The sequence below is a fragment of the Triturus cristatus genome, chromosome 8, assembly GCF_964204655.1.
Source record: "Triturus cristatus chromosome 8, aTriCri1.1, whole genome shotgun sequence".
NCBI classification, from domain to species: Eukaryota; Metazoa; Chordata; class Amphibia; order Caudata; family Salamandridae; genus Triturus; species Triturus cristatus.
This window is the reverse complement of record NC_140591.1, coordinates 165,308,963-165,381,051: the sequence shown is the minus strand read 5'-3', so window position 1 is coordinate 165,381,051 and position 72,089 is coordinate 165,308,963.

The window sequence follows — 72,089 nt, the reverse complement described above, 5'->3', positions numbered from 1 at the left end:
AATTACCACCAACTTGAAGTTGGTGGTAATTTGCAATTTCTTAAGGCAAATTTGCACAACTTGGGTGCTTCCAGAATTGCATTTAAGGAATCGCAATTTGCGATTCCTTAAATGCATTCACAAAATAGGGAATCGCAAATTTTGCGAGTCCCTATTTTGCGATGGCCTTTTGGGATGAATCATCCCAAAAGGCTTTTTCCCGTTCGCAAAAGGGACGATTCTCCGAATCGGCCCATTTGCGAACGGGAAAAAGGCTTGATACATATGCCCCTAAGTCTCCATACTGTGACACATATGCTATCCAAACGCACATTCTTATTTACTTAGTAGGAACCGTACGACATGGTGCCACCACGTTATAGGCCAGGTACTTATTTAATGGGTCTCCTGAGTAGTTCTTATGTGTGCTCAAAGCCCCTAGTCACCTTATACAGAGACATCCATGGTGTTTGGGAATAATCCTCATCAACTAAATAGGGAAACTCTATTTTTGACAGTAGGATGTTCAAGCCTGAATCTTTAAAAGGATCATCCCACAGTAGTTTCCCTTCTCTGAATTCCATTTATTAAAATGGTTACTGTCTATTCCATTTAATTGCAGTCATGTATTAACAGATATGTTACAATAACACACTGGACCTTCCCCGATCCCTACTTGCCACCTACAACCTGCTATGCTAGAAGACCCTCCTTTCTGTGCCTCCGTAGGTACCGCTATAGAAGAAAGTTTTTATCTAAACACAGGCACTGCCTCTTCGGATTTATTAGAATGAGATGTGCTGAAGGTGACACTGAGGAGTTGTTGTCTGTGCCTGGGCTGCAGAAGCAGATTAAGGGCGAACTATCTCTGACGCTGGAGACCTGCCCCATTACTTAGCCATTGTATGTGCCTGACCATGAGAAGGCAAGGGACGAATATGCAGCCCCGCTTGAGCGCTTACGATGTTTGAATTATGAGGCACATTCGGCCTGAGTAAACATCACTGCTGACATGCCTGGACCTCTTCTTGCATGGCTGATCCGGCAGGAGCAGCCGATACAACCAATGGTCACGTTGAGGTGAACTGGAGGCACTATACTTTACACACAGCGTAAAATTCACGCTGAGATGTTCCACCACTACAACTCGCTATATCAGTCGACATTGTCTGCCTCCGCATTGAACATCAACTCCTTCCTGTCCACGCTGCCCTTCCCTAGATTGACTCCGGACCAACGTTCAGATCTAGATGGTCCCATTGCCCCATGGAAGTTTGGAACACAATACGGACTCTTGCTACTGGAAAATCACTGGGCCAAGATGGCCTACCAGACAAATTCTATAAGGCCTACGTGGATCTTTTAGTTCCTCACCTTCAACGTGTATACGATGAGTCAATCTTATCTTCCCACCTTCCTGATTCTCTCTATGAGGCCGTACTTGACTTCGTTCCAAAGCCTGAAAGGGGTCCCATTCTGCTAGGTTCCTATTGACCGTTGGGGTTGTTAAATACAGACTATAGGATTTGCTACTGGCTAAGATATTAGCGGAGAGACTGGCACCTCCAGTGCTCTCTCTAGAGACCTCATTTAATAAATAACGCCTTTTTCAACTCTTATGCAATGCCCGCCACACCTAAGCATGTTCAACATGCCTGGTACTAGATCATAAAAAGGCATTCAGCACTTTTGAATGGGCCTATTTATTTGAGGTCCTCCCCTGATACAGTATTGGACCTCGATACCTCAGCTTGGAGAAACTCCTTTATGAAAGACCGACCTCCACAGTTAAAACGGGGATCCTTATATCTGAGCCGATACAGGTATGCAGGAGCACTAGACAGGACTGTCCCCTCTCCCCTTTACTTTTTTCTCTGGCAATAGAGCCACTGGCCCTAGCTATGCGATCATTGGCAGGAACCTGGGGCATACCAATGAGCAATGATGTTCACGCTATATTGCTGTATGCAGACAACCTGTTACTATATATCAGGGATGTCTATTCTGCTCCAGATGAGGTGCTTTGACAAATTTGCACACCTGTCTGGATTACACATGACCTGGGGGAAATCTTGTTCATTTCCATTTCTTACTACCCTGTCTGACCCAGTCCTCATTATTAATGGAGCACCTGTGACCTGGCAACTGACCATGTTGCGCTATTTAGGTATCAGGATTTATCATGCAGACCAAGACCTATTTGATGGAAACCTAATGCGGACGATTGCTTCCCTGATGTCCCAGATCTCCTTCTGGAAGACGATTGCATTAACAGTGGCCGAACGCGTCGCTCTTTCAAAAATGGTGGAGCTTCTCCACCTCCCCTACTATTTTACTAATTTGCAACTGTATGTTCCTCCATCCTTTTTTCACCCCCTTGAAAGATTGATCCGTGACTTAACATGGAATAAGTCCCGATGCGGAGTGGCTCTCTCTAAATTGTACTTGCCAACTGATCAGAGAGGGATGGCAGTGCCTAATTACAAACACTATTACCTAGCATCCCAGCTTCAGTGGGTGGCTTGCTTACTGGCAGCCTTACACCTTACAGACACGGCAAAAGAAACCCCTGCTTGGTGTTTGGAAACCCTCCTCCATCTGTTCAACCAATGTACCAAGATGTCTCGGCCTCATTCCATATGGCTACAGGTGGTGTACCAATTCTTTCACTGCAGCCTGTCTGTTACTAAACATGTCACGCCCGAATGCCCTGCAATCCCATTGCTGGGTATGCCCAGGGGCCAAAAGATTACCTTGATGGTAGAATTATGGCTTGATATGTGGCGGGTATCCACAGACTTGGTGATTTATACGGTGAAGGCACATTCCTCCTACACGAGTCACTAATATAGTAAGAGGGGCTTCCCCTGGGGCACTTTATTAGTCACACTTTATGGGTCGATATACTGCAACAACATTGGGGAAACATCTCACATGAGCCGCAATTGCACCTTTCAATTCAATACCTTCATGTCATGGGTATGGGGCAACATCTCACCCAGTGGTTTGCCGACTCGCTTCAGGTTCAAGCCACTATAGCACTGACATTATTGCGAAAGCTCTGAAAGACTGACTTAGCTCGACCCCACACCACAAAAGAGTGGCACATGATTCTAGCAAGCCCTACCTACATCCTCCTAAATGCCAGGTTTAGATTGATACAGTTTTATATCATACATAGGGCTTACATCACACCTGAAAAAATTAACCTATATTTCCGTAAAACGGATGTGGTCTGCGCGTTGTGAACAGCTGGATACAGACATTCTACACATGATGTGGTCATGCCCCTTGCTGCAGCATTACTGGTGCGAGGTGATGTGCCATTTGTTCACATGCACAGGTAGACAACTTACATGTACATGGGAGGTCTGCCTGGTGGGCCTTTATCCTAGGGACAAGAAACAAATAGCCACCAAATATGTCCTAGATCTAGGTTTACTCTTGTCCAAGCGCCTAATCACCAGGCAATGGAAATCCCACGTGCCACCATCGGTGGAGGCTTGGCCACATTCTTTTATCATTTGGGTCAGGGAAGAGAGTGTCTCCCACCGAAGGGAAGATAATTTAGGCCTCAGCGAGACACCATTTAATCTAACTGGAGTGCCATTCTGACTGATCTCCAGGCTTCCTTGCAGGCTGATGCGAAGACACGTGAACCAGTTGACCCACTGCTTACATCTGAATAGGCGCGCCCGCATAATACCTGACTTTGCGACCCGCACTGTAATCCTATATATTGTAAACTGTATTCTGAGTTGCTTCCCATTTTTTGTAACATTGGAGGAAAATCAGGGTTGAACTGGGACCATTTGGAGCTGTGGCACATCCCTTTTTAGGTCAAGCATTCAAGACCTCTTGTATATACTTTAGTATATACTTTAGTATATATACTTTAGTATATACTTATGTTTGTATGTACTTTGTGGGTTCTGGAGATCAGCCCTAGGACTTGTCTGCTTCCGCTTAGGGACTTTTATTCTGTTCAACTGCCTCTATTTAACTGTCTTGATAGAAAACTACCAGCAGAGGTGAGTAAAGTACCAGAATTGCTTTCTGCTGAGGGACTTTCTTTTTTTATTTTTCTGGCAACTGCCTCTATTTAACTTTCTTGATAGAAAATGACCAGCAGAGGTCAGTAAAATATCAGAACCACTTTAGCAATCTCTAGATTCCAGTCCATAGAAATTGTCTTCCACAAGTACCATAATAGACAATAATATTCTTTTCAAATCTTGTATTTTCAGTGATATGACCACAGAAGGCCCTGCTTTTATATTAAAAACAGAGCTTTAGGCTATACCATTTCCCGTTGAAAGGCAATATTTCTCTACATGTGTTCCCATACCTGGCATGTCATGCAGTTTGGTGCTTACTTTCCCTCCACGTTAAAGTACAGTAGATGTTTCAGCACCCAGGCTAATGTGCTGCATAGCTAAATACATGCAAGGTCCCAAAGGCTAGACCAATTGCATTGCAAATGCCTGTTTCTTTTTCCACTTCCTTTTTCCCTTTTTTTAAATCGAGCCTAGACAGCGCTTGCTCTGTTAGGCGATCTGTTGTCTGTACTTTGTGTGGGTCTCTCCTCCCATGCTTTGGATTCGCTTTTGTGTATGTCATTTAAAAATCGCAATCTGCAAATGGCTAATGGTGGGTGCATGTCCCACCTTTTCTGAGATGTTCACTCCCATAGAGTATTGTGCTGTAGGTAATGTCCTCCACACCATAGATAAGTAAGAAGAGTACTTTATTGGAAGCACAGAGAAGCGTTGGCAATCCCACACAGAGATCAGCTTACAGTGGTAACGCTCCAGAACATAGTCCTGTCATTAAGCATAGCAACATTAGAATGGTACAAACACTCCATACTTAAAGTAACAGGACACATGTCATGTGACATACCAATTTAAGATTACAACACATCCTCCTTCCTTTACACAAAGAAAAGAGAAGTGAAAAATAAATAAAACTAAGTAAAATACGATCAAAATTAATATGACCACAAAACCTTAATAACATTGTGAATACTTCCCAATCTTCAATCCTAACACAGATTTATGAATCCCCACATACATAATCTTGTAAGTACCTTGGAGGACATCTTGGCCTTTCAGGCCTAATTCTATTGGTACTGTTATCACCACAGTCACTGGGTGTAGTGTCAATAACCCTTCCACTAGCTTCACCATCACTCATAAGAAAGTGAGGATTAAATCCCCCATCCTCACTACTACTACTGGTCCCATCTCCTGATTTGCGCTTCTTGTAAAGCGCCACCCTTCTCAAATTCCAATTTTCACCATTATAAAGTGTAATATGTCTATTATGAACAAATTTCACTTTGTATGGTCCCCGGAATTTAGTAAATCCAGCACTAATGCGTCCAGGTTTAACCTTCACCCAGTCATTATGTTCTATGTTCATCTTATGTGTAAGATCTTTGCCTACCCCTTTATTGTCACAACCAAGGTTGGCTAAACCCAAACATTCTTTCATCCATGCTGGAATTAACTTGGTACTAGCAGTACGCCCTCTCATTACAACAAATGGAATTTTCCCAGAAATCGTATTTTCTGTCGTACGGTACACCCATACTAAATCATCAACCATTTTTTCCACATCCCTTCAACTTGCTAAAGCCAATTGTATCACCCCTTTTATCATACGATTAGCCCTCTCAACAATACCATTTCCCTGTGGGTTGTACAAAGATGTTCTAGTGTGCACAATCCCACAAGATTCCAAAAATGAAGTCATTTCAGTTGAAATTAGTTGGGTACCATTATCAGTGACCAATTTGACAGGGTAACCTTCTTCCCTAAAAGTTTGAGATAAAATTTTAATGGTACTTTTTGAAGTTATTTCCTTAACAAACCTTACAACCAGCCACTTCGATGTGACATCCACCATAACTATCCCAAACTTTAAATTGCAGTTCATGTTAGAAAATGGACCAATAAAATCCAAACAAACCGTGTGCCAGGGTAACTCAGGATCTACAACTTTGCCCAAGTTCGTCTGATTACCCACTTTCAATCTCTTTTCACTGTCAAAACACTCTGAGCATGACTCAACCCAATCAGAAATTTCTTTATCCATAACAGGCCACCAAAAGTGCTCCCTTAGCCTCTTCTTTGTAAGAGACTGACCCATGTGGCCCTCATGGGCAAGTTTAAATAACACAAATCTCATGTCTAACGGGGAATAATTTTGTCTTCCTTCATTATGATATTAGCCTCACTATCAAGAATAGACAAGTCCTCAAGAACTTTTAGAAAAGGTCTTCAGCAATAGGAAGTGTACTCTCCCTTCTACCCCCTTTCACTATTAATCTCTCACCATTCTTAAACTTTCATCTTTGGCCATGCTAACACTCCATTGTTTCTTATCAATAGCACCATTGGTCCATTCCACCATTTCAACCATTGTAGCTACTACACCCTCACATTGGAAGGACTCAACATTTGACTTATCCACTTCATCCCAAGGTAAAGGTAACCTTGATAACCCATCCGCCTGGCAATTCCTCCATCCAGCAATGTACTCAATTCTGTATAAGTACTCTTGTAAACGAGCAGCTAACCTAGCTAACCTTGCCGATCCTTTATTCGCACCTCCAGGAGACAAAATCTTAATGAGTGGTTTGAGGTCCGTCTCCAATGTAAACTGAAAACCCCACAAATACATTCTAAAATACTCAGCACCCCACGTTGCAGCTAAAGCTTCCTTTTCTATTACCGAATAGTTTCTTTCAGAGTTAGTAAGATACCTTAAAGCAAAAGCAACCGGTTTTTTTCCCGACTCATGAACCTGCGCCAAAACTGCACCAATCCCTACCACACTAGCGTCCACTGTTAAGATCGACCTCAACTTGGTATCAACGGAGTCAGAATCTTTGCATCACAAATTTCTTTTTTGATCCTCTCAAAAGCTAGTTGTTTGTCATTGGACCATACAAACGTGTGCCCTTTCCTAAGAAGTACTTTAATAACCTCTGTTTTTCCCGCGAAATTATGCACAAATTTCGCATAATATTCTATAAGACCTAGGAAAGATCTGAGTTGGTCTTTATCTGAAGGAGCGGGGGCTTTCTTTATGGCCTCCAACAAATCTCTCTTTGGCTTAATCCCACTACCGATAATGTATATCCTAAATACTCTACCTCTTCCACTGCAAATTTGCATTTTTCTTTTTTTAAAGTCAAGCCTGCATTGTCCATTTTATCCAAAACTTCCTTCAGCACTAAATGATGGTGTTCTTTTGTATCTCCAAACACTAGCACATCATCCTGGAAGTAAACCACCTTTTTTGTACCTTTCAATACTGAACCCATCATTCTCTGGAACACTCCAGCGGCGGACGCCAAACCAAACGGCATCCTAGTGAACTGGAATATTCCTTCAGTATTTATAAACGCCGTTAATGGTTTTGACTCCTCATGCAACTTGATTTGATGGTATGCACTGCGTAAATCCAATTTTGAGAAATACCTCCCTCCTTTTAAAGACAAGATCAATTCATTTATATTAGGTAGTGGAAACGTATCTACTACAATATTCTGATTTAAGGTGCGTAAGTCCACACAGAACTACCATCAGGTTTGCTCGTGATCACAACCGGTGAAACCCACCTAAATGTCTCAATTTGTTCTATGATACCTTGCTCAATCATTTCATCAAGCATACGTTTAACTTCTTGTCTGGCAATAATCAGAACTTTTCTCACTCTGTGTTGAATGGGAATTGCATCTGGCTTGAGTACTATCTTATGAACGTACCCTTTGAGTTCACCGATCCCTTCAGAAAAAAGATTTGTCATACTTTCCAAAATTGTTCCCGTTGTGATCTCATCCACTACCATTACCTGTTGTTTCGCCCTGGGGTTTAGGATGATATGCAAATCATACTGGTGTGCCCAACCCAGAATTGGTGGGCCACTACATGCTACATACACTTTGCCTTTCACACACCTTCCCTGAAAGACTATGTCAGTGAACATGTACCCCACAATGTCTATCCTTTCTCCTTGATACCCTCCTGGATTTATATCTTTAGGAAGTAATGTCACCTCTGGCCAATTTTCCTCAAAGATAATTTGAGGAATAATTGTCCAGAAAGACCCCGAATCTACCATTAGTTCAGTGTCTTTTCCATGTATCTGAAATATTGCTTTTGGTCTTAACCTTCTTCCCGGTGCCATTGTTAAGTCATCCTCCTCAACGCATAATATCTTATTCAGACCTTTTTCCACACAAGTTGTCACAACGTTATCCCCACTATTTTGTACAACCGCTATTTTAGGTCTACTGTTAGTTTTACACATTTTGTAGAAGTGGCCTTTACGTCCACATTTTTTACGTACTTTGTCAAGGGCATAACACCTCTTGTAGTCGGCCGTGTGGTATGTGCTTCCACACCTGGTGCACATTTTCTCGTGCACTTTATTATAATCTGAATTCCCTTCAGAATTGTTACTAATCTTTTTAAAGGATATCCCCATCTTCCCACTAGTCTCATTGTTCTTGTTACTGCTTATTGCAGCCACATCCTCTTGTATCACATTCATTGTACTTGTTGTACTCTTTTTTTTTTCCATTTCTTTCATTCATGTCTCCGACTGTTCAACTACCTTAGCTATGTCAATGGCATTTCCTAACGTTGGATTTTTTGCTGCCCACAATCTCTCTTGCATTTTTTTGTTGCAACATTGCACAATAAGCTGATCCCTAATCATCTCTTCCCTCATCGCACCAAATTGGCACTTAAGGGATAATTCACGTAATCGTGTGACAAACTGATCAATAGTTTCATCGCATCTTTGCGGTTGAGTATAAAATTTATGTCTACACATTACAATGTTTATTTCCTTAGCATACTGTTTTCTTAGTCTTTCTTTTGCCTCATTATAAACATTCGTTATCACTCTACCATCATTGTCTGTACCAACAGGTAGAAATCTAAAGGCATGCTGTCCCTCTTTTCCCAAGGTGTTTAATAATAACGCTTTTTTTCTTTCGGCATTAAAATCCTTACCATCTAATGCTATAATATAATTCTCAAAGATTTCAATCCATTCATCCAATTCTATAGGGGGGTCACCTGGTTGCTGTAGGAACAATGGTGGTGGTATCACAGTGCTCCCATCCATGGTCTAGGATTACAACACGGTGTAACTGGTTTCGTGCAGTGGCTTGTAAAATATAGTATTTGACAAAAAAAAACACTATAAATTGATTGCCTATAAAGCAAAGAACCTATATGACCACCTATACACTCCTATAAATCCAGCAATGTACTTAATCGCCCCCACAATATCTGTATATATGCATATATATATTACCAAGCTAGTGTCACAAATACTTTACCAATGACTATGCACTTGAAATATGTTTTGTAGCTGTGGAAATAAGCGTAATTATTATTTTTCCCCTTTTTTTTAATATATATATCACCCAACCTGCATATACTGTCCCGTTCGCCGATGAGTATACGTGTCACTGAGGAATAATCCCTTTTTCCTCGTTAGAGCAGATATATTATGTCCCGTTCGTCGATGAATGTACGTGTCACTTTTTTCTTGTTAACGTAGATACTTTCGCATTTAATCCTCGGTTCTCTAATGCAGCTGACAGCACAAGACGTACGTTTCCTTGGCAACCAAAGTACACACAGACGACGAAGAATACGCGCAGACGCCCGAAGGATGTGTGTGTATGTGATGATGCAGATCCCTTTGATGACGCAGTACAATCAACGCACATGTGAAGACGTCAATCCAGAACGCATATCTCGCAGTCTCCTCAACTTCTAGATGGCGTCGTTCAAAATACTCCACGCGCGTTCAACAGTGTCGGGATGTCCTCGCGTTGCAAACGCAAACGGTAAGGTGCACGCTCACAGTATTTTTTTAAAAATTTAGACGCTCACCGTATGTTCACAACTCTTGACACGGATATCACTTCACATGCGATCCGCCTTACAAAAAATGTGAATAGTTTAGTACCTGATGTCCGATGTTGCGATTCATTTCACCGATGTATTCGTTTCCCTTCAAGTTTTTCTTGATATCAGAAAGGTTGAAGTATACAACTTCCAGGTTTGGGTAATCCCAGTGTCTCCTCGATTCTTTCACCTTGGGTCTTCACGGTTCTCTGCACGCAAATGTGGATCCTTCTTTACCAAATGAACACACAGTTCACTCTGTGCTTCCCTTGATTCACTTCTTCACTCGTTTTTTTTTTTTCATCCAGTTTTCATGGGTTGAGGTGTAGCTAAATCGTCGCCATTTGTTGTAGTTAATGTCCTCCACACCATAGATAAGTAAGAAGAGTACTTTATTGGAAGCACAGAGAAGTGTTGGCAATCCCACACAGAGATCAGCTTACAGTGGTAACGCTCCAGAACATAGTCGTGTCATTAAGCATAGCAACATTAGAATGGTACAAACACTCCATACTTAAAGTAACAGGACACATGTCCTGTGACATACCAATTTAAGATTACAACATATTGCTGCGGATACCAGCAGCGAAGCACACGCAGTCCCTCCTTGCAGTCTGGTGCAGTGCACCTTTTCATCCACATACTTTTTATTTTTATTTTTTTACTTTGGCAGCGTGGCACGCTTTAACTATAGCAGTCATGCGTCTTCCTTTTGTGTTTTTGACAGCGCCACACGCTTTAACTATAGCAGCCACACGCTTTCCTTTTGGGTTTTTTGGAGCGCGGCACGCTTAACTATAGCTGCGCATGCCTTTCTTTTCTGCGTAACTTGCCCTGAGCACCTTGTTTACTTTGGCAGCACGGCCCGCTTTAACTATAGCGGCCCCGTGCCTTTCTTTTCCTCGGAACTTGCACTGGGCACCTTGGTATTTGTGGGAGATAAGACGGTTGGGTAGGTTCAACACTTGCTGCATGTAACCTTCTAGTTAAATACCGGCTGCCCGCCCTTTAGCTGTAGATAAAAGTATGCAGAGTTGACTTAAAACAAGCATGGTTAGGACCCAAGAGACTAAATCAAGGCGAGGGACCATTTACATAGTCCAAGTCCAAGTTTTTGGCGTGGTGAGTTTTTTTTTTTTGTTTGTCAGACGTTGCCGTTCTCGAAACCAAATCCATATACTTTCTTTATCCCCACTAATGATGATCGCTGCTGACCACAAAAGTGAACACACTAAAAAAGGTTGCATGCTTTTTGGTAAAGGCAATACAGTCTCCTTCTGTTACTGTGCCCTTCCATCACCCAGAACTTTGCAGGGATCACCAAGCGAGCACCTTCAATGAGCCAGTCAATCCTCCCAGCACAGTCGCTGCTCGCACAAGACAGAGCTGCTCTATATTCTTCATTGAGGCAGACAAATTCCCATCTGGACATACGTGCCCGTTGGGTTACTCATGCCATGCCCTCAAACAGACAACCACAGGGTATTTGTAAGTGCACACTAGCCATGAACTCTACTACACCACTGCTTCTCACTCACCCATCTCACTCGAATTCACACTGTGATCGATTGCCTCCATGTTACTTCATATTCTCTACACATTCCAAATGACTCACACTAGTGTGTATATCTGGCGTTGACTCTTCTGTGATCGTGCGCACTCCCGGCCCGTCTTCACACAGAGGGAAAGTTAAACATCCCTCCCATCCTCATATTTCCTCAGTTTCTTCTAGATGTGCTGTCTGCGTCGATGGCCATGGAGGCCGGAGAATGAGTGTCTAATACCGGCTTTCCCACATGCACAATGGGTGATCTTGGGCAAAACTCTATATGGCTGTATCTGGTCACTCTTATATACCGAAGTTTGCATAATTTTAATCTCATTTCATAGGCTCGTATTAGGCTCTATTTAATAACGGAACGTTTACATATTTCAAGTGTTCTATGCACCTTTACATCGCCACTCGAATGACTTATTAATCTTGTGAAACTATTGTGTGCACGTCACCCTCGCCTCGGCCCGATGTATATATCTTATGCATACATAGGGGCAGATTTATGAGCCCCTTGCGCCACTTTTGCGTCACTTTTCCCATGTTAAAAGTGACGCAAAAGTAGCGCAAGGGGCTCATAAATCTGCCCCATAGTATACAACTTCAGTACCATTTATGTATCTTCCTTCCATTCACCACTGTGTGCCCCCTGCCTACTCTTCCCAAAGCCAGTGACACAGATCGTCCTACAGCTGACATACTGGCACTGTTCACCATCTTCGTGCAAACACTGTGGCGCAGCGAGCACAGCATTACAGCTCAATCTTCTCTCGCAGATACAGTTACTCAGGACACCACCCTCGTGAAGACGAAATCCGGACTTACCCCGTTCGACAGCAGTAAAACTGTGAACATTCACTGTGTAGGAAGATAATAGACATGCAGAAGTTCTGCCTCTCATACACACCCTTGCACTGGTAAGTATAAGGCTTGGCGCCTAACCTCTCTGGAATCTCTAAATAAAACATTCTTAGCTACTATCCTAGGTGCCAATCTCACGGAACACCCACCTTACTTGACTTTCTATCCTTTTAGAGGGTGTGTTATTTAGGATTTGTTGTCTCAGTTCAATCAGCGATGATCTTAAACCATCTCCCATATACCAGGATGTCGCATTTATGAAGTAACACGCTGGATGCAGATGAGCTGATAAATGCAGGTTTATTCTTGGTAGAAGATACCATCCAACAGAAAATGCCACAGCATCAACTGACACTCAGCCTCAAGTATAAACAACTCTATACACAGATAGCACTATGACATAACAACATTCTACTTAATGATCTAGGCAAGAGCATACAAGAATGGAAGCATACTGGCAGAGCGTTTCATCATAGAGAGGAGACACTGCAGCATACCACACACCTCCCTTCCTTAACAAACTATATACATACTATGCATAGGAAACTTGCACATACGAGTTAAGAATAATCATTGAGATAACCAGGATGTTTAATCACCCTGGACGAACGTCGGACATTTTCCATACCGTTAGTATTCGGGTGAGATGACCAAGAGGAGTGGTGTCATTGCGGGAGGTTACACCACACCTCCCATTGAATTTGCCCTTTACAACCACAACTCTGTTAAGATTCCAATTACGATGATCTTGAGTTTTAACAGCATTTTTGAAGACTTTGATAACCGTAATGGGTTTAAAGAACTTAGTAGGAGGAGCACCTAAGAGGCCAGGAGGTTTGGTTACGACCCAATCTCCTAGATTAACCTTTATTTTTTTTTACAGCTCTTTTAGTATCAAAATATTTTTTCCTTTCGACAGCCTTCCATTCTTCCCTCTGTTCCACATCCTTACCATCACAAACGCTTTCCTTACTCTTGGATAACTCATATCTGTTGACCCAAGAAGGTTCAAGGCAGGTGTTAGGCACTCTGCTACGGAATAGTAGAAAAGGAGTTTTCCCAGTAATACCATGAGGAGTCATTCTATATTCCTCAATTTTCTTAACCTCTTCGCTGCGGCGCAAATTCCGCCGCAGCACTGCCGCAGTGCTGGACATTCCATTCGTGGGCGTGGTCATGACGTCTCCCGGCCGTCGTCCGCACACGCCCATTGTGACTCATGACGGCCGTGAGACGTCATGAGCATGGAAGAGGTTAAGAACTTCACCCTTCCGTTCCAGGGATGAAGATTTTGCCATGGCAATGGTCTCTTTAGGAACCCGTTGGCCTCGGGTTGATAAAGGGAACAAGTTTTATGGATTATACCTCTCGAGGACAGAAAGTCCTCCATCTCCTTTGATATCAGGTGCACCCCATTATCAGTAAGAATAGATTCTGGCACACCTTCCCTAGAAAATAACTCCTTCAAACACCTAATGACATGGGCAGTATACATTTTTGATCTGAAGAAAACTTCAGGCCATCGAGAGTACATGTCAACAACCATTAAGAGGAACACTTGAAAGCCACCACTGTGACTAGGTCCCAAGATGTCCAATGCAATGTCTTGCCAAGGACGCGAAGGACGCTTCCTGAGAACCATGGGTTGCACCCGAGGACATTTTGACTTGTCATTCATGGTGCAAGGGATACAGTCACGTACCACACGCTCCACTAGCTTGTCCATGCCGGGCCACCAGTAGGACATGCGCAACCTTTCTTTAGTTTTAGTGAGAACTGCATGAGCAGCATGGGCTAAGTCTACTAAATCTTTCCTGAGACTTCAGTCTTCTGGGTCCACATTTGGCTTTTTGATTAAAGGTTAGACTTGCTCAATTTTTAGGCAGTCCGAGATTGTACATAGTATAAGGGAGGAGTTGACTGGGTTGTTCTGTAACAGTCTTTGCAGGAATGGGATCTATGAAATGAACGGAGAATCTGACGTCTATGATTACTTTAAATTTGTGTACCCATTTTGAAAGCTCACCAAATCTCTGATTTGCTCATAGAGGTAAATTTATATATATACATTTTTGCGGGAGGTAGATCAATTTTGATGTTTCACAACACTCTGTGTGGCTAAATGGTGACATGTTTGTTCAATATAAAAGACACACAAACAAGGGCGCTGCTGTTAATGGGCCTGAGGGTGGGTGGGGGGGTGTCCCTCTCCTATCCTGAGGGGAGAGGCATGATGAGGAGAAAAAAGCACAGAGCAGCTGGAAACAAAGGACCACGTGCTGTTCAGTGATAAATTGAGCCAAATCTATGTCTTTTTCCTAGGCAGAAAAGGTAGATGGACCTGGACATGTCCTGCTGCGCAGGTGACAGAGGGCGAGTTAACCAAACTCCATTCATTTCAATGGCAGGGGGCCGGGCCAGCCGAAGGGGACAATGAGATAGTGGGTAGCAACAGTTTGTTGGTCATCAGGAGAGGAAGTGGGCTGAAGGCGGGTTCCTCACATCTGATTAATTTGAAGTACAGTGTTTAGTACTGCATGGTTTAACTTTAAAAAATGTTATGAAGCAGAGCCAAATGTTTTAGGGGATGCCTCATCTCATTTCTTGCCACAAGGGCCCGGCAAAAGGACAGATCCAGCTGTGGACAAGAATAAATGTTGGCACACAGTGATCATCTGGAGGCCCAGTGACCAGTTTATTCTTCCAGCGACAGATCCAATACACAGCCTTTCAACCCACAGCATGCATCATGTCAGCAACATCACCCTTTTTCTAACTTTTGTGTTTTTTGGTGGGGGGGAAGTCATGCAACAATTGCCAGTTTAGAAGTTAAAACGGTGTCTTCAAAATTTAAAAATCCACATTTCCTTAACACACAGAAGCGTGTCACCTGAATACATCAGATTTTCTGAACTGTATTTATTAGAAGGGAGTGTTTTTAAACATGAACTGAGTAACATTCCTACGCCCAACCCCTGCTTTGCTGACAATGGAAACCGTGCCTAACTTATGCTGTTGGTTGCCGGCCAGCGCCAACTACTCCTTTTTTGGGACTGATACTCATTTTGATAGTGCCGTGGGCATTAGTCCTGATCCAGCGCTTTAAATGTCTAGTGGCTGAATGTCCTTTAACCAGAGGATGTAGCCTTACGACTAGAGCGGTCAACCTCGAAGCTGCAGAACCAGGTTTGACTCTTGGCAACGACGCTCAACATCCTGTGATTCTGGGCAAATCACTTAATCTGCCCCTGCCTAACAAAAAAAATGAATCTGTACACCTGTAACGAAACTAGTGCTCATGTAAAGCGCTCTGATACCTGACATCTTCGGGTCTAGTTTGCGCTAAATCAAAATCTAAAAGATAAAACATAAAAATGACAACAATGCCCTGTGTTGAAGATACAGCAAGCACAGACAAGAGTGCCCCTGAGACCATAGATACGAATATATTCACTTATAGCCTCGACACACTAGTTGCCTACGCTTGAGTTCCACTACGGAACAGCATTGCATAAAGAGAATTTACACGACTGTGAGTCTGGATGTACAAAAACTAATTGCCATCACAAAAGAAATTTTATCAAAAATATTTATTATTTTGAATTCAATTATTTCTGAACATTACCATTTTTTTTTAAAAATCTTTTTTTGACAAGAAGATTTTTTTCTTTAGGTAAACAGCATTTTCATTGTCACAATGAAAATGCTGTTTCCCTAAAGAAAAAAATCTTCTTTTCAAACAAAGATTAAAAAAAAGAACAACAAAAGTGGTCTTGTCTGTGCTTGCTGTATTTTGAATTCCAGCCCCTGTTGTTCCCCAATTGAATTAGTCCCCCCATTTTTTCCTGTGTTGAAGATACAGCACCTATGTACATTAGACTGCTGCTGAGCATGGCAGGGTGTGTGTCGTGCGGTACAGACAAAACTGTGCAGTAAAAAGGAAAGTATTGTGCTGCTTGCCCTTGTAGTTTTGCTTACCATGCCACCTGTCCAAGAGGCTAGTGGCACCTGAGTACCATGGCGGAACCTGAGGTAAGTGGTGCCCAGAGTTTGGAGTAGGTGCAGTGGCACGGTGGACTCACTGGCAGGGTTCTGTCAACTTTGAGCTGTGACTGGGTACCAAGCTGCGAAGCAGCAATCAGCAGTTACAATGGGCGTCTTAAAGATGCTCAGGCTGTTCCTGGCTGCGCAAAGAAAGGTAAGCAAACTGCACAGAAGGGGTACTGGAGGGCTCCACACCAAGAACAGTCACAGTATTTGCTAAAGTGATCCTCTTTGTGTAGAAAGACATATCTTGCTCACCCATGCCTCAATGCCTGCTCTGCTTTTGCTAAATCAAATCTGGTGTAATTAGAAGAAAATGCTGTCCGTCCTCAGGCCTACCATTGAGCTTGGGATTGCAGTGTCAAGTACTACAATGACAGGCTATTTGAAACACCCTGCAAATAATTTAAAAACTGAAGGAAGAGATTAACCGGTCTGTGGGCCTCTTCCTTTCTTTCCTAATTTATGCAATCAGACAAAATTACAAGGCTGCACCAACCTCAGTGTGTTCGTGTTTGAATTGATGAGATGCGGACTGAGAAAGGTGTGAAAGGAAAGAAAGCAGGACCAGAGGGGAAAGAGTTGAAAGTAATGAAAACAAGAGAATAAAACGATGAAAGGGAGAAGGGAAGAAAGGAGAGGAGATCCACCCAAATACAGCTGGAGAGCGTAGGCCAATAGGGTATGAAGGAGAGAGATAAATAGGACATTAAGGTAATGAAAGCTGGAATAAAGAGGAGAGAAAGAAAACAGAGAATGGGGTTCGAAATTGGGATACTGGTTTACTGGGGTGGAAGCCCTGGTCAAACAGTAACCACAATCCTAGTCAGAGTAAGTGTTGGAAATGGTCCTTCTTGCAGGGTTACCTCAAATTTAGCATAAACAGAACGATCCAACTGGGTTCAGAGAGGGGTAGAACCGCAGGTACCCCTAAGGTAGTGGGCTACTGTCCACGTTCTATCGCCCTAAGCAGGGAAGTCCATCAAGGTATTGATTAGGCTACCCTGGCTTTAGGCTGGGGGGTGTTGTGTTGGAAATGGACCTACTTGCAGGGTTACCCCAAACGTTTTGTCTTCCTCCTCCTATTTTTTTTTACATTTTTTTAGTTGGCTTTAGGACACGGGGCATTTTGCCACTTGCTAACTAGTGCTAAAGTGATTGTGCTCTCGCCTCTAAACATGTTATAATTGATATACACCTGGGTCTCGATTCCGATCCGGTAAAACCCGGGTACGAATGGTCGGACGGAGCGTTTTCTCCGTCCGACTCGTAACCGGAAAAAAAGCACCTTACAAACTCGCAAGTACGATTCGCACAGAAACACCATTTCCGTACGAGTCGTAAAAAACACAGACCGGCAAAAAAATACATACAAATCTGAATCTGGACGGCGCATACGCGACGTCCGGACGGAGTCAGGCAGCGTTCTACGGACCAGCAAGTACGATTCGTGCCGACGTCACTCCGCACGCAGCAGTTTTTACGGGAGCCAAAAACTGCCGAGAAATTGTGGACGACGCGAACAAGGAGTACCGGTACGCAACGGACAGCCATGGACCCCAACCTACGCATCATCCCGGCCCTCATAGCCTACCACCTCGTGTACAGAATCCGACGCAGATGCCGCAGAAGGTCAGAACAACCCCCAGGGGCAAAGGGGGGGGGGAGGTGGGGTGCAAGGGGCAAGAAACATAACCCACACCCCACAAAATACATATACAACCTGCACAATAATTACCTCCATGGTAGGGCCACAACGGGGGGCGTGGCCACCAATCCCACGTCCCGCCACAACGGAAGTGGACGTGGACGCGTACCCGTCACCACCACAATGGTGGTACGGGACGTACCCACGCCCCCAGAGCGTGGGTACGGACCGTACCATGCCTATCCCTACGTCACACCAACAATGGCGGCACGGCCGGTACCCACGTCCCAAAGGCATGGGAACGGGCCGCACCCCCAAAGTTGGGGTGCCGTAGGGGTACGGGCCGTACACAGGGCATCAGCACATGGGTACGGCACATACCACGCCCACCCCTACGTCACACCAACAATGTCGGAACGGCCGGTACCCACGTCCCAAAGGCATGGGAACGGGCCGCACCCCCAAAGTTGGGGTGCCGTAGGGGTACGGGCTGTACCCAGGGCATCAGCATGTGGGTACGGCACATACCACGCCCACCCCTACGTCACACCAACAATGGCGGCACGGCCGGTACCCACGTCCCAAAGGCATGGGAACGGGCCGCACCACCAAAGTTGGGGTGCCGCAGGACATCAGCGCGTGGGTACAGCTCGTACCACGACAGTGGACACATACAGAGGGGTAGGTGCCCATCACTCCCAGCAGTGCCCAGACATATGAGGGGTGTGTGCCGAGTCCTCCCAGCAGTGCCGAGACATAGGAGGGGTGGGTGCCTATCACTCCCAGCAGTGCCCAGACACAGGAGGGGTGGGTGCAGAGTCCTCCCAGCAGTGCCGAGACATAGGAGGGGTGGGTGCCTATCACTCCCAGCAGTGCCCAGACACAGGAGGGGTGGGTGCATAGTCCTCCCAGCAGTGCCCAGAGATATGAGGGGTGGGTGCAGAGGACCCCCAGCAGTGGACAGAGTCATGGGGATGTGTACATCACCCTGCGATGAGCCAAACTGCATGGGTGCATGAAGGCATACACAATGTGCAACAATGTTGAGAGTGCCATGACAACACATCCCTGACTGCAGTGTCCCACTCCCATGAGGATGGAGGTCCTTCCCCCACTGCATTACACACCCCATGTGGGTGTGATGACAAATTAAACATGCATACCCACCCCTGGCGGAGGCAGCACAATACACACACTGAGATCATGCAACAAGACAGTATCCTCATGTCAAACACCACTAAAGTAAAAGAGCCCAAGGGAACACACACTGTCACCCACATACCAGGAATGATAGAAATGCACAGGTGCCGGGGCAGCCAACAAGTTGTAGCCTCCCATGGAAGGAAAAGGGTGGAGGACACACAGATACAATGCCCACAATTGTCAGTCACGTGCCCAAATACCCTGCAGAACACGTAACACATGTGTGTGAGGCAGGGAGTACACACATGCATAGTGCGGAAAAGGGAAAATGTCCACATGAAGTCATGTCAATACATTCCATACACAAGTACAGTGTCCAGCAAGGATGCCACAAACGATGCAGGTGGAGACATAGCATGCATGGCGAAAGTCGAAGGGACGTGTCACACACCCAGGAAATGTTGACACAGCTCAGCACAACAATTGGAAAACAACCTGCAGGGAAGATGGCAGGTGCCACAGAGGAAGGAACACACCTTGGGACAATGTCACCATGCAGTAAGAGCCCACATCACCTAAGAATACATGCAGTCACCTTGTGACGGCATGCAGATACCAGGGTCCACCCCATGAGCAGCACACCACAACATTTTCCAGACACACAACAGATCATCCCCACCCCAACTCAGGGAGCAGCAGCACCAACACCAATACCAGAAAAACATACGTTCGCAAAGGAAAAAAATATAAACCACAATCAGCATGTCAAAGTAAAGTAGCTACAGTACACTCTTCACCAAGCCCATGGGCCACGCCAGATGCGAAGTCCTGAAGGGGGACACGTCGGGACGCGTATCCCCTAGCTTGCCTGCACAGTGCACTGTACCATATCATCCACAGAGTGGGGGGCATCATGTAGGAGGGAAGAACCAGGCACCGCAGGCAAAGGAGGGGCACGGGTAGGTGTCGTGGGTGCAGGGACGGACGACTCCACCACAGGGGGTGGGGCAGCGTCAAAGGAGGAGGTCAGTATGGCGCAGCACACGGCAGCAAGCTCATCCAGTGTCTCCCCTGCACCCGAAGGAACCACAGGCCCCAAGGAGGGGGGGGTCGGAGGGATGGGTCGCAGCGCAACTGTGGGAGGGTGTGGACAGGGGGGGGATCAACTACCCTGCCCGGGGAATCCCTCAAAAGCTTGCGTGGTGGTGTCACACTGGGGCAGGGGACGGACTGGCCATGAAGGACTCCCTGTCCGACTGGTGGGCAGGTGAGCCAAGGGGAGTGGGTTCGGAGGTAGTGGCTCGTGAGGACTGCGGACTCCTACTGTGACAGCGTGGCTGCTGTAATCCCCCAGACCCAGTGCCTGTGCCTTGTCCCCCCTGTGTGTGTGTGACAGGAGGTGTGCGCTTGGCCTCCCCTGGTGGTGTGCTGCCTGTGTCTGATGTGGTGCGAGCATGGGGACATCTGGGTGTGTATGGGACAGGCAAAGGAGTGGGAAGTGCGGATGGTGCTGGGGTAGGGGAGGGGACGGAGCGCTGCAGGAGAGCCACTGCTGCCGTCAGTGACGAGTCCATGGACCTCAGCAACATCCGTTGGTCAGACATCGCTGACGACATGCCCTCCATGTACGACACCATCCGTGTCAGCAGTCAGGTGTGGCCATGGAGGACACGCAGGAGCCATGTCTGACCAACCTGCAACTGGCGCTGAATGGTCACAGACTCTGCATGGACGGCAGCAGGGGAGACAGGGGCAGGGGGTGCGGAGCCTGGCACGAAGGAGACATGTCTGGTGTACCAAAAACTCCCCTCAGAACCCAGAACCCCTCATCCGACTAGCTTAGCGTCCCATTCGTTAGCCGAGGTTGAGCTCGGCGGTCCCAATGTATAGACAACCCAGAACAAGCGCATTACAATATTCTCACGAATGCTGGGAATCAGACATACCTGTACGTCATTATTCTCAGATCAGTCCACAACAGAATATACACAGACACGGTAAAGTTGAAAGAGTTCATTCAATGAACCTCGCGTCCTAAGATGCAGTACTGTGGCTAACATAAGCAGACAAATGGTTAAGTTCAGAAGCACCATCAAAGTTGCAATATCATAGACAATGAAAGGAGCAATCATGAGTAAATGACAGTGGAAACAGCAATCTTACTGTCGCCAGTAAAACAATAGTTGTATCAATCGACTAATAGAAGGTCTCCAGGCTTGAACGGGGGACCCCCCACCCTACAGATCGGCCCAGTGGTATCACATCACAGGATCATCTAGTCTCTTCCCCTGCGAAAGTTCCCCATCACAATGAAACTCAAACGTGCTGCACTACAATATGGCAAGCATTCGTCTATCAGGTATCTGCAGCTGCGTGCATGTTATGGCCAAATAGTGGTGCGATTAACCTGCACACACCAACATGCACCGTCTAGTCACCCAGAATGTTTGTGTACACAATGTACAGTACAAGCTCATTGCTCACCGTGAAGGATGTCACACAACTGACAGTCCTCATGTGAAGCTAACTCGAGTAGGCATTTTTAAAAGGATTGCACGCAACTACAGTGTCGCGTGCAGAAGCCGCAAAATTGGCAAGATGGCTCACTAACAACTAACGCGGTGGTGCCAACTTAGCATTGTACATAGGGAGATAGGAATCATGACTACACCCCCCCTTGTTCGTACCACTAACCACTAGGGGCGCCAAATCGAGAACGCAGAGTTCAAGTCTGATACAACGGAACCAAGGGCATGAACTGGAAGTCCATAGAAGGGAAGCGAAAAAGTCAGGAAAGAAATGTCAATGATGAACGATGTTGCAGGGAAATGAACCATGTAAAAGGGGAAAAACATAACATCGATGGATGCACCATGAAATGAGCAGGGCTAAAGTCAGTCCAGCAAGGTGTAGGCACAATAAGTCGCAACAGCTTCCAAGAGGAAATCATTCGAACGTTCCGCAAAATTCTCTGCCATCCAGTTCAGCAGGGGTAAAGAACAGACATGTTCCTCAACAATCGGGGCATCCAGCACCATTTGTGGACAACATGTGGGGACATCAAGATAACTTCTGGATAAGAATTCAGTTGCAGCGGTTCCGATGTCCCAATTCCCAAGGACTTCATGTGCGGCAGCACAGGCCATAATCCCGACGCCAGAGCAGTCCAACTCATGAGCCACTAAGGAGCCCATCAGTCGATCATAATCCGGGTCAGGAGACACCGAGTTACACAGGCACAAATCCAGAGCCCATTCGAATGGACAATCTAGGCAATGGAAGACAGGTTGCACGCAGGTAAAGAAGGGAAACCGGAAGGACAATCCATAGGCACTGCTTAAGGTCGCCAGCGGCAGAGTGCCGTAGAATTCAAGCATCTGTTTCCGAAGATGGAGCAGCCGGTGCATGCTGTCTTCGAACGCAAGTTCTGACGCCACAGCGTAGTACGCAGATCAACAATAGCACCCAAGCCACAAGTGCGAGAAGCAAAGGGAGACCTCCGAAGACGCTCGAACAAATCGAATGATGAAATGCGGGGATCACACCAAACAGAGTATGGAAGTAGGTCACGAGGCCAGAGCACACAATTCTGAAAAAAACATCCAGGCCACCTGTTGACGAGGCATGAAAGATAGTCTGAATCCGAGTCCCAAATATGTAGTGGGAGAGCAGTGTCCAAAAGCGCTTGCACCTCTGTGCGCGTGTGAGCTACGTGAAGGACAAATGTTTCTCGGTATGAAGTCAACACGACTTGTTTTTGAGACAATAGAGCCCTTATTCTGCACATCTTGTTGAACTCTGCTTTCAAGGTTGGAATGGAAGGCCAGAAGGATACATCCAGCCGGCCATGCGGGGGTGGGAAAAGGACGTAATGACAGAAAACCACTAGTACTGATACAGTCACGATGTGAGCAATTCCCGGAAGCATCCCACAGCAGCTTCTTTATTGAACAGCACATAATTACCATTATCAAGCAGCGCACAAGACGGGGTCATGACTGGCACACAAATCCACTTCAGAATACAAGCTAAAACATGAGTGTGCATATGACATGCACCATGCAATTGAATCTGCCTACACACCACAGAATGATCCGGAGTCGAAGTGCACCCTTCACCTTTTCAATACACCTCCTTGCCGCCTCTCACGCACCTGTTGTCGCCTAGCACGGACACAAGGGACCCGAACAAGTGGGAGGGCGGTGATGGGACTGGACAGGTCCTCCGCCTGACTCCCCTCGGCCTCCGTGCCACCTGCTGCACCAGACTCCCCAGCACTGGTGGCCCCGGTGCTGGATCCCTCCCCCACGTCCGTGCCAGTGTCTCCCTCGGTGTCCCCCGACGATGCTGTGGTCAAGATCAGACACCTGTAGACATATGACACATGAGTCCAAACTACATAGGACACAGCGCATTGCATGAACAGCAACATGAGTGTCATCTACAATACCACAGGTGTCACCTGGCTGGCATACGTGTCCTGGATGCATTGCACAGTACAGACTCTGTATGTAGCATATGTGTATTAGATGTTGAACATGTGCTCATTACATTGACAGTGGTGTAGTGCTGTACTCAATCTTCGTCATTCCTTCCAAAATTCTACAGGGCACCACCTCTCCCCCGACCAATGCCAGACTTGGCTGCCATGAGGGAACGTGACTGTATATGCCGCTACCGCTTCTCCCAACTGTTGATTGACGACTTGACCACAAGGCTGGAACCACACCTCCAACCGCTACACAGGTATCCTACTGTACTGACAGCCAAGATGAAGGTGATGGCAGCTCTACATTTCTTTGCCACGGGTACGTTTCAATTGACCATAGCTGATGTAGGTGGCATGTCCCAGACCATGTTCAGCCGTGTCCTGCTTGATGTGTTAGAGGCCATGTTGGTACACCTGGATGAATTCATACATTTCCCGACTCGTGAGCAGTTGACAGGTGTCAAGGGTGAGTTCTATGCCCTGGGAGGGATGCCCCACGTCATTGGGGCCTTTGATGGGACACATGTGGCTTTGGTACCACCACACGCACAGGAGGTAGCCTTCCGTAACCGCAAACATTACCACTCCATCAATGCCCTTGTGGTATGTCTTGCTAACATGATGTTTTCCCATGTCTGTGCCCGTTTTCCAGGATCAGCACACGATGCCTACATCATGAGGCGTAGCAGGGTGCCTGAAATGATGCTGCAGCTGCGCAACGAACGTGCATGTCTTGTTGGTGGGTATACTCTGTTAGTCCTGTATTCAGCGGTATCTTCATATCTTACTGCTTCTCCTGACCCACTTCTGTCCATGATGTTTCCATGTAGGGGACGCTGGCTATCCCAACATGCCACGGCTGATGACGCCGCTCCGCAACCCCAGAACAGCCGCAGAACACCGGTACAACGACACCCATGGGCAGACGAGGCGCGTGATTGAGAGGACGTTTGGACTCCTGAAGAGCAGATTCCGGTGCCTCCACAAGACCGGCGGTGCACTCCCATATGCCCCGGTGAAGGTCTGCAAAATCTTCCTTGTGTGCTGCATGCTGCACAACATGGCAGTGGAGAAGACCGTGCCACTCATCCTGGATCCGGATGAGCAGGATAATCCACCCGTGGAGGATGAGGGGCTCGGGCACGGGGCAAGTGAGGATGAGGATGAGGATGAGGACATCCGGAGTCAGCTCATCCGCAACTTCTTCTCATGATGGTGAGTCCCTGTGTCTGAGTGTGCACGCTTCGGGCCTTGTGTGGCATGTGTTGCAATGTGTGTGTCGAGCTGACTGTGTGCTAAGTGACTCGGAGGTGTGTTCTGATGTGTCATTCAAGTCATGATGTCATTCCCCAAATTTCTGCGGGTACACATATCTCATAATTAGCATGGTGACAACATAAATCCTGTAGAGTGCATGTACATGTCTGCGGATTACTAGCTCTTCGCTGACTTGTTGTGTGTCTGTCCTCCCCAGCTTCCTGCGGCTGTCGTCTGCTCATGTCATCATTGCACTCCTGCTATTCCTCATGAGTATCGCAACGTGGGCTGGAGCAGAGTTACATGCACAGACATGGTGAAAAGTCATTTTGGGTAAGGAGTGCAGCAAGGCGTTTTGTGGGTGGTACGTGTTTGTGAGATGTGGGGACTGCTCCTGTGCACGTTGTATTACCGTGCATACATGTCGATCCACCATGGGCCACCTGACGTGTTGCATGGTTCCCATGAACTGATAGTCACCCTTCCTGACAGTCATCTGTCATGGATTGTGGATTGTGATGAAGGCATCAATGTGTGTATGACGTCACTCAGGAACATACGGGATGCCAATGGTGGACATGGTGTGGGACATCCCCATATGAGGCTCAATGGGGAATTGTACACTCTCCGTGTGCAGCAAGGGGTGTGAGGCTCAACCCCTTCACTTGTGTCCCAGCTCAGTAGGATGTAACACATCTATGTGTTGCAGGGGGTGTCCAGTGTGGGTCACACATGGTCAGCCGAATGACCTGTGATACTGTTCCAATGGATGCAATTGCATTTGTGTGAGGCTGAGTCATAAAGGTGTTTGTCACACTCCAAGGTGCATCGTCTCTGTCAATGCAGGTTTCTTGCCACTTGGCATGCGGCATCTCTGGCATACTTGCTGTCGATAATGCATAGGAGTCCATGTGTAGTCTAGTGACATGCATGCAGTTGCTCATGGATTAGGCTCTCTATTGGGCACGTAGTACATGTTCGTGTTGTTTTTTAGCAAGGTCGACCACACAATGGGCCATCACCAGCTGCTGAGGGTGTGTCTCCTGTGCGCAGGTCGCCCTTCAGTTTCCTGATCCGGTGTAATGGCTCTTTGGTGATTGTGCATGCATTGTCTCTGGGTGTGCCATGTGACACTGGACACTCCTTACTTTACACACGCGCCTGTTGCAGTTGTCCTTCTGACATCCTAGTCTTTGTGTGCAAAATGGGGCATTTTCCTGGGAGGTGGCGCCTGCTGCTGCGGGCCCTGCACATGCACCCAGTGGCCACACACACGAGATGGTGTGCATCATGTTTGGCTCGCTCGCATATGCCATGCCAGTCCACAGCATCTGTGCCTCATGCTGCAACACCCTCTGCATCATGAACATGATCCACAGATAGATCCACTCCAAGTTACGAAAGACCATCCCCCAGGTCCATGACAACATCCGTCTCATATACTGGCCTGCCTTCTAAGATGCAAGTACATCCGCACTCCCAGGAACCTGGTCCACTTCCAGGGTGCATCTGCACACCTCAGCTTCTACACCCTGCGCCCCAGCCACCTCACCGTCCACTATAGATAGCTGCAATGGATCACTGTCTGCTGCAGGATGACCTCCACACTCCCCACCCACACTCAGGAGGCAGTCCACAACCCCGACCCCAAACCTACCTTGTGCGTCTGTCATCCTAGATCCCGTTGGGCCATCTCCGAGCATCCAACATTGCCCTGGCCACCGTTCTTAACATCCACCGTACTCCAGCATACAGGACATTGTTCTCTCACCTGGCAACACATAACTGGGACTCCCTCCCCGGGTACCTCCACATGGGCCATGACCTCTACGCCTTGATGATGATCTCCCAAATAGGTCTGTCCGCAAAGTTTAGCAAGCCCCCCCTCAGCAGCCAGAGGCCATCACAGGTGAGTGTTGTGCTCCATGCCTACATTGAATGATACCTTGTGACCCATGTGTGTCCTGTACCAGACTCTGATCCCAGCGTATGGATGGCTGGAGTTAGTTCAACACTCAGGCATAGTTAGACATTTCCACACACATATGTCGTTGAATAATGCAAAATGACAGCAACATCTCATGTGCAGAACAGTGTGAATTTATTTTTGGTGGGGTGAGTCTTGTGGTAGATGTGCCAAGGTGCTCTACCGGGGGAATAGAATCCAAAGTTCACAGGGGGAGATGGCATCCTTGTCAGTCGGAGTCATCAGAGTCCAGACCACAGTGTTGGTCATCATTGGTCAGACTGTGACCAGCAAGTCCATGTGGCAGAGAATGTCATTGGGTGAGGTGCTGCTGTTGCGCCAGAGGGCCAGGTGCCAGGCCAGGTGACCTGGGAGACGGTGATGGTCCGGTAACTCTCACGGTCTCTTACGTGGACGACCCACCTTCCTCCGGGGACTCTCAGATGCAGGCCTTGACGATGTCAGGGACGCTCCGTCAGACGAATCCTCCTCCTACTCGTCCCTCCCTGTGTCTGGTGCTGGTCTACGCCTAGTGGTACAGGGAGGGTTTGCCAGGCTTTGGGCGATCTGACGGATTGATTGTCCCACGTCCCTGTGCACCGCCAGGAGCTCAGCCAGTCTTGCCTCCATCCGTCCTTGGTGTTGTTGATGACTGGCATGATGCTCGACCTGCAGGTTCTTGATCTCATCGAGGGTCCCCTGCATCCCGGAAAGTCTGGCCACAACCTGGTCCATGCCTCTGGTGTCACGCCGGTATGAGTCCAGGATGTTGCGTATGTGTGTCAGACCGGGGCCTGAGCTGGCTGGTCAGGTTCGCGCCTCCGCCTGCCTCCACTCCCACCACCCCTGCCCACACAAGCCTGGCCTGCCGTTGTGGGTACATCGGGCCTCCGGGACCCCTGAGGGATGGCATTTGCAGGGTTGCCTGCCTCCTCCTGGGTGCCCGGAGGACCTTGTCCCTCATGGTCAGACTGGCTGTGTTGTTCAGTGCGAGCAGGGCTCCTGGGTGTCTCCTGGGATGTGGCAGGAATGGGGGTCGTGGTTGGCACAGATGTACCTGACGCAGGTGCTGCAGGGGCTTGTACACCAGAGGGGCCAGGTTGGTCGGGGTCATCCACGGAGTGGTGAGAGTCGTCGCTGCCGGTGGGATCGTCTTCACGCGGTGCCTGGGACTGTGATTCTTCCCCCCCAGTGTTGGGGGAGATCGTCAACGATGCCCTGTGTGTGAGAGAGAGACAATGTTAATGCTGTTTCATGCCACATCCATGTTTCATACATATTCTATTTGACACAGTTCCTCCAGGTAGTTGGATGTGCCTAGCATTCCTCTCAATGTCCACTTGGGGATGGGTATGTTGCGGGGGACAGATTGGGATGTTCTCCTGAGTGTTTGACCTGTAGATTGTTGGCTCTGATGCTTATTTGGCTCTAGATTGGTCTTCTTGTGTCACATGTCCATTGTGGGAGTGTGTAAATCCGTTGCCTGCCCCGGGGGTGTGTGCTTGTGTTAGGGGGGAAGTTGTGACCGTGCCTGGTGTTGTGTGTAGTGTGAGTTGTCATTGGGTCTCCCAGGTGATGTGTGTGTCCCCTCATGGTGCATGCTGGCATGACAGTGAGTGTGAGTTCCTGTGCTAGATGCATGTGCTTGTGGAGTTGGTGTTTAGGTGAACAGTGGTCCCAGGAGGGCCTTGTACTGCATACAGCAGGGCCCAGTGTCATCTACCTTGTCAGTACTTTGCCAGTCCCTGTGCATTGTGCATGGGTATGTACCTATGCCATATGGGCTGATGACATTGTTGTCTGCGTCTCATTTTGACAATGTGTTGTGTGTGGCCCACCCTCCCAGCCTCCCGGACATCCAGTCTTGTGTTATTGGTTGCTGTAGCCTTGGACATGGCCTTGCCTTGATTTGTGATGGGTGAATGGTGACGTTCGTGGCATGGGCGTGGTTTTTGGGTGTGGTTGTGTGCGGTCAGTGCTTGGGGGTAGGTGCGTGCATTTGTTGTGGTTGGCAGGCGCGCAACAACCATTGGACTCACAGGGCTTCAGCCCCCCCCGTTGTGTGCGGCAGCCCGGGATGAGACAGCCTCCCGGCGCACTCACAGCCGCACACGAGCACTTTACAGGTCTTTAACAGGCCATTTGCGTGTTAATGAGGCCTCGCTGTTGTTTCACCCCTTTAACAGCCCCTGCAGCTCCACTCTGCCTATGGCTTACAAGATTCATCCCCCCACGTAATTTTTTCTTGGCCACCCCCGAAATTTTGCTCTAGTTGCGCCTCGGGTGGTTGGGGTGTGGATGCCATTCCACCCAAGTTACATGAGTTGTTTGTGTACTCACCAGGCTCTGCGACTCCGTCCACTCCGTGTAGTCCCACCGGCGGTAGCATGGCCATCACCTTCTCCTCCCAGGGATGGTAGTGTACGGGTCTGCGGGGCGGCCCACCTCCAGTGATGTTGGTCTGGGCATGTTCTTCATTCATCTTCCTCTTGACCGCCCTGCGCAGATCATACCATCTGGCTTGGAATTCATGCCTGGTTCTTCGGACGGGCGCAACAGCATTCACCTTGTCGACAATCCTCTGCCACATGGCAGATTTCTCAGCTATGCTGGTCTGTCTGACCAATGTTCCAAACAGCTGTGGCTCGACTCTGATGACTTAGTTGACAAGGAGCTCCAGCTCCGCCGTGGTGAACTTTGGATTCTTGTCTGTGGGCATGGTGTGGGGTGTGGGTGTGGGTGTGGATGGTTGTGTGTGTGTGTGTGAATGTGAAGAGGGGGATGTTTATGGAGGTGGTTGTGTGGAGGTGGTTGTGTGAAGGTGTGTTAGTGACGGTGAATTGAAGGTTGCAGTTGTGTGGGGTTGTTTGTCCATGGGGTCTGGAAGCAGTGGGTCTGTTGCAAAGGCTCATGGGGTGTGTGTGTGGGCCCTTTTTATTGGTCCATTTTTGGGTGTGTCTGTGTTTGAATTTTGGTGGGTGTGTTATAAGTGGTGGTTGGGATTTTGGGCCTCTGTTTGCCTGTTTGGATGTGCCAGGTCAGTCTTTGAGATGTATTTTGTCATGTCGACGTGTTTTGTGTTGTTGTGTGAGTTGGATTGGCCCTCCTTGTGCTGTTTTCAGGTGTCCAGGTTCTGTGTGAGTATTTTTAGTGTAGGTACGATCCGTACATACGCGATGCTGGGTGAGGGGGCTGGGGTACGGTGTTGGTGTGCGGCACGTACATGCGGTGCAGGGCTTGGGTGCCTACATGCGGTGGGGGGCTGGGGGTACAGTGCGTACATGCGGTGCTGGCCTTCGGTGCGTACATGCAGTGGGGGGCTGGGGGTACAGTGTGTACATGCGGTGCAGGGCTTGGGTGCCTACATGCGGTGGGGGGTCTGGGGGTACAGTGCGTACATGCGGTGCTGGCCTTCGGTGCGTACATGCGGTGGGGGGCCTGGGGGTACAGTGCGTACATGCGGTGCTGGCCTTCGGTGCGTACATGCGGTGGGGGTGCTGGGGGTACAGTGCGTACATGCGGTGCAGGGCTTGGGTGCCTACATGCGGTGGGGGGCTGGGGGTACAGTGCATACATGCGGTGCTGGCCTTCGGTGCATACATGCAGTGGGGGGGCTGGGGGTACAGTGCGTACATGCGGTGCTGGCCTTCGGTGCGTACATGCGGTGGGGGGCTGGGGGTACAGTGCGTACATGCGGTGCAGGGCTTGGGTGCCTACATGCGGTGCAGGGGCTGGGGTACAGTGCGTACATGCGGTGCTGGCCTTCGGTGCGTACATGCGGTGGGGGGTCTGGGGGTACAGTGCGTACATGCGGTGCAGGGCTTGGGTACGGTGGTGCGGTGGTACGGCGCGTACATGGGGGGATACGGCACGTACATGGGGGCGGTACGGCGCGTACAGTTGCGGGGATGGGGTACAGTGCAGACAGGGTGGTGTACAGTGCTGGCATATTTGGGGTTGGGGGGGCTGTACGGCTCGTACACGGGCATGAGTTTACCTGTGTACATGTGTGCTACTGCGTTGGCTCCGTACGGGCCTTTTTACTTGCGATTGTGTATTCGGACGGGCGGTCGGGATCGTACTTGCGCGCTCGGACTTGTGTCTTACAATTTGTAAGTGAAACTGTCCGGATCACTTTCGTACACTTTTCCCGACGATATTCGGATGTAGACACTTCCCGACGCGCGCTCGTAGACTTTTCCCAACACTATTCGTAGTTATTTTTCAAGTCCCAATCGTACTTGGCAGTTTGTACGGTACTTGTGCGACTCGTACATAAATAAATACTGATACGAGTCGTACGGTAATTTTTTTTACTGGATCGGAATCGACACCTTAATTGGCATACTTGAGTTACTTGTAAGTTCCTTGTAAAGTGATATACCATATACCCAGGGTCCTCAAATTATATGTTACTAGTGGGCCTGCAGCACTGATTGTGTTACTCACAGAAGGAGTCTTTCAAATCTTTCTTAAGCCTGTCACTGCAGTACCTGTGTGTGCGGTTTACTGCTACGCCGACTTTCCATTTAAAACTACTTGCCAAGCCTTAAACTACCCTTTTATTACACATAGGTCACCCCTAAGGTAGGCCCTTGGTAGCCCTATGGGCATGGGCTGTGTAAGTAAAAGGTAGGACATGTACTCTTATGTTTTGCATGTCCTCAAAGTGACAAACAGCCTATTTAATTTTTCACTACTGCGAGGCCTACTCCCCTCATAGGCTAGCATTGGGAATTCCCTTATATACTTTTAAGTGATAATTCCTGATCAGAAAGCAGTAGCTTTTTCATGTTTGATATGTTTAGAGTGGTAATGATAAATCTTCCTTACTGGTGAAGTTGGATTTCACATTACTATTTTAGAAATGCCACTTTTAGAAAGAGTGCATTTCTCTGTGCTAATAACCCTTTGTGCCTGTCAGCCTATCTCCAATACACGTCTGGGTTGGGTGACAGCTACACTATGTGCGTTACCCGTAGACAGCCACAACACAGGAATGGCTGGGTATGACAAGGGATACATCTGCATTCATCTGCATTCCTGGGCAGGAAGGGGGAGAGGTGACTCACACTTACATTTGAATTGGTTGTGTCGTGCCCTCACACAAACAGCTGATTTACCCCCAAATGGTAGCCTGGAGCAAGGGCTGGGTTGAAAGGGATTCTTGTGCACTTCACAGAGTTCCTTTGAAGTCACCCCCTATATGCTGGTCTGCAGGAGGCACTACCATTTTGCAACCTGCCTTAATGTGCTGGCCTTCTGGCTGCTACCTTCCTTTGTGCCCGACCACGAGGGTTCTCCAAGGGCTTGTTGGCTCACCCCCCTGTTCTCGTGATATCTCAGGGCCATCAAAGATTCCTCCTTCCTGCACCTGCCATGAGATTCTACAGCTGGTGAGTCCGGCAGTGAGGCTGTGGCATGATCAGCGAATGGCTGATCCACCGTTTATCTGAGGATTGCTGAAGGTCTGGTGCTCTCATCAGGACAGAGCGTCCTAAGTTGCCAAACTGACGCCACAGCGCCAAAGATTGATTCGTGCGTGATCCCCAATGTATTCCGAGGATCACTTAACCCCTTCGCCGCGGCAGGAATTCCGCCGCGGCGCTGGGGGGGTTTGGTGGCAGTTGCGGTGCCGCCGTGCTCGTGACGGAACCACTCCATCATGAGTCACGGGTGAGCTGTGCTCATGACGGAGTGGTTCCGTCACGACTCCGCCCACTGCGCTAATCGCCCGCACAGGCGGGGAATTAGCGCTGCGTGGGCGGAGCGGCCGCCAACGGCCGCAGCATGACGGAACCACTCCGTCATGAGCACAGCGCACCCGTGGCTCATGACGGAGTGGTTCTGTCATGAGCACGGAACGGGTTAAGTGCTGGCGCGCTTGCCTGGGACCAGCATGCGCCCCCCTTTCTGGATTTGTGCTGCAGAGGTCGTGCGGCTGAGCTGAAAGCCACATTCCAACAGAGATGTGTTGCTCTGTCAATGGGGAGGTCCCGTGACATCAGTGCCGTTGTCGAGAGAGGGAAACCAGTGCCATGCTTCTGCCGAACTGAGGAGTCTGCCGGGAGAGAAATCATCTTCCTGAAGACCCGTCTCCTGGCCAACAGGACTGCTGAGACTGCATCAACTAGACAAGCCTGCCTGCTCTGTGCCAAGCCACCATACAATGAGCACAGATTATCTTTATTGCGTATCTAGCTTACCCTGACTAGAGTGGTGGGTTCTGCCTGGCTTGGGTGCATACCTTAGCCAAACAGAAATCCCATTTCTAACAGAAAGTCGCAAACACACCCTACACTAACGTGTTCACTCTCTGGTAGTTTGGCACACAGCAGTCAAGCTTAACTTTAGAGGTAATATGTAAAGTACTTATGCAACACATCAAACAGAAAAACTGTGAAAACACCACACAAAGACATTGCACTCCAAGTTAGAAAAATAGCTCTTGTTTTAATAAATAAAACAATACAATACCAAAACAACAAAAACACAATAAGTAGAACTTGAGATATGACTTTTAAAAGAATAAACTGCAAAATAGCGCTTAGTAGCAGTAAGCACTTATTTGCGGTATCTGGGCACACTGGACTGGGACAAAGTCAAAATTCAGGCCAACCGTGATGGAACGTGTGTCGGCTGCAGGGATTCTGTGAGGCCAGCTGAACAAAAATACCTTAATCCTGGTTGCGACAATGAAGATGTGTGGTGCATCTGAGTGATGCGTCAGTATTGACCCCCCCAGTCGAGGTGATGCATTGATTTTCACCATGCAAAAGAGTGGTTTCAAGATGTGGTAGTTCCAAGATGCGGCGTTTCCGAAGGCGGTATGCCAGGTTTCTCCAAGCAGTAGAGGTGATGTGACGATTTTCAACACGCAGTTGCGGCGATGCGTTGATTCCAAAGCAATAGTTCCAATAGTGATGTGATCATTTTGAGGGCGATGCATGGGTCTGGTTCCAGTAACAGCACAGATGCCCCAATTCTGCTCTCACAGCAGAGGATGCATCAGTTCCGCTAGAGCAAGCGCCTTAGGCCCACTTCAAATGGTTGAGGTGAAGAGTAGTTGGTAATCTTTTATGTCCCTGAGACTTCAGATCAGGAGGTCAGTCAACTAGCCCTTGGAGTCACTCTGATTTCAAGTGATGTTGGTCCAATCTTTAGCACCCAGGCAAGAGAGATCAGCAGGCAGCAGGGCAACACAGCAAGGCAGCAATTCTTCTGAGGCAGCAGTCCAGCAGAGTGGCAGTCCTTCAGCACAGCAGTTCTTCTTCCGGACGGAGTGGTAACAGGTCCAGACGTGTACTGAAGTGGTGGGGTCAGAGGTCCAGTACTTATACCCAGTGGTGCCTCTGAAGTGGGGGAGACTTCAAAGATGCGTCTTTAAAGCGCCCAGAGGTCTCCATTCCTGCCTTGGCTTCAGACTCACTACGGAGGTAGGCAGTCCTTTGTGTGTGGACAGGACACAGCCTATTAAGGAGTAAGTGTGAGGTTGTGCCCAACTCCTCCCTCCCATCCTCCCAGGATGGCTCATCAAGTCACACCTAAACTTCCTTTGCATGTGGTTGTTTAGAGGGAATACACAAGGCCCAGCTGTCACCCTACCCAGTCAGTGATCGGGGTCAGGCAGCATGCACCCAATGGATCAGAGCAAGAGAATGCTCAACTTTCCAAAAGTGGCATTTTTAATTGTAACAATAAACCTGATCTTACCATTAAAGAGGATTTATTATTTATTATTACCATTCCAAAGGTACTAAACATGACAGATTTACCTACTCTCAATTAGCGATTACAGCTTATTAAATGTAATAAGGAATCCCCAATGTTATCCTATGAGAGAGGTTGGCCTCACAGTACTGAAAAATGCTTTTGGGAGTTGTACACTACCAGGAAATGTAAAACTTAAAAGCAAATGGCCTACCTTTTATTTGCATAGCACCCTGTACTTTGGGCTAACTAGGTCCTACCTTATATGTCACTCAGTCAGTCAATAAGCTTTATTTCGATACATAATATATCTTAAAAGCGATAAGCGATACAATCCCATAAAAACATATAAAAATTTCCAGGATACAAGTTTTGAAAACATTTGCATAGAAAGAAATCTTTGTTAAAAAGAAAAACAATTAAAAGAATCATTAAGAAGAGTTTGAAGTCCATGTATGGTTTGTGCCTGAAGAGGGAAGTATGCCTGGGCCAGAAAATAAGCAAAACATTTGTGCATTATATTGTTTGGGGACTGGTATTCAGGTTTCTCACTCTAATATTCCACGCCCATCTAAGGAATTTAGCTGTAGCACAGGCGTGTAGGTCCCTTGAGTCAGATCTTAGAATACGTAGTGCTGCTTGGAAGTTACGAGTACCTAACTCCCTACAGAGAGGTTTCCGCCAACGCCTTCTAGGTATTTTGTAGGCGGGGCAGGCAAACATAAAGTGGGGAAGTGTCTCTATTGCAGCCTCACAGCTAGGGCAAGAAAAGGGAGTTTGATGGGGCTTCTAATGCCCAGTATGTTCTCGCAAGGGAAGGATACCTACCCTGAATTTAAAATACAAAGATCGATCGTATGGATTTTGTATTAGATCCAGGTAGGGTTCAAAGTGCAATGTATGTTTGTGCAGCATGAATTCCTCGGTGAGTCTACCGACCCTAGGGTTGAGGAGGTCATTCGTAGCAACCCACCGCCAATAAGCTTTCTTGATCTCTGTCTCCAGTGGTGAGTTTCTATTAATCCAAGCCTCCTCAAACCCAATGTCGTGTAAAAGTTTTTTCACCCCTTTAAACCAGTGAATCTTATACCACCCATCCATATCCATTACCTCTCTAAGCCCTGCAGCGTAATTAGCTAATTCTGGTGTCAACCACAAGCGGGCCCACAGCAAGAGAGGACGTAATCTTGCTGTGTGCCCAATCGAGTGGCAACCAAGATCATATAAAAGGGGCTTAGTGGGTGTCCTCTGGGGGAGCATCAATAGGTCCTTCAGGAATTTGTTCTCTGATCTAGAGATCTGGTCTGTGGTAGATAGGTCCCACAGTTCAGCGCCATAAAGTGACAAGCTTACCGCTCTGGCCTTGTAGATTGTTAGTGCGGGGGCGATTGGTTTAGTTGATGAAGAATGATGTTCTTTCAGAATGGCCCCCACCACCCTTTTATGGCACAGGAGCATTTTCTGCACATGTGATCTCCAAAGCATAGAATCGGAGATACGAATTCCCAGATAGTCGAATGTGGCAACCCTCTCCAGTGGTACACTATTGAGTGAAAGGGAATTCCTAAATGTTTTGGGTGGATTTAAGATAAGGAGCTTTGTTTTCTGGACGTTTATAGTCAGCCCTCTAATGCTACAAAACTGGTCGAAACTATTTAAAAGAGTCTGCAGGCCCTTTGGAGTTTTTGAAGTAAGGAGGGTGTCGTCCGCGAACAGGAGAGTGGGGATTTTTTCCCCTGCCAGGGCTGGGGCATCTGATGGTGTTTGGCGTAAATGCTCAACCACCCCATTAACGTACAAAGAGAAAAGGGTGGGAGCTAACACACAGCCCTGGCGAACTCCCCTGTTCACCGGAATCCGTGCTGTTGTTTGCCCTTGTGAGCCCCACCTTATTTGGGCATAGTTATCCTTGTGCAGGCGAATTAGTATATCAAGAATGTACCTAGGCATTCCCTGGTCTAGCAAAACCTGCCACAGGCACTTTCGAGGAACCAGGTCAAAGGCAGTCTTTAGGTCGATAAATGCGAGATAAAGACTGCCTTTGCCAAGTTTAACCACCTTCCAGTACAAAAGTAATAGCCTAAACGCCTGTTCTACTGTTCCTGTGCCTGTCCTAAAACCAGCTTGATAGTCTGAAAGGATCCTGTTTTCCTCAGCCCATGCAAGAATCCTTTCTAGCAATACCCGGCCAACTACTTTCTGAGTTGAATCAATCAGGCTTATCGGACGGTAGTTGGCCGGGTCTTCCCTGACCCCCTTTTTAAAAATAGGCACAACTTCTGCTCCCTTCCAGGAATCTGGGATAGGACATCCGTGGACGATAGCATTAATTAAGTAGGCAATACATTTTGCCCATTTCGCCGGGTCTGCTCGGAAGAGAACCCCTGGCAAGCCATCAGGTCCAGCTGCCCTGGACGGGACTATGCGCTGAATAGCGGCTTCGGCTTCCTGCTCTGAAAAAGGTGCTGTATTTAGTTCCTGGCCAAGAGTCCAAGGATCGGGTTGGCCGACAAGGACAGATTCCTGTGGGCCAGAATATAAATTCAGGAAGTGTTCGTGCCATCTCTTACTCGTGATGTTGTTCGTTATTAATTCAGTATCAGGGCGGCCCTTTCTCCTGACTAAATTCCAGAAGAGACTGGCATCCTTCCCTATACTGGCTACTCTTAATGCTTGCCAGTGCTGTTCTTCCCACTCTCTCTTAGCTATAAGGACCGACGTGTTATATTCCTTTCTAGAAATTCTAATCATACCAGGGGACTTGGCTTTAACTTTTCTGTCTACAGGTCCTCGTATACCATGGATTAGTAGCGCAATTACTCAAAGTACATGGTTTGCTACCTGTGGTTACGTGGAACAAGGATCCCAAAGTACTGGACAGACCATTATAAATAGTAGAAACCTTCTGCATACTAATGGAACCTATAATGATCTCTTGTAGATCTCTCAAGGCCTTTGTTAGAGTATTCTTTATAACTGTCAGTTTCCCCTCGTCCAAAGCTACCTTTTGCCATTTGAGGCGCTTACCACAATTCGAGGTAATAACATCCCTCGAGATCATGTGGGCCTCCCTGCTCGTATTTTCAGAGATGGGGAGCCATAGGTGTTTTAGTGTCAAGGACAACAAGTTATGGTCGCTATCAATTGTAGATACGACCTCCATATCGATTAAATGTCTCCAAAGTTTCCGATTTAACAAGATATAATCGATACGTGAGGAGAAACCCACCCTATTATATGTATGAGCTCCCAAGGGATCAGAAAGTGATCTTCCATTAGTGGCCCTGAGACCGTACTCCAGTGATACAGAATTTAATTGGATGGCTAGCTGAGTCCACTTTTTTATTGGTGGTAGACTCAGCAGGGGGAATCCTTGCTTTGCATCATCCTCCTCCATGCCCAACATATCCTCAGTGGCAAGAGGTTCAAATGTACAATTAAAATCGCCCGCCACTAGGATGTCGGATTCGGGGTGACAGTGAAAAAGTTCTGCTTCCAGGCAGCTAATTATTGGAGATTGTGCACCACCTTTTGTGCCACGCACATAGATGTTAAAAATTTCTAGTGTCCTCCCTTCTTTGTTATCCCTAAGGGTCAATTTTAAGAGGTCTGGACAATTGCACTCAGTTGTTTGTATCGTGCAATCCAGTGTAATACTAATCCAGATGAGCAGGCCACCAGAGGGCCATCCCTTTCCTGATACTGGTGACACTGCAGGGATAAAATAGGAGGTAAAGCCAACTTTATAGAGGGGAATCGTGCTCCATGTCTCTTGAAAGATGCAGATAGTATAATTGTCGATAAGCTTGTTCCAGTCGGGTAATCCTAGGTTCTTTGAAAGTCCAGCTATATTCCAAGAAATAAGTTTAAGGTTTGGAATACTTTCTCTAGGACGCCCTTGTTCGGCAAAACTTGTAACCGCATGCATGGGATGAGGCTTACTACTAGGAGTCTGGTGCAGTTGGATACCCGTTGGTGCCCCCTGGTTTGCAAAGCTAGGCCGTTTAGTAGTCACATTAGGATTGTTAGTCACGGTGGCATGCTCCTGAACCATACTAAACCCAAAAGGGCTTTGCTCAACTGAGGGTAGTCAGTCGTTTTCGTCCAATTGTGATCCCCTCAATGAATTGGAGATTGGAGCTGTAGTTCTCGTGTTTCTGCTTGTAGCGAGTGGGGTAGATCTAAATTGGATTTCGGATGGGTCAGGAGCAGAGGTCCTATATTCTAAAGCTAGTAAATCCTCGGCCAACTGGGGCGAGGTCAAAACAATTTCCAATGTATCCAGTCGGGGATTGTGAGAAGAGTGCCTTGTAACCTTGGCAATGTCTTCTCTTATCAACGACCGGCACCCTCGGACATAACGAATCCAGTGAGTAACTTTATTCTTGAGAGAATCCTGGGATTCTTAACCCAGATATTTGGAAACATTAACCATGTACACTGTCTGGCTCTTGCACATAGCAGCAGAGCCAAGAGGGTGCGAGCCAAATGAGATTGGAGTCGGCGATAGAGGTCTAGCTCTTGGAGTTGCACGGTGGATATGACTAGTGTTCTGTATAGTTCCGACTTGCCTTCTCGCTTTGAGCGGCATGGATGTCACAATTTGCCCTACCAATAAGTGGGGGGGGACAGTGGGTGCAGGGCTAGTGTGTGCCAAAGTAGTTTTGGCCATGGAGATGGCATTATTTTGTGGTGGCACGGGTTAAGGGGGGTCAACTCGGGGTGTATGAGCTGTGTGTTGAGAAGATAATGTCCTGACTGTAGCCGTTAGATCTAACACTAGAGATTTAAGGTCTCTCACCTGGGCTACAAGTAGGTTTACAATTGCCAGCAAGTTTCGATCGCTTGCATTGGGATCAGTTTCATGATTTATTTGGGGGGGAGGGTGTACCTCCAGGGGGACCTGGACAAATAGATCACCAGTTGAGGATATTGATTCCTCAGCCAGAGCAGCAAAACGGTTAGTGCAGGCTATAGCAGGCTCCATTCCGTCCGTATCAAAGAGAGAGGAGATAACTGATCGGGCGGAATGGTAGTCAGCCCTGGGCTAAGTGAGCTAGGAGTTTTGGTACTGCTTCCAGCTGTTGAGTCCATGCTTGAGATTTTGCAGAACATCTTAGGTATACGAACTAGCGGAGGTTGTTTGTTGGCTTCTGTGTTTGAGGGGAGGTCTACCGCTAGGATCCCCTCACATTCGTCAACTAGTGATTCAATTCGATCCATAAGGTGGTCACTAGGCATTTTCTTGCATTTCTAAGCTTTCTTTGATTTCCTCACCCCCTGGGCAACATTTACAGCAGTCGATCCCCCCCTCCCCCTGTGCCCTCCATAACTTTCCTCTTACCCATTATAAAACCGGGAAAAGGAATATTTGGCAGTAGTAAGGACAGTACCTTTATCAGCAGAAAGGTGACAGCACAGTCAGGTCAGGACAGTCAATGACGTACAAACAAAATATCAGTGGGGTGGCCCTGCCCTCGCTCTTCCTGGCTAAGACAGGCAAGGACGGGCCCGCCCTTGGCCCCGGGCTTTGCCCGGGCGTGGCCCGCGCGCGTCCCGCGCCGCTGAAAAGTTCGGCGCGTTTTCAGAGCGAGCTCCCAGTGGCCACTCCCTCCAGCAGCAAGGCAGGCTGGGGCTTAGAGTTCCCAAAGCGATCTCCGGTGTCCGGTGGCAAATCAGGCGCGTCCCGCGCCACGGAAAATTTCGGCGCGTTTTCAGAGCGAGCTCCCAGTGGCCACTCCCTCCAGCAGCAAGGCAGGCTGGGGCTTAGAGTTCCCAAAGCGATCTCCGGTGTCCGGTGGCAAATCAGGCATGTCCCGCGCAGCGGAAAAGTTCGGCGCGTGTTCAGCGCGAGCCCCCAGTGGCCACTCCCTCCAGCAGCAAGGCAGGCTGGGGCTTAGAGTCCCCACAGCGATCTCCGGTGTCCGGTGGCAAATCAGGCGCGTCCCCTACCTTATATGTAATAAATGGGGAGTTTTACACTTGGCAAGGAGTTTCAAATGTCAAGTAAACATGGCAGTGTAACACTGCCTTCAGGCTGCAATGGCAGGCGTGGGACAAGTTTTAGAGGGCAACTAGGAGGGTGGCACAATCAGTGCTACAAGCTCACAGGTAGCATTTAATTTACAAGTCCTACGTATTTCAAATATGCCTATTCGATATATATATATATTAAACCATGTTTTGGGCAGTGAGCATAAGCACTTTAGCACTGGTTAGCTGTAATAAAGTGCACAGGGTCCATTTGGAGGTAAGCAGGCAAAACTTTGGGGAAAAATCACCCTAAGGCTAAAAGGACTTACAAAGGGGTAGAGAGAGGAGCGAGTGAGGTAGAGGTAAAGTGGAGACAGAGCTGATAAGGACGACAGTGTAGACAGAGCTGTTGTCGAGGCGATAGGGAGCAGGGCTTGGCTAGGATGGTTGCAGAGTGGATAGAATGAGGGTGAGTGGGAAAACAAATTATAAATAGTGGGATATAGGTGACAGACCAGAGATGCACAAAGGGGAGAGAGAGCGGTTAAATAGAAGTGAGGCTGGACAGTGGGGCAAGGATAGAGTAGAGCTGCATGGGCGGCAGCTGTGGCCATTCTGTTTTTTAAAACACTGATGGGGTATCTGTTTGTGGCGTGCTTTTATTGTGCTACGGTTTGAAGTGTTGCACAAATACTTTACACATTGCCCCTGAGTTAAGCCTGACGGCACTGTGCCAAGCTACCCGAGGTTTGAGTGCAGGTTGATTTAGGATTTGCTTGTTACTTCATTCTTTGAAGAAGTGTCATTGCTGCTTGAGAAGGGTTTCAACCCCCCTCAGCCGGTAACCCAATTTCTTACAGTGCCTCTGCCACCCTTTGACTTGTACACAGAGTTTCAAATAACACTTGTCTGGTGCTGAAGTTACCACTGTTGACCTTGGTTCTCAGTGCTAACACAGCTGGCAATCAGAGATCTTTCTTCCTCAGAGTTTTCCTGTGAGCCATCTGAGTCTATTTATCACAAGCCCCTGACCTCCTCTTCAACTCTTCAGAGCCTTCTTCTGATCCTCAGCGCTCCTCTGCTGATTGCCATAGCCCTTTGACTTTCTTTGTTAGCCATTAACAGTTTTTGCATGATATCAGTCCTCTGATTTTCTCAAACCATTTCTGCCATTGTTCACAGGCCACAATCCTTTTCACCCATCCACCTTTAGACCCCTCTGACAAGTTTGAGTCTATCTGCCCTCTGATCAACCCTCAGATGACTGTGGCAGCACAGTAGCAGCTCATGCCACAGCAGAGTGGTGGGGTGGGTGGGAGGGGCGACAGACAACAAACAACAAAGGAGACGAACAAAAAATAAATAAATAACTTACCTGTCACATCGCAGTATCTCTGCTCTTCTGCTCCATCCTCACCAGCACAGGCCCCCAGAATCCCCTGCGCCCAATGCTAATGCCACTCTCATGCTGCTGGCAGTATGAAAGCAGCATCAAGATTGAAAGATCAAATGATTTGCCCTCCCAGTAAGACTGGGAGCCTGTGCTTGCTCTTTCCAACCCTGCAACGCAGCTCGGGTTGGAAAACAGCTTCAGTGCGCATGTGGGTTTGGCCATCCTGAGACGGCTGGCCAAAGCCACATGCGCACTGACAACAGTGCCCTACCCACCCCTCGCCCTCCATGACGGCCCTCAATTAGGCCCCACCCACAAGACTCGGCTAGTGAAAGAAAAATGAAAATCTAAATACTTTTATCATTGTTTTATTTTTAAAGTTTTGAGGCTGATGGGGGTCAACACTCCTCCGCAAAAGTCGAGGAGCCATTGATATGCCAGCATCAGACAGTGTCTGCTATCCCTCAGAGTGTAACAGTCATAACTTTTTATTCACTTTGCATCCTCTAATATTTCAGCAAATACCATCCGTCAGTTCTATATATGGGGTGATAAGGGGTGGTCTAGGAGCTGACATCATAAGAGACTTGAATGAGAACTATTTACAAGAGGGATATCCTAATACATTTGGCCTACAACCATGTGGATTTCCACCTCCTTTTGGTATTCTTCCTTCTCTTCATGGTCCCGCTATACCTTCTGATATTGGTCCTCCTCTTAGCCCTGTTTCAAGTCCTCCTTTTCTGGGTTGTTTTGTTCCTCCTGTTCCTCCTCCTGGCTCTGGCCCCAATATCACCGGGAACCCTGGTACTGCTTTTCTGAATCTTGTTCTCTTGGTTCTAGGCCTTCCTGGCCCTGCTCTTCCTGCCCCTGGGCCTTCGTTTTATTGGACCTTATGGGATTTATGATTCCTTTTGTCCTGGTCCTATTCATCATCCCCACACTGATTTTGAAGGACGTCTGGGTCCTTTTCTACCTGAACTTTTTATCCATGTCCTCCTGGGTCGGCACGTCTAATCCTTTTACGTCTGGGTGATCCTGATCCTCCTGCCCATGGGCCCTGTCCTCTTCCTCCATGGGGCACTGTTTCCACTGCTCCAGGTCCTCCTTATTACGTCCTCTTGGGATGGGCCTGGTCAATGTGGTTTTGGTGTGGGTTCTTTGGTCCTCCTGGCTCTGATTGTCCAGTCCCCCTGATGCTCATCACCCTGGTCCTGCTACCCCAGGTCCTGGTCCTCTTGCTCCACCTGGTACTCCAGCTCTGAGTTCTTTTGCTGCTCTCCATTTTGTCCCCTTATTCCTGTTCCTGCTTAACATAATCCCTTTAGTCCACTTAATATTCTACATCTGGCCCTTGGTCCTGATGGCCCTAACCACATGCTCCTGATCTGACTAGTTCTCCTGCTCCTTACCATTTTGGTTCTGCACTAGCTCATCCTCTTACTCATGATCACTTTGACTCTGGTCATCCTGTTCCTAGACACTTGGCTTGGTCATCTTGGTTCCTGTCATCCCAACCCCCTTGTCCTGGCTCATCTTTTCCTCCTCACTCTGGTCCACTTTGCCCTGACCAAGTCTAGATCCTCCTGGGCATCTGTGCCATGATCTTCCTGGTCCCCTTTGTTGTGGTCTCTCTGGTTGTCTTGCCCTGGACGACTTAGCTTTTACCCTTCTGATTATGGTTTCCTGGGAATCTGCTCCTGATCCTACAGGTCCTATTTGATTAGTAGTCTGCTTCTGGTCTTCCTAACTGTGGTCTTCCTATTTCTGGTTCTCACAGTCCTTGTTCTCTTACGGTTTTGTGACCACTAAATATGGTGTCCTGGTTTTCTTTGTTTGGGTCCTTCTGAGCTTGATCATTTTAGTTTTGGTCCTCCTGGCCATCCAGATAAAGTCCTTTTGGTCTTCATGGTTTTGGCTGCACTGGTCCTCCTACACTTTCTGACCCTAGTCTTGCTACTACCTAGTCCTGTTTTTTCTGCTCCCCTTGGTACTCTGGGCCCTATTCCCAAGCTCCTGCCCCCCTGGTACTCCTAGGCCTGTTCCTGGTCATCTTAGTCTTGATCCTTCTAGTCCTCCTTGCTCTGGCCCTTCTGGCATTTTTGTTAATGCCCCCTTGTCTTTCTTACGTATTCTTTTCCTTCTGGCCATAGTCACAATGCTCCTGACCTTCATAATCTTCCTGTATCTGGTACTGATCCTCCTGGCTATGTTCCTTGTCATCAGAGATCTAGACCAACTGGCTATAGTCCTCCTTTGATTGGTCATCCTAAATCTCATCTTCTTAGCCATCCTGTTCCTAGCCTTCCATCCTTATCCTCCTGGCTTTGGTCAACTGGGTCCTGATCTCTCTTGTCCTGATCTTCACCCTTGTCCTCATGCTACTGGTATGCCAGGTTCTCTTTGTAGTAATTCTCTTGTTCCCCTTGGTCCTGATCCCCTGGTCCTCTGCTTCCTAGTCTGCTTAAAGCTTATACTTCTGGCTCTGGTTGCCTGGGTCCCCAGACTCACCATCCTGGTCCTCCTGGACCTAGTCCTCCTATTCTTAGTTTTCACAGCCCTTGTCCTTCTCATGGCTCTGTGCCCACTGGACCTGAACCTCTTATGTGCTGGACCTTAACGTTTGGGTTCTACTTTACCTAGTTCACATAGACATTGTCCATCTAGCCACACTAGTCCTGGTCCTTCTTGTTCTTGTCCTCTCCTGCTTGTTATCACAAACTTTGATTTCTAGCTATCCTGGCACTTCCTAGTTCCTCACAGTTTGATCCTTCCTGGTCCTGGTCTTTTGTGTCCCCTAAGAACAGTTCTATTTTCCTGGTTCTCTTCACCCTGTACCTCTTTGCCCTGGTACCCCAGGTCCTGATCCTGCTGGTCTCCTGGCCCATCTGACCTCTCTGGTACCTGCCCCACATAGTCCTCCTGGACTGGATTGTCCTGGTCTTCCTGGCTCTGTTTCTTGACCTGTCGGTGCTCCTGGTATCAAACCCACTGATTTTGTCCCTCTTGGCTCTCCTTATGTGGGTCTTCTCTTGAGCCTGGTTATTTTGGTTGTGGTCCTCTTAGCCACCCTTTCTTGCCCAGTCCCTTTCTGACTATGGTTGGCCTTGTCATATCTTACCCTCCTCACCTTGGTCTTCCTGCTAGAGATTATCAATCTGCTCAACTTGGTGTTCTGGCTGCATTCCCCTAGGTTCTGATCTTCATGGCCTTCTTAGCCCTGTTTCCAGAACTCCTGATCATGATCTTTTTAGCGCACCTAGTTACCCTTCCCCTGGTCTTCCTATCGCCCTTTGTCCTTGTCACTGTGCTCTTCCCAGTCTCTGTCCTGCTTATCCTAGTCTCCTGGTCCTACCGGCCATTGTACTTCTGGTCCTGATCTTCAAAATCCTCCTCACTCTAACCTTGATCTTCTCAACGCACCCTCTCCTTTCTCCTGCTCCTTGTACTCATGGGTCTGCAATAACTTGTCTTGTTCCAACACTGATTGTAGTTCTGATGATTGGAGACCTCCTGTTCAGGCGAGCCTTTGAGCTTCCTAGTCATGTCCTACCCAGTCCTGGTCTTTCTGGTCACCATTCCCAGGTATGCCTGCCCCTGGACCTCTGGATCCTGGTTCTCCTGTTTCTGATCCTGGCCCTTTTCATCCTCCTAACACTCATTCTGACCCTCCAGTCTTCCAGGTCTTTCTTCCCTGGTTTATCTAGTCTTTTTGTTCCTAATCGTCCCTGTTCCTAATCCTTCTGCTCTTGGCCCCCTTGGTCTATGTAGTCCTGGTGTTCTGGTAGAATTTGAACGGTTCTCTTGGATCTGGTCATCCAGTTCTAGTCCTACTGGGTCTGGTTTCCCTAGCCCTCATAGCCCTCTAGTCCTCTTTCCAAAGTCTAGTCCTCCTGGTCTCCTGTATCCATTGTTCCATCTTGTTCTTGCCCACTTGACCCTGGTCCTTCTAATACTGGTCCTCCTGGGTCTGGTTTTTTGTGTCCTTGTCCTGGTGTTCTTATGTCTAACCCTCATATGCCTTCTGGTCCTGGCCCCATTGGCAGGGAGTTCGTGGTGCTTTTGATTACTCCTAGATCTGGTCATCTAGAGCCTCCCGGTCCTGCCACCCTGGTCCTTCCTGGTCGTGGTCTTCTCACTTCTGGTCCTTCTGCTTGTGGCCACCTGATTACCCCTGATATTTGATCTTGGTCCTACTGTCCCTGGTCCTATTACCCTTTTTGTCCTAGTGCTGGCTCTCCTGTTCAGCTGAGTCTATTGCTCATGACTCTGGTCTTCCATGTCTCTCTGGTCCTTGTCAGAGCTCCCAGGCCAACCTAGGCCTCCTCTTCTTCCTGGTTTAGGCTCTCTTGTTCCTCTTGATCCTGTTGCTTCCATTCCTTATGGCCCTGACCCATTGGTAATGGAGTAGCTTAATTTTGGTTCCATCATTTTATGTTTGGCTAGGCCACATATATATTTACTATTGGACTGGTGTACCTGTGTGGCGTAATAATACTAACGAGATATGGTGCACCAAAGGTATATAAAGTGCATCTATTGTGTGTTTTGACATATATGTGTGTGCATATTAACGTTTTTCCTTTTCCAGAAACATCTGGATCGCTAATATTAATCTTAAATAGTTTTGGATTGTAGGGTGGCATCTTAAAATGCATTTAATGCAGTGCATTCCCCAGAGATTAGTGAGAAGGAGGAACCATGTGTGTGTTCAATGCTTTCTTTATAAATAGTAACCTGTTGTCGTTTTTGTTTAATAATACATGTATTAGTTTACTATGTCACATATGAGTAAAGTATCAAATAGCTTGATTTCTTTATTAAAGATTTCATTTATTGGATTATATGTAGGCTGTAGAATTAGTATGAATTTAAAGGAAACTGTTAATTTAGCATGATTGTGGGCCCTAGGCTTACAGCTGAGACATTTAATAGTAATGTGGAAGTTATTTTTCTGCATGTTTGCACCTCTGCAGGTAATGACCAAAGGCATTCATTAGTTACTAAAAAGCACATTTTATTTCAAAGATAGTGAGGCAAGGGAGAACTTGCAAGGTCAAATAATTTTAATGAAGAAAACAGGGCGTGTTACCAGTTTGGTTCTATCAGATAAAGGGAGGAATTTGAGGATGCTTTGGAAGCGGAGACTGGAGTATAGGAGTAGTGTTCAAGGCACCAAGTTTTTTCTTGGGAACTGGAGAAGTACTATGATGCACATGAGGTCATATTTCTCGAATGTTCTTTCTGCATTTTAATTAGTGAACTCACCTTGGGGTTAGTCAGATTCCCTTTAGACACGGAGTAGTACAGACCTCTCTTGACATCTCTGATTGTGTGGCTTCATGCTATACATGACTCCTTACCTATAGAACTTCTACAGAGATTCGGATGCTGACACCATTCTAGCTTCCTTGATTCAATAGTGTTTCCTTATTCTTGGTTTAGTGTTGGGTTTAGTCGATGTTGTGAATTTTTTCCATGTATAGGTAGAGGGATCGAAATTTTTCGTCCAGTCATCAAATCCTTTCCCTTATTTTCTGTATAGCTGCCACAGAAATTCTTATCTGCTCTTTGCTATTCAGGATCAATATTGTATGATGCTTTGGTCTTCCTTTGATAATCTTGTATTTCTATACTATGTTCTTGAAATTGCTATATATCACTCTGGCTTTTAGTTTGTGATAAACATTTTAACTTCAAGCTATTGACTCAGACTTTTATTGTGTGGTCTGAAGGATCACATTGTATTTGAAGATTTAAATCGCTTTTAACCCCTTTTCCTCTCAGGGTCCTATCAAGGTCTATTGCCCAGCATTTAATTGGAAGAAACAGACCAAAGTGATCCCCGTTCGACATCCTCCTAACCCTAATGATACTTCTCATGCTGGTCCTGCAACCCTTAGTCCTGTTTCCCCTCATCCTGTTCCTCTGGTAATGGTTCTTGCACTGGTTCTTGTGGCTCTCGTCATCTAAGCCCTCCTAATCGCCTATCTCCTGGTCCTCATCCTCCTCCCCCTGGTCCTCCTCCTTCCTTGCCCAAGTCCCCTCTACAAATGGCTTCTGTCAGGCACAGCCTCCAAGTCTGTCACTCAGATATAGTTTTGTTTTTTTACTTTCAGATTTTTTTGCTGAGACAAATTTGTCAAGGACAGAAATTAGGGCCTAGTAGAGACAGAACCTATCCCACTTAAAATGCTGCTGGGCATGTTAAAAGTTAAACTGCATTTCCCACAGTACATCTGGGGTGGCGGATGACTAAAATGTCAGTGTGGCTGAAGGGGCCACCCATGACATGCACCCAATAAGTGTCTATGCATGAAAGTCACTCTGCTGGGAGAATAGTGTGAAAAGGGGTGTTTATACAGCTGGCAGCTGGGTGAACAGACACTTCCTTAATGAATTCCCCCAAATGCTTTGGTCACCTGTCATCTGTTTTCCCTGTCCTTGCTCCATAGCAGCCCCAACATTGTGGTTCACCCAATTTACCCCTTCAAGTGACCCAAACCTGTGTGCCCCATACCACAAATTGCCTTATTTAAGTGCCCTGATACCACCTGTCTATTAGTACTCCCCTGTTTACTGCTGCATGTTGGCTGCAGCGTGTTGTCTGGTGTGAAATACTAGCAATAACACCCCCCCTTAAAAAGAAGCCCCAAACTCGCACAAGGCCTTCCATAAGATGCCCAAAAGGAGGATCAAGAGCATATATTTACAATTTATTATCATCAGTGAAAAAAGCATTTATGTACATGCATTTAAAAAACTCATTATCCTTTGCAGTAGGCCAAATGCTCACAGACTGGGGCACAAAATATTCATGTGCCATAATCAGAAGATCATGAACCAAAAGTTTGATTTCTACATTTCTTTTTTTTAAATGAAATTCATTTAAATGTATTTATTCAAAAATGATTTTCCTTTCTTTATTCTTAAACAACTTAGCTTAATTCAAGCACTTCCCTTAGTACATATTTTGTACATTTGAAAAACCCTTGCTTTCATATGCTCCAAACATGTTTCTGTACCCCCGTTCTAAGGTGGGCACCACTCTTCCACTGCCTGGCATCCCTCTTTGTCTTCATGTCCAGCTAAATAAAGACATCTTTCACACTATGTATCCAGACATTGGTCAAAAAGTACATAGTCTCCACTTTTTAGCCCAGGGTGGATAAATAGTAATGTTTCAAACGCTTAGCTAGCCGCTGGCTAAATAGCAGAGAATACTGTACTATTTTGCTGGCCTATCTATAAATGGCAGAGAATGTGCTCTACTTGACTTGTGACTGGAATAATAGCTGCTTTGAAAGTAGATACGTGGTAACCAACTATAGAAAACATGTTCTAGGCAACTGCCCATGGGCAATATTCCAAGTTTATGTGTGCACGTGGGACCTTGACATGTTGCACACATTGTGAAAATTTGAAGTGCACTGCAGCATGTGATTTGTGCAATCTTACCTAATTTAGCCCTAATTGCTTATGTTAAGCCTTCTGTGACAAAAATGGGTGGTATCTTTCTGTTCATGCACCAAACATGCATCAACTCTAACTGAAAAGCTGGTATTTCAAGTCACAATTTGTGATTTTGTTTTCATGAAAATTATAAACTGTGAGTAATTGGCAACCTCACAAGGTAGGTTGAAGCAACTCAGAACTGTGTATTCAGGGAATAAGTAAAATAAAATGTTGCCTGAACTCCAGAAATCTGAACCGCAGTCTCTCTTTAAAAGCATCCTCAAGTATAGAAAGGGAGCAAGAGATTGGGTGTGTCAGCTAGAAGCGCACCTGACTCTCCTCCAATAATGTGCTTTGCAATTGTTTCTTAGCCAGGTGTTTTGTTTCAGTGTCTACCAGCTGCACTGTACTGGCCATGGATGCTTTGAACTGCAATCATCTATTCAGGGATGTAGATAAGTCAGTGAGATGCTAGAGCACGAATCTCAAGTGTCCCAACTAAAGAACAGCAGTGAGCAGCAGGGTGGAGTGATGAGATTGATTCTTCCATGAGGAACAAGGTCAGAACTGAGGTGGGCCTCCGCATGGAAACACGTTGGGTGAAAACCAATGGATTGGAATGCTACCTGAGCGATTGCCATGGGTTAGACTCTTTGCAAGCATTCATCCCATCACCAATTGGGGGTTTGATTGGCAGTGGTATGCCTAGAAATCTGAGACTGGTGTAGCTTTCCTAGCCTACTAATGAAAATGGAGGGACTGACAGCACCATGTACCAAGTCCAAGACGCAAACAGAGGTGGGTGCACTTACAAGTTAATATAGCAAGCTGAGCCAGAGCCAGAGCCAGGCCAAGGGTCATGAACTCAAAAAAGTGCTCTCGTATGTGATAGTAAAAAAAGAAGGTTCTGTGAAATAAGAACCTTTCCTAAGATCACATCATTTTGACAAGCAGGGAAGCTGGCATTGATTGCAGGTTATGTGGTTTTATATTTTGAAATTCAGCGACCCAATGAGTACCTCTGTCTCTCACGCTCTGTCTGGTTTTACATCAAAGGTCACTGTTTTGTCTTTTATTCTAGGCTCACGATCAAAAACGAACACAGGCAAAACAGGCAGGGCTCAGGGCCCCCAGACCCAAGTAAATAACCATGAATGCATTTATTTGTGGGGTGTCACACCCCAAACACCCCCACTGAAACTACTCCTGTGGGTCCCTTGAGTAAACCGTCAAAACAGGATTGCATTTTCTATGAACTGTGGATTTAGGGTTGTAGATTTCTGGACTTGGGTATTCTTTCTAAAATTTATAAGGTTCACATAATTGTTTTCAATAAGAAAACAGGTCTGTGATACATATTTATCAATGCTGCCGAAATCTGCATATCTCTTCTTTACCCCAGTGAAACAACCCTATATAATTTGGAGCTGGGCTCCATAGCCCTCAGCTGCTAAGCAAAGGAGACAGGAAGCTCATTAAAGATTTTCTTTTAAAACGTGCTGGGGAGAACAGAGAGAATATGGCCCAGGAGAAATCAAACTGAGAGCCCTTTTGTTTCTAAAGCCCAGTGCTTCCCCTGAACCTTACCTTTCCCTCGTCAGAAACCCTTGGGAGAGATCACAATATGACCCGAGTTCTATTAAAATGTGTCCCTGTGATGACAGCTCACCCCAGACTTTGGAGCCCCTGGTACTATTCTATTTCTTTTATGATTCCACTGGATGAAGGTACCTGCTGCTCATTCTTAGGTCGAGGGATTTTTACCAAATTTGACCTGCCTTTCTGTATTTACAATTGTTAGCTGATCATGCTGTGTCTTTTGTGTTTTTTTTTTTTTAGAAAAGTGCCCTGCACTGGAACAAAGTGGTGAATTATTAAAGTTACATTTGTTTTTTTATCTTTAGGGTGTAGGTGACCCTCTGTGTAATAAGATGAATTTTTATCTTTATGAATCCTGGCAATTTTATTTGCACATTTTTATATTTTTATGACATACCTTGGTTTTATATTGTATATGGTATTTCCATGTTGGTTCATTCTTTTATGATTATATATCTTATAATCGAATAACGATTTTTCAATCAACAATATGGAGCTGGGCAAAATCTGATTCGTTTATTTCGTATTACAAAAGGAGAAAAACTGAACAAATTGTGGGGCATATTATCAAGAAACGGCGTTACAATTATCGCTGCTTCAGCGGCAGAAAACTGCTGCTAAAGCGGCGATAATTGGCTTGATAATATGCCCTTGAGAATTCCCATAGAAGCCCATGTTCTGGTGTCAACATGGGCTTCTATTGGAATTCTCTGCAGCATATTATCAAGCCCATTATCGCCGCTTTAGCAGCAGTTTTCTGCCGCTAAAGCGGCGATAATTTTAACGCCATGCTTGATAATATGCCCCTGTTTGTTATAAAAACAGAGCAAATTGCTCTGTTATATGCACCAGAGCAAAGTTTCTGTAATGTGATCCATAGCACCAGATTGCATAAATATTGCAAAGGTGCAACAATGGAGTGAATTACTTGCTGCCATGTTTTTGTTTGTGTGCAATAAGACACTGAAACAAACAGGATTTGCCTCAGTCCATATGTTTCCCCCAGTGCAAAACACACAGCACTATAAATGTGATCTGTTGTTGCTGTATTTATAGAATGAGTAATGAAATACAGGCAACGTTCTTCACTTTTTAAATGTGAAAGATGAAACTAAGGAGCAGATTTGCTAACATTTTGTGTCAGGTTTGCATCAGAAAAGTGATGCAAACCAAAACAAAGGGCCTCATTTATGAGGTTTTGCCGTAGGGCAGTGCCACAAGAAATCGTGCTGTGCTGCCCTTTGTCAAAACAAAAGGTCAGAAATGTGCCGTATCTATCATTTGCATATAGCTGTGTCTGAACTGGGGTAGCGAAGTGAGCTAAAGAATGATGATGAATTCAACCCAGATCTGTGACTGGGGTTGAGTGTCTGAAAAGTGTCAGCACTTTGTCCATCATCTCCTTGTGTTCGCTTTGTTTGCCCTAAGTTGGCAGGGTATGCCCAGATGTGGGTCCCTTGCTCACTTTGCCACTGGATTCACGCTAGCCTGGCTGATGAGGGCTGTTAGCCCGAAACCGGTCCCAAGATGCTTGTTTCCGGTCCATGGAAGACATGGCTTGGCAGCTCGGGCTGGACTGTTCCCATGAGGCACTGGGTCAAGACTGATTTGCATAAAGCTGTGTCTGAACTTGGGTAGCGAAGTGAGCTAAAGGACGATGATGAATTTAACCCAGATCGGTGACTGGGGGTGAGTGTCTAAATGGTTTCAGCGCTCCGTCCATCATCTCCTTGCGTTTGCTTTATTTGCCCTAAGTTGGCAGGGTCTGCCCAGACGTGGGTCCTACGCTCACTTTGCCACTAGATTCTAGGTTCAAGCTAGCCTGGCTAATGAGGGCTGTTAGTCCGAAACCGGTCCCAGGATGCTTGTTTCTGGTCCAGGGAAGACATGGCTTGGAAATTCAGGCTGGACTGTTCCCATGAGGCACAGGGTCAGGACTGATTTGCATATAGCTGTGTCTTAACTGGGATAGGGAAGTGAGCTAAAGAGTGATGATGAATTCAACCCAGATCTGGGACTGGGGGCGCTCCGTCCATCAAGACAGCGCATTCCTCTCCTTTTCCCCAGCGCTGGCGTGCAATGGGATGCCATGCAGCAACGCAGGCATCCTTGCACCATGTGTTAAGGGGCTGATTGATTTTCAGCAGAAAAGGACACCTTCCTGCACAAAAATCAATCAATTCAAGCGATTTCCTCTTTCTATGTGTGCTACAGAATGCAGCACACCCATGGAAGGCCCCTTTCACACAGAAGGGACACGTTTTACAAGGCCATGAAAAGCCACGTAAAGCCAAGACACGTGAAGTGGCTTTACGTGGCCTTGCAAATATGTCGAGGCACATTACGCCACCGATACGACAAAAAATTGATGGTCCTGCGGAGCAAAAGTGCTCATGAATGATGCCCAAAATGTTTATTTACAATTTACTTTAGAGCACAAAAAGTTTTTATCACTGCAAAGTTGCCTGAAAGTATCGCCTCATAGGAAATACTGTGATTCTTAAGAAAGAGACACACTGACAAGGGTCTGCTTTGAAAAAGAGTTGGCGCAAACCAGACTGGCTCACATACAAAATGAGCCCTTTTCATAACAAAATACATAGCAAAAGTCATGCAGTAAGCATGAAATAAATATGTTTCATAGGTTCCACCAATCACAGTACAGTAAAATGCAACAATATCGAACAAAGTAAAGTGATTAATTTGTATTGACCTACTGTCAACAGATTTGACAGTATAAATCTAGTTTCACATGAAACAATGACAAGCTTATGGGTGAATGGGCTTTCAGAGGCACAGGCAGAAACAACCTTGAATTGCTACAGTGGAGGGGAAGCTTCCCTCGAAGTTCTTCGAGAACAGCATTTCATCACAAAGCATTTCATAGCTGCACATATTCTTGTGTGAGAGGAGACAAGAAATGACAACACACACATTATGGCTGCATCGAAATTCAAGATGAGTTTTGTCTCATTTGGGCCTGGTGAGGCCAATCTACATGATACACAGTTCTGTATATTGCAGCAAAACAGGTTTTATTGCAGTCCGTCTGTGAAACTAAGCTGACAATATTTATTAAATTAAAAATATCTCTCACAAATTCATATGTGTATGCATGTTTGTCTATGAGGGTGCAGGCCCTGGAATATTGGCTGTATTTGTTCTAATATCTTTATTAGTTTGAGAGAAGAAATATAAATAATTAAAATACCATAATAAGCAATACAACCAAAAAGAGAGTTACACAATAAATAAATAGATAAATAAGCATTCATCAGTATAGATATAATCAATGTCATATATATCACCGACATATCATTTAATATGATGGAAAAAGCAATAAAGAAGCAATACGAGAGAATCAGTTGTATCACTTGTATAAATCAATCAGCAAGATAAAGAGTGAAAGGAAGAAAAAAGAGAGAAGAAAGTATCGAGGAAGAGAAAGAGAAGTAAAAATAAAGCAAACAAGAGAGAGAGAGAGAGATCAGAGATCCTGTGCATGATGGAACGCTGCCTTGGCACTGCTGGCCCTGTCATAGCAGTGCTAATGTTCTACACCTGGAGCACCCGTGGCCTGATGGTGCCCACCATTGGTAAATTCTGCCACTGGAATATTGGTGGTAATTTTGGGCTCATCAGGTGCATCCATGACAGGATAGAGCGTGGCCCTTGGAAAATATTGTCCCTGGGATAGCGATGGTAATTCCTGTCATGTTAGCGTCATCCGTGACAATTTGGCTCCCACCACTGGTACTGCTGGCCACAATGTAAGGGTGGTAATGCTGTGCTTAAGGTGAGCATTCACCCCATGGCACCCCTCAATAGAAGGCTGGCCCTGGCATAATAGTTGTGGCCTCCTTTGGACATGAATGCCAGGACTATAAGCACTCTTCATAATCTGCAGGTTTTAGCTAGTCGAGGTAGTTCATGACATTTTGGTGAGATCCGTGGCGTGAGATAGAGATATATTAGGCTTGCAAGCCCGAAGTGTCAGAGCAAAAATTTGGATTTTGTTTTCATGACAAGTTTAAGCTTTTGTGAGAGGAATTCTTTGTACTTTTCTAAAATGATGTGTGTATTTGATCGCAAAATACGTGCCTTTACTTGAATTGACAAGTTGATGTTTGTGGAAAAATATGTGTGTGCCCTTGTCTTCCATCAAGTAGTTTATCTCGTCTGACATGTGCAGAGAGATGCTGAATTCTTGCTGTGTGACCGGCACTTTGTCTGCTTCAGAGAGCAGTCGCCAGGGCCTGAGGCAGCTGAAAGCGCCAGCAATCCACATGGATGACATTGTTGCTGGGTAGTAGGCCTTAAGCAGACTCAGATACATCTCTGGTACCATCTGTTGCTGCGAGCTCCCCCTCCTCTTCTCTTCCTGTCAGAAGTGCATCACTTCCTGTGACTCCCATCAGTCCCACCATCCCGCTGCTTGAGATTTATGAATCTTCCCACCTGCCCCAGACCTCAACTGCTGCTACTGCAAAGTGAATCCAGGGCTTATTCTGAGATCTGAGGCTCCTGTCTGGATGCTCCCTCTCCTATACCAGTGGCCCTGCCCTGCCCTGATGATGCTCTGTGTGTGGCAAGTACCATGTCCAAGTCTCACAGGGAAGAGGGGCCGCCTATCACTACACTGTTGCTGCCATTGTTGTATTTGTTTTGCACAAGTGGAGGCAACTTGCACTGCTAATGCTTGGGCTCCAGTGGTTATGTATGAGGGAAGCTTGCAAACGTTCCTGCCTGCGCTACACCTGTTGTGTCTGTACGTCTGTGTGCATGCGTGCGTGTGTGCATCTCTTCACATGATATTCAAATCAGAATAAGCAGAAGGCCAATTGCAATTTTAGCGTTTTGTATTTTCAGTCACGCCATTCGACTTTTGGCATAGATATGTGTTGCTTCAAATGTGTAAAAACTGTTTGCAGGTATCCAGCATGTCCCCATCCGCTTACTGCACTGGCTGTGATGCATTTCATCTGCTCCAAAAGTCAGAAAGAATGCTAAAATGAATGTGCAGGCATCTATTTTTTTCCAGAGTTTTATATAGCGCGAACTTGACCAGAATCTGAATCGGGTATCAGAGCGCTTTACATAGCACCATTTACGTTACATGAGGACACACATTCATTTTTTGAAAGGCACGGGGAGATTAGGGGGCATATCAGCAACAACCGGCGATAATTATCGCTAAGCGCACTTAGCGCTAGGATAATTATCGCCGGCTAGCGTGGATTTTTATCCCTGAGATAGCATGCTATTAGCAACGCTTATCTCAAAAGCGATAAAAATCCTCACGCTAACTGCCTAACGTGAGATTACCGCTGGAAACCCAGCGATAATCTCACGCAATGTGGCGTTAGCTTGATGATAGGGACTCACAAACGTAGCCATGATATCCACCTTCCATAGGATATCATGGCTAAGTCAGCCCTGAAGCAGGCGTAAGGAAAGTAGCGATAACAGGGGTTATCGCTACTTTTCTTGCCGCTATGCTTCATAGCGTGGGGCTTGATGATAGGAGAAATGTCGCTTAGCGACATATCTCCTGTCATGTCAGGTCAGGAACGCCCACTTTGCATCTCATTAGAGATGCAAAGCTGGGCGTTAGAAATCCTGACGCTAAAGCAAAGTTTCACGCGTTAGCATGAGCTTGCTAATTAGGCAATAAAATTATCGCCGCTTTTCAGCCGAAAACGGCCGCAAAAGCGGCGATAATTTTATCGCCTTGCTGATATGCCCCTAAGTGATTTGCCCAGAATCACAGGATGTTCAGTGTCATTGCCGAGACTCGAATCCAGTTCCCCAGGTCCGAGGTCGAGCGCCCTATTGATTGAAAGCCAGTTCACTGTAACCACTGCGGAAATAATGGTCAGGTGCTTGTTTGAGTGCAAAAGAAGCGGCTTACAGCAGCATAACACTGCAGGTGAGATACCAATCATGGCTCCTCCATGTCACAGAATTAATACAAATATTGTCGAAGACGGGACCTACTGCCTGACATTAAGGCTTTAGCAGTAGTGGTGGATACATTTTACTTTTTCAATCAATCAATCAATCTTTTTTCCGATCAATTAAGATCATAAAAGACAATTTACAATAAAAATGCACTTTTCCCTCCATAAATTGATACAAGTCTTAATAAAGTAAGTGCATATAAAAGTACAATCATGTTAGAATCAGAATCAGAAACAGCTTTATTCGATTTTTAAGATACAAAACCATAAAAGCATACATACATCGCATTTCAATCAAAAATAAACTTTCAAGGTTAAAAATATCAGCATATTAAAAATGATCTAGTTCATGGAGATCCTGAATCTGATAACGGTTTTTAGGAACATAGAGACCGAAAAGATAAGAAATTCATCGTCTAACATTTGTAATCTGACCAGCGCCGCTCTACATTGTCTCAATCCTAGCTTTTTCAAAACGGGTCGAAGAATACTTTTTCTAGGTTCTGAATAAAATTTACAAAAAAGAATACAATGGAGGGAAGATTGGACAGAAATCTGATCACAAGGACAGGGAATAAGTTCCTTAAGCCAACAGTTCTTCTCAGGAAAGGTGACCATTCGATAAAAGATGTCAGCCCTAAAACGAGATAACAGCATACGAATATAGCAGCTGGGGACTAATTTCAAATATGGTTGGATACCTGGGTTAGTAATAAGTAACTGATTGGCCATAACAGAGCTGTTACATTTCTCTGACATCCAGCGTTCCTCTGAAAGGAAGTGCAGACAAATTTGCTTGAACTTTTTTCTTGAAAAATTCGTCATGCTAGCTGGAGAGTTAAAGAACTCCGGATGGCCTAACTCAGTGAGAAATTTCCTTACATAATTGAACCAAGGAATTTTCAATGCTCCATCTAGACCCAGGCAGTCCTTGATTATGTCCCTGTTCAGGTCTGTCTCAGTTCCAGACCAGACTTTATGCCACAGCAAGATGGGCTCCAGTTTGATGAGATCGGCAATATAGGGCACGCCCAACTCTTGATGACAGGCATAAGAAGAGGTTGACCCCGGCACAGCCAATAAATACCGCAGAAAAGCATTCTGACAGATCTGGATTTGAATACTTGGGGTGTTCACAATCCCCCAGATTCCTGCGCCATATAATGCAGTTGTTACACACTTAGCCCTATAGATATCAAGCAAGACTGGTACCGGGCGTCCTCCAACCTTATTTGAAAAATGTTTGACCGCCCCAATTGCTCGTGAGAATGCTAGCTTTCGGGATTCACCTGCCGCTGACCAAGTTCCCTTTTTGTCGAAAGTAATACCTAAATACGAAAAAGTATTAACAGTCATGATTTTCGTGTTAGATAAAAATGAATTACAGCTAAGGTTATTCTTTTTTGTACAGCACATGTTAAATGTTTTACTTATGTTAATCTTTAGGCCTCTACTGCCCATGTATTCGGAAAAACTAGTAATCGATCTCTGGAGACCGATTTGGGTCCGGGCCATGATTACAGCATCGTCTGCGTATAGGAGAATGGGGATAAAGGAGTTACCAATTTTGGGGTAATTCTGCTTATCTTCAAGGAGGTGAGACGCGGCCGAGTTAATATATAAATTAAATAAAAAAGGTGCTAAAATACAGCCTTGTCTCACACCCTTTTCTATGGAAAATTTAGAAGTGCAGTCCCCCTTTTCCCCATAGCGTACCCTTGCGCCCGCCTCCCGATATAGTTCTCTAATGAATTTTAGGAGGTTTGGGTCCACTCCCATTTCCTGCATAGTTAGCCAAAGTTTATTGTGATTGATACAGTCAAAGGCCGAACTTAAATCCACAAATGTTAGAAATAAGTTCTCTTTTTTTGCCTCGACGTATTTGGCTACTATGAGTGCTAAATTCAGACCTTGCTCAATTGTACCTAGGCCTTCCCTAAAACCATATTGAAATTGGGAGAGAGTACCTGTGTCGTTCACCCAATCTTGTAGTTTATTCAGTATGACTCTCCCCGCTATCTTCATGAGTGAGTCAAGTAAGGAGATCGGTCTGTAGCATTTCGGTGAACTACGATCTCCTTTCTTGAAAATGGGTACCACAATGGCTTCCTGCCAGGGCTTTGGGAAGCCCGTTTTAGTAAAGCTATTAAGAACGTTTGTTAGCAGTGGGGCCCATAACTTGCTGTTAGCCTTAAAAACATCTACGGGAATGCCATCCGGGCCCGGGGCCTTTCCTGCTGGGCTCTTGTTGATAGCTGTCATAACTTCCTCCATAGTAAAATCGATATTTATTGGATAGGGTGCTACATCCTTATTGCCTGAGTTAAAATCCCCTTCTATCTCGACCTGAAAATCCTTTGTGTAAAGTTCACGAAAGAAAGACAACCAACCTTCTTCCGAGATTGCTATTACGATAGAGTCTGTTAAATCATTGGAAAAAAACGGAGCATTCACCGCTTTCCAAAATGCGGTATTATTTTTGGAAATACAGGTTTCCCGAAGAGTACTCCAGGCTTCCTGTTTAATTTGTTTTTTCCTTTTTTTTACTGCCTGTTGGTAGGCAGATCTGGCTGTTCTGACTTCAGCCATTACCCTAGGCTCCCTTTTTAGTTGTTCCATTAAATGAGCGTGGGTCTTACTACACTCTCCATCAAACCATCTCTTGATTTTGTTTGCCCCAGAATGCAGTGGTCTCGTGAGTAGCTTTTTAATTTCCTCTGAGATACTAAGGAATGCATCATTGACTTTGAGAGGCTCAATGTGCTCTGTGAGGCAGATATTAAAGTCCTCTTCCTTGGAACGAATTAAATTTCCTAGGAAGGCCACTGGTTCCACTTTGTCCCATTTTAGAGTATAACCGTTCTTCTTTGCAAGTTCTAATTTGAAGTCGTACAGGGTCTGGGTCTTGGTAACATTATTGTTTTTACCCAGCGTTGTAATAAGGGACATGCTAAGCGGTAAGTGGTCGCTCAATGCTACCTCACATGTTTCGAACGCGAGAATATAATGAGAATAGCGTTTGGATATTAACATGAAGTCAATTATTGATTTGCAACCCCGTCCAATGAATGTGGGGTTAAAAGAGACTGATGGGGAGCATAGTTCATTCACAAAGCCCAGGTCCAGGGAGAAAAGTATTTCATTAAGGTGTATTCCCAAAGATGTATGTGAGAAGTGTGTCACAGGAACATCATCCAACTCTCCCAGTCCACATAGGTTTTGGTCGCTCAATGGGCATAAGAAGTAGTTAAAATCGCCCATCCAAATCACACAACTATCAGTACGTTCTTTTTCGTCTATGTTTTTAAGGGTCTCAAGTAGTTCTTTGTAGGTCGAGGCCCAAGCATCTTTCGGTATGTTGTTGTAGAAATTTATCAGGTTAATGTGTTGATTGCCTCCCAACGTTATATGCAAAATCTGAAAGAAGACGGAGTCCGAGAAAAAAGAAATCTTAGTTTCCTTTAAGCAGTTGGAGACATAAGTACAAAGGCCTCCTTTGTTTCTCCCTCTCAGGGTGTGTACAGCTGGAGTATGGTAGGTACAATAACCATTCATGTGAATGGGCTCAGCCGTCCAACATTCCTGGAGGCAGACAATCGAAAACCGTTTTAAAAAGGAGGCACAATTTATATCGCCTAACCTGGAGGGCAACCCTGCGACGTTCCAGGATAAAAATGTGATAGAATGACCGATGTCGCCCTCTGAGGATGAGGTCACAATAGGAGTTATACCAGGAGCAACAGTTTCAGAAGATCCGCTGCTCGGCAGTGCAAGATGAGCAATTAACTCGTTGTCCTCAGTATTAGTGGGGATAGTTTCTAAGTTGTTCTCTGAGGAAGTTATCGATTGTACGGGCCGTGAGTCAGTCGGTGAAGTTGGCTTGTCACCGGCTGCGACTTCCCCCGCTAATTTGACGACATTATAATTCAGGGGTAGTCAGTCGACCATATCCAGGCAGCTGTACCTGTTTGACAATGGAATGGTCTCCAACCAGCCTTGCCTAGGTATAGGCAACATACCTCTTTCCTGGTTAGTATGTATTTTTGCCCTCCCTACTTGTTCCCACCTCTTGTTGGTTGAATGATGAGAATAAAAGTAGTCGAGAGGTAGTGGAATAATATTTGTATTATTAACAGAAGATTGTACATGCTGGATGTAGTTTACAGCCTGGGTGTCCTTAAAATTAACAATTATACAGTCTCCCGGTATGTCTTTACTCCTACTACCCACCCAGCTAACTCTCCGTACAAATAAAATTTTAGTATGAATGTTAGGAGGGAGGGGTCGGTTGATGTTAAGCCAATAGATAGTTTTGTTCCTCAATTCTAGATAAGACTCATTTGTTTTCCCCTGCAGGCCAGGTACTCCCGCCAATACAATGACATAGGGTAAGGATTCAGGGGGAAGGTCTAGAGTGAGTAATTTGGGAACAACATCTTGGACAGGAGCAATTCCATTTCCTACCTCATTTCTATCTTGTGGAATAAGATTATTGGTTTTTTTATTGACTTCCAGAAAATTCTGCTGGGGCTTTACTCCTGCATGAGAATTTTGGAAACCACTACTAGTTGTGGTATTTTCAATGCAGGCTGTATTTACACATTTATCCCCTGATAGTCCCAAGTGCTTGTCCGTTGACGGCGAAACCATAGGGGGAGGAGTTTTCTCTTTTAGGTTGCTAGCAGAATTAGCAAGAAGAGGGTGTTCGTTGAGCTCCCTAAGTAAGTCTGTCCTCAGAACTTGATTATGTTCTAGATTAGCAGAGGCGGTCTTTTCTAATTTCTGTAGTCGCTCTTCTATCTTGGAGAGTCTATCCAGGATCAGACGGGTTGAGTTTTCAAACACTTCTATTATTTTAGACTGAAACCCGACATCTAGTTGCCTAGTCAAGTCTGAGGTGACTTCGTTCAGGGGAGGATCAGCAGCGCCCAGAGTAATATTAGACGCAATTGTTTTATTTGTATTTTTTGACCCTCTTGGTTGTCTCCCCTTTTTTGCTTGCAGACCAGCCTTGATTTTCGGTTTTGCTCCTGAATTTAAGGGAAAGGAAGAGGAAGGGGAAGTAACCTCAGTTATTGCATGTAATTGTGCACGAGTGGAGACACCTTCAGTTAAATAATTAGCAGCAGCTGCCATGGTAATTATAGGTGTAGTAGATCTTCTAGTGTCTTCGCGCTTATTGCTTTCAATAGTTAGATCCATGCTTAGGTCTGCGCTTTCATTCTCACTAGACAGACATTCAGTTGATGTAGGTTTAGTGGTAGTTACATAAACAAAGGGATCCACCCGCATGTATAGTAGATCAAGAGACTCCCGTTCATACCATGTGTGTCCCACGGTCGTGGAGAATACACATCAGTTGTTAAAATACCCCTCACACACCAAAAGGGCCCTTGGTGTCATGCTTCATCATAGGGGTCTTCCCGCCCCTCTACGGGACGGGGCGTGCTACGACCAACGTATACGTGGGAGCACTGTTCTTGGTGAGACTACTATGTGTAGTGCAAGGGTGTGCAAGGAAGGGTCAGGAGTGAGTGGAGAGTGATTTAAAAAAAAAAAAAAAAAAAAAAAAAATACCTGGCTCACTGGACTAGGAAAATTTTTTTTATTCTGCCATCTAAGCTGGTATTGGTAAAAAGGTGGGGGTGGAGGGTGTATGCCTCAATGAGCTTGACCTCCTGGTGTCGACATGTTTCGAAGCTTCCCCAAGCTTCTTCGTCAGGACCTAAGAAGATCCCTTCCAACGACGCACTGTGATGTGGTGAAAAATAGTGGGTGAAAAAATCAAATAGGAGGTAAATAGCCTCCAAGAGTTGGTAATGCCCCAATGGGTCTTACATACTCCTTGCAACTTGCTGCAAAGAGAACAATTTCCTCATGAGCTCATATACCGAGTGGTTGGAGTGCCAAATAGGCTACGCCTCCTAGGATCAGTGTCCCGCTCAAATAACCACCCCGGTCGGCTCGGTCGACGGAGCCGACCGGGGTGGTTATTTGAGCGGGACACTGATCCTAGGAGGCGTAGCCTATTTGGCACTCCAACCACTCGGTATATGAGCTCATGAGGAAATTGTTCTCTTTGCAGCAAGTTACAAGGAGTATGTAAGACCCATTGGGGCATTACCAACTCTTGGAGGCTATTTACCTCCTATTTGATTTTTTCACCCACTATTTTTCACCACATCACAGTGCGTCGTTGGAAGGGATCTTCTTAGGTCCTGACGAAGAAGCTTGGGGAAGCTTCGAAACATGTCGACACCAGGAGGTCAAGCTCATTGAGGCATACACCCTCCACCCCCACCTTTTTACCAATACCAGCTTAGATGGCAGAATACAAAATTTTTTCCTAGTCCAGTGAGCCAGGTATTTTTTTTTTTTTTTTTTAAATCACTCTCCACTCACTCCTGACCCTTCCTTGCACACCCTTGCACTACACATAGTAGTCTCACCAAGAACAGTGCTCCCACGTATACGTTGGTCGTAGCACGCCCCGTCCCGTAGAGGGGCGGGAAGACCCTTATGATGAAGCATGACACCAAGGGCCCTTTTGGTGTGTGAGGGGTATTTTAACAACTGATGTGTATTCTCCACGACCGTGGGACACACATGGTATGAACGGGAGTCTCTTGATCTACTATACATGCGGGTGGATCCCTTTGTTTAAGTACGCTTCATTGGGAGGAAGTATCCACCTCCACCACTCGTTGAGTGGAACCTCTCTACTCCCCCCTTTGTTTTTTTTTTTCTTTTTTCTTTTTTAGTGGTAGTTACCCCAGGTGTAGCAGATAAGGCGATTTTCCCTAAGGACGAGCGTTTAGTTGTAAAGGGATCAAGCGATAAGCGTCGCTCGGTAAGGTCTATCTCTCGTTCTAAGATGTTTGCAGCTCTAACAATAAAATTATCCAGGGTCCCTGCCATAGATGTTCCAGCAGCGGCACTTTTGTTCCTAGACATTGCTCCCACCAAATATCGATGAGATGATCACAATCGAATACACTTACTAAGTTATAGGGGGGTTAGCCCAGGCCAGTGTCTCCAGTCTCGAACGGCCTCAAACGGCCCGCTCTTAGCCCGGTCTTCGCCCCGGGCTTAGTCCCGCGCGCGTCCCGCTTGCGCGCGGTGGAAAAAGAGCAAGATGAAGACAAAGGGGCGTAGGGGGAGGAGCCGGGAAGAGGATGCAGCTGCGCTCACCGCCAAGCAGCCTGGTCCTCGCAGTCCCGCGTTGTGATGTCGATGGTCCGGTAGGTATCGCCCCCAGGGCAGCGCGGCGTTCTGGTGAAGAGCCCACGGTTATCAGCAGGCAGTCCCAAGCCTACGAGCGGCACCCGTGAAGCGGGGGCCGCGAGGCGTCAAGAACCTTCTGGGGGAGGAGCCGGGAAGAGGATGCAGCTGCGCTCACCGCCAAGCAGCCTGGTCCTCGCAGTCCCGCGTTGTGATGTCGATGGTCCGGTAGGTATCGCCCCCAGGGCAGCGCGGCGTTCTGGTGAAGAGCCCACGGTTATCAGCAGGCAGTCCCAAGCCTACGAGCGGCACCCGTGAAGCGGGGGCCGCGAGGCGTCAAGAACCTTCTGGGGGAGGAGCCGGGAAGAGGATGCAGCTGCGCTCACCGCCAAGCAGCCTGGTCCTCGCAGTCCCGCGTTGTGATGTCGATGGTCCGGTAGGTATCGCCCCCAGGGCAGCGCGGCGTTCTGGTGAAGAGCCCACGGTTATCAGCAGGCAGTCCCAAGCCTACGAGCGGCACCCGTGAAGCGGGGGCCGCGAGGCGTCAAGAACCTTCTGGGGGAGGAGCCGGGAAGAGGATGCAGCTGCGCTCACCGCCAAGCAGCCTGGTCCTCGCAGTCCCGCGTTGTGATGTCGATGGTCCGGTAGGTATCGCCCCCAGGGCAGCGCGGCGTTCTGGTGAAGAGCCCACGGTTATCAGCAGGCAGTCCCAAGCCTACGAGCGGCACCCGTGAAGCGGGGGCCGCGAGGCGTCAAGAACCTTCTGGGGGAGGAGCCGGGAAGAGGATGCAGCTGCGCTCACCGCCAAGCAGCCTGGTCCTCGCAGTCCCGCGTTGTGATGTCGATGGTCCGGTAGGTATCGCCCCCAGGGCAGCGCGGCGTTCTGGTGAAGAGCCCACGGTTATCAGCAGGCAGTCCCAAGCCTACAAGCGGCACCCGTGAAGCGGGGGCCGCGAGGCGTCAAGAACCTTCTGGGGGAGGAGCCGGGAAGAGGATGCAGCTGCGCTCACCGCCAAGCAGCCTGGTCCTCGCAGTCCCGCGTTGTGATGTCGATGGTCCGGTAGGTATCGCCCCCAGGGCAGCGCGGCGTTCTGGTGAAGAGCCCACGGTTATCAACAGGCAGTCCCAAGCCTACGAGCGGCACCCCAATCATGTTAAAAATCCAGGCATTAAAAGTTTCATTTGATATGATAAAATACCTTAAAATTCATATTAATATAAAAAGGGCGTAAGTTGCTCAATAATACAATTGGCATTTCTTAACCTTATGTGACACTAGTGACAAGTACACTAGAGATAGAATATAGTGTTTATCACAGTTACACAGAATCATACAAAGAGTGGGTTATTAAAGTAGCGAGAGGAAATGCCCCCTAATATTGCAATGACAAACACTTTCCTGTGTAATGCCCGCGTACCCATTAATGCATCATTTTGTTCTTTATAAGCTTTGATTTGGGTATGCTTGAGTGGCCATGCCAATTTTTGCCATTTTTCTTTCCCGGATTTTACTTTTTCCTACATCGTTTTGGGAAGTTTACAAACTGTTAAGACAGCAGAGTTTTGTACATGTGAAAAAAGTTCTTTTTAAGAATGTCTTTCTATGGACCTATCATTCTGTCCTCATTGGGCAAAGTGCTCAAACTGCTTTGTTATCCTGCTTCCGGAGCTGTGGGATCAAACACCACCCACATTTCACGCAATATTTACTCTGCCTTTTGTGTAGTGTTTGTGAGTGCTCTTGTGGGTCTACCTGACATCATCCGGAGTGTGTTGTTGTCCCTTGATACTCCATCCACCCCTTGGGTGCTCACGGAGGCTCTTCCCAACAGAGGAAAGTAAGTAATTCATGAGCCAGCCCTATGGAATTAATTTCAACTGTCCCTTCTGTAGCCTTCCTTGGGGCAGAGGACCACTCTGTGGAGAGAAGTGAGATCCATTTCTGGAAGATAGTTTTCATAGAATTTCAGTATCAATCTTTTTAATCTTTTCTCCAGGAAACCTCCTGATGTTTTGAAGTGGTCATAGGAGATATAACTACTCTTATCCCACTTACTGATGCTCCTGTGATCTACTTCCTTAGGAGTAAAATCTAAGGGGTAATTGTGATTCGTTCTCTAAATACACCCCCCAGTCCCCCCGGAGCCACAGAGATAGGATTACTAACTCTCTGGTGCAAGGATTCTGCCAATGCACCAGTACAAACTAGAAGTCCAATTAGAATGCAACCCAAACATGATAATACAGCACAGGAAGTATTTCTGGTAATGAGCTGTCCCTCAAGATTGGCTCAGGGACACAATTGAACACCAAACCCTCATTCCTAAATGAATAACACATTGAAAATAGCACTAAGAAACAGGAGAGGTACTATAAAATGCTTCATTTAAAATCTTAGTCTAGTGCATAAAACATGAATGGCAACTACACAGAATGCAAAGAGCGATACAGCAATAGATGCTATGGTCTGCGAAAACAGCAAGAACATTTCTAACATGGTAAGCAATGCATATCTGTCTCAGCATTCCAATCTTCTAATAGTAGTTAGTGTCAGTATTCTAAGCATCTTCTCAGCCAATCTCTGTGTTCCATGCTGAGTGCTAATAACATTATGCTACCATAAATCGCAAAGGTTTTTCTTAAGTACTAGTTTACTTTAGTAATTGCTTAACAAGTAAAGAGCTCTGGTAAAACTATGCCAAGGATATGGCCAAGCATAGTGTATCAGTACTGATGGGCTATCAAGTCTGTGTCAATTTTATACATTTCAAATATAAGATTACCTTTTGGACGTCTGTCACTATGGGGCATATGTATGAAGATTTTTTCCCATTTGCAAACGGGCCGAATCTCAGAATCGTCCCGTTAGCGAGCGGGAAAAAGACTTTTGGGATGTATCATCCCAAAAGGCCCTCGCAAAATAGGAAATTGCAAAATGTGCGATTCCCTATTTTGCTAATGCATTTAAGGAATCGCAAATTGCAATTCCTTAAATGCAATGTAGGAAGCACCCAATTTGTGCAAATTTGGCTTAAGAAATCGCAAATTACCACCAACTTCAGGTTGGTGGTAATTTGCGATTTCTTTGAAAAATGCACTAATTTGCATTTTTCAAAGTGCCATGTGGTGCACATACATGCCCTTAGGGCATATATGTGCGCCACATGTTCACACATACATATTTCAGGGGTGCAACAGGGTTACCTTTTGACACCCATGGACCCTTGAAATTGCGTGCGCAATTTGGAGTACCTAATGGATACTCGCAAATTGCGCACGCAATTCCCATTCATTCCTATGGGTCTCTTGGCCCATAGGAATGAATGGGAAGCCATTCATTATTTGCGACTCGCAATTTGCGACTCGCAAATAAGGAATGTGTAGGAATCGCAAACATTATTGCGATTCTTACCTGCATACCATTTTGCAAATCCTTAATAGCGATTCTCTAAAAATCAATATTAAGGACTCGCAAAACGGGTATTTCATACATATGCCCCTAAGTTTATTATTCAAATTGGTATCATTTGGGCCTTGTTTTTGGACAATGTAAAGATTAGGTTAAAGATACTATAACTGGTTTTAGCATTAAGGACATAGAAGCTAAGTTGCGCCACAGACGCAGCATCTCCAAATGACCCCCAAACCAAGATTTGAAAGAGATTTATGGAGTCTACATCTTATTGTGTTAATCTTGATTAAGTGCATATATACCTCAGTTTCTTAACCTGTGGATATAGTCTAAACAGAGTCATGATACAGGTAGATTGGGAGAAACTGCTGCCGGGAAAGTCAGGTTTTTCTACCCTCTTCCTGAACCTCAGGGCAGGTGTTTACTTATGATGTTCCATGATATTGCGGCTGATAATACTCTGCCTTATCTCTGTTTTGATTCTTACATGTAGCAGAAAGAAGGAACATGTCAAAAGGTGGTTATATCCAGAGGCAAATGGGGAAACAGGTGCTGCAACCAAGAGGGTTGCTGCAAAAGTATTTGCTCTGGTTTTAGCTAGGCCTGATGGGAAGGGGCCCTTTCAAATTTACGCACTTAGTACCAGAGATCTCATAAAACAAAGGTTCAATGCTTGAATAACTGTCAAGTTGTTACTGTGTTGAACATCTCGTCTCTTTCATGCAGTAATGTTTTGATGTCCAGTGTGGGTACATTTACAAAGTGGGTTAGATTTTGCTTGTGATCATAGATTAATTTGAGATTGCTGCTACCATTTTAGTAACTTAGCAATGCTTTGTTTTCTTGTACACAAGACTGGGAGATGCTGTGAGTTGTGTACTTTCCCAGGGACTAACACATGGCACCTATTTGTCTGATGATGGCCAATGGAAAAAGCTCAATTTACTAGGCCTATTAACTTATTTCACCAATACAAATGGGAGGGACAATAAGAATGCAGAAAAGGGTGATTAAGGACTGGCTGGGGATGAGCAGGAGAGAACATAGAAATAGGATGGAGAATGGAGAATGGAGAATGGAGAATGGAGCAGAGCACCATCAGAGGTTGGCCAGATGAGGATGGTTGAGGATGGAGCATGCCTGTGTATGGGAGAGGTTGAATGGAAAGGGACAATCAGGAAGAAGAGGCTTGTCTGGCTGAGAAGGGAGAATAGCAAACGAAGGTTTGGAGTATCAGATGTGGAGAATGGGTGGAAAAGAAGATAAAGGACCAAGTAGGACAAAGAGTGAAAACAAGAGAGAATACTCCTAAGAAAAATCAGCATGCCTGCATTTAATAGTTGTGATAATAGATGAGTGACCATGAAGCAGATAGGGATAATGGAAAATTATGGAGGAGGGAATGTACATTATTGTGCAGCGGTCATGGCTAAAGCATGGGAAAGGATAGACAAAGCCCAGCTGATATGAAAAAAGTGTGTCTAGAAAGGGAGGAAGGGAAGATGAGGTTGTTGGAGAGTGGATCAGAAAAAATGACTCGAAGCGAGATTGATTATAAGGACCTATTACACTATGGGGCCAATTCCGATCCAGGTCGGAAGGGCACCGAACGTGATCCGGCCGGAAAACTATGAGCCGTACATGTGTTTTCCGCCCGACTCGTACAGCTGTACTAGCGAGCATGATGCGAGCTACGTGAAATTCACCGACTGAGTCGTTTCAAGGTCCGAACCGCTCCGTACGTCTCGGCCGTAAGCTAATCGTGGCGTGCAATGGATGCGATTTACGACCGAGCCGGTGCGAGCCGGAGTGTCCGGCTCGCAAAACGTCTGGGAAGTTGCCTTTGGGGGTCCACGTCGGACCCCTGACACTCGCAGCCCTACGACTCAGACACAGGGGTAGACCTAAGGGTCCCCCCAACACAGGTATGTACGGTGCGGATGGCACTGACGCGTACCCACTGTAGGGGCGCCCTTGTGCGAGACGTACCCATTCAGTCAATGGGAGCCCATGTACGCGTCGTACGACCGGCTCCCATTGACTTATATGGGAGTCCGATCGAACCGAGTCCGGCAGCATACAGCCACATCGTACTCGCTCGGTCGGACTGCAGGACTCCGGCTCAGTCGGAAAACACTCCGGATCCAGCTCGGTCGGAGAGCTTTCTGACCCGGATCGGAATCGGACCCTTAATCTTATCTGGGAAATTTCCATGAGTCCCAGGGCAGATGGTGGTTACTAGATTCAGGGTGCAACAATCAGAGCCTTTTACCACTGGGAACTGGCACACCAATTTGAACACACTGGAGAGGCCATCGGGTGACTCCCTGGCAATTGTCAGGTAAAAAGGCCTGTCCTGCCACTAGAATCTGTAGCTGCCACCAGTATTCTACAGCCTGGTGATTTGAAGCATCACAACTCAAATACCACATGGATGAAAATGAATTTATGAGATTCCAATAAAACCAAGCATTGAAAATGAATTAATTTGTCTTACGTTTGATCAAACATAGATTTCTCCAAACATTTGACTTTACGCTGTGCATTGAGGGGACGCTACCCCTGGGTTGTGCTAACGACACATGAAATTATATGCCTCATTATATATGATTCTAAAAGATTTAGTTCAGCTTTAAGAAGAAGCACGGAGGACTTTTGCAGATCAATTCCGATTTTTTATTTCTCATGAAATATGACTCTAATAAAAGTAGTACAGTTTGGATGAAAAGCATGATGGCACTTTAATAAAAAATTGCAAAGAAATGTGGCAATGACTGTCTGTACAGAAGGTTTTATTAGTATATCAAGAAGCTATGTTTTATTAGTAAAATGAAATGTGTAAAATTATGACATGAAATGTAAACAGCAGAACAAAATGTTATTTTAGTGATGTGTTTTTGTGAAATCAATGATCCTGTATGGCATGTTATCCCTAAACTACCTCAGTTCTAGTCATATATTAGTTCTGAATTTGATGATCGAAGAAATTAACACTGCTACTCTAATTACTTTTTAAATCTATTCTTTTAAGGAATCTAGTGCATTTTATGTATTCCTTGATTGTAATGATTTTTATTAATTGGACAATAAAGATTTACTTACTTACATTATGGTTAAGGGATAAACAACTTACTCCTAATCCAGGCTAGTTACTAATATCAAACTCTGATGATCAAAATGACAAAAAAGGGAAGTAAATGTGATGTTGACATTGGGAATTCATAAAACAAAAAGAGAAACTCGGGTGCTTTTCAAAGCAAAAAGCAGTCTTTGGAAGCAAACTTTAAAATACTGTGATTGTCAAAAACCGCCACTAGCAGACAAGGGCATATTATTAACTTTTAGAACGGATTACTAAGGAAATAGATTTCAGAAGATTTTGGGCCAGATATACCTAGGTAGTCATTGGCGATTAACAAATATCTAATTTTTGCGATTTGCTATTTGGTAATTCCAAAAATCAATGCACAAATGTGTCTTTGACACATTTTGAGATTCCCAGTGATTCATGAGGTAGGTCTCGGTTTGCAACCCATTAGGAATCCCAAAAATCACAGGGACGCACCATGTCGGGGATTGCTTTTTAATAAAGCATTTTTTAAATGCAGCGCGTTTGGATGAGTTTCAAAAAGAAAAATGAAAAGTATTCTTTTCGTTTTTTTAAGAACAGGCAGTGGTCTGTGGGACCACTGCCTGCTCTTGAAAATGTTTTTACAAACATTCACAAAGGGGAAGGGGTCCCTTAACCCCTTGCCATTTGCGAATGGGTTACCAACTACTTGAAGTAGGTGGTAAGATGCAAATGTTTTGCGACCGCATTTCAGATTCAAAACATTCACACATTCCACTGCAATTCTGTATTAGAAAGAGAGGCCTTAAGCAAGATCCATCCTAATACCGAATCGCAAACCCAATTTGCAATTTGGTAATAGGTTACCGAATTGCAAATTAGCCCTTTTAATTGGAAAATGCCTTTATTCATTCGCAATAAATCGAATCAGACCATTTGCAAAGGAAAGAAAGCTTTGTAAATCTGGCCCCAAGTTCTTTAATAGAAGTTACCTTTTTGCCACAGCAACTGTTCTTTAAAAAAAAATCAATTTAAGAAAAGTTGTCCAGATATTCCAGCTTATTTCTTCAGGCACCAGTCTGTATTTTCTAGGTGCAGGTTCTCCCTATAACTTCTTTTCTGGTGTTCCAAAAGTCCACCCTGAACCAAGCCAAAAAAGCATTTTATACAGCCAAAATGTTACAATTGTGACCGCCATGTTGGTATCATAGAACACTACGTTGCGCTGAGAAAACCCAGCCTCTTCTGGTGAGATTTAGACTGTAATTTTTGCAAGTGAAAAGTTGGCCATCTTGGGAGTGGGCTGTCAAGACTGTCAAACAGTACAAAATACTACCTTCTTATATGTCATTAAATATACACAATGAGGATGGAAAATGGCTTTAAACTCATGCATGCCAACATTGGAGCATTGAA